At 38.6% G+C, this 71,709-nt stretch overlaps 3 protein-coding genes and 1 long non-coding RNA gene across 22 annotated transcripts; 2 read left to right on the top strand and 2 right to left on the bottom strand.

The window, feature by feature from the left end:
* The first annotated feature begins 5,347 nt into the window (after positions 1–5,347).
* notchl (notch receptor, like) lies at positions 5,348–25,569 on the top strand. The gene is made up of 11 exons (XM_007233723.4): positions 5,348–5,842; positions 10,688–10,832; positions 12,672–13,004; positions 13,360–13,574; positions 14,824–15,154; positions 16,166–16,311; positions 16,415–16,473; positions 17,380–17,509; positions 22,832–22,929; positions 23,098–23,432; positions 24,899–25,569. Exons 1-11 carry the CDS (start codon positions 5,791–5,793, stop codon positions 25,413–25,415), a joined length of 2,361 nt encoding a protein of 786 aa, XP_007233785.3. The 5' UTR covers positions 5,348–5,790; the 3' UTR covers positions 25,416–25,569.
* A 1,387-nt stretch (positions 25,570–26,956) lies between these two features.
* On the bottom strand, positions 26,957–43,717 carry pbx2 (pre-B-cell leukemia homeobox 2). Of its 2 annotated transcripts, XM_015601422.3 has the most exons (9): positions 43,427–43,717; positions 40,535–40,608; positions 38,593–38,837; positions 34,310–34,500; positions 33,120–33,255; positions 31,436–31,577; positions 30,334–30,428; positions 29,185–29,241; positions 26,957–27,737 (listed from the first exon to the last, which is right to left on the bottom strand). In XM_015601422.3, exons 1-9 carry the CDS (start codon positions 43,657–43,659, stop codon positions 27,663–27,665), a joined length of 1,248 nt encoding a protein of 415 aa, XP_015456908.1. In that variant the 5' UTR covers positions 43,660–43,717; the 3' UTR covers positions 26,957–27,662. The 2 variants fall into 2 exon arrangements, with proteins under 2 accessions (XP_015456908.1, XP_015456909.1); XM_015601423.3 differs by lacking the exon at positions 29,185–29,241 and having other exon boundaries at positions 43,427–43,715.
* Positions 43,718–46,041: 2,324 nt separating this feature from the next.
* Positions 46,042–67,567, top strand: LOC103041297 (uncharacterized). 2 transcript variants are annotated; one of them, XR_007427048.1, is made up of 6 exons: positions 46,042–46,416; positions 49,012–49,599; positions 54,469–54,625; positions 58,840–59,204; positions 61,942–62,809; positions 62,862–67,567. XR_007427048.1 is itself a non-coding variant. In XM_049467600.1 (5 exons), exons 2-5 carry the CDS (start codon positions 49,060–49,062, stop codon positions 62,080–62,082), a joined length of 1,203 nt encoding a protein of 400 aa, XP_049323557.1. In that variant the 5' UTR covers positions 46,042–46,416; positions 49,012–49,059; the 3' UTR covers positions 62,083–67,567. The 2 variants fall into 2 exon arrangements, 1 of the variants encoding a protein (XP_049323557.1); XM_049467600.1 differs by having other exon boundaries at positions 61,942–67,567.
* Positions 59,212–60,746, bottom strand: LOC125784387 (uncharacterized). Of its 17 annotated transcripts, none has more exons than XR_007427189.1 (7): positions 60,697–60,746; positions 60,406–60,631; positions 60,264–60,340; positions 60,134–60,198; positions 59,887–60,004; positions 59,562–59,691; positions 59,212–59,431 (listed from the first exon to the last, which is right to left on the bottom strand). It is a non-coding gene; the product is annotated as an uncharacterized LOC125784387 (long non-coding RNA). The 17 variants fall into 17 exon arrangements; XR_007427176.1 differs by adding an exon at positions 59,810–59,874 and having other exon boundaries at positions 59,562–59,744; positions 59,940–60,004; positions 60,134–60,405; positions 60,579–60,631; XR_007427181.1 differs by adding an exon at positions 59,810–59,874 and having other exon boundaries at positions 59,562–59,679; positions 59,940–60,004; positions 60,134–60,405; positions 60,579–60,631.
* Positions 67,568–71,709: the final 4,142 nt, after the last annotated feature.

Below are 71,709 nucleotides of genomic sequence, written 5' to 3'. Positions count from 1 at the left end.
GAAGTTACACCTTCCCTCCGGCAAGGTTTCCACATCAATGACTACACTGCCGTGTAGTGGCAGTAAGCCGTAACTTCGCGGGTAATACAATCGACAAGCATTGTGGGAAATGTAGTTTTTGGTCAAAGAACGCTTCTGACCTATTTATTATAGACACTAAGATCTTACAAGGTCTCGCGGGCCACATAAAAGAACGTGGCGGGCCACATTTGGCCCGCGGGCCTTGTGTTTGACACATGTGTAATAAAGCATAAATAATTAAATTGAATTGCGGGCCAGATGTATGTTTATTTTGTTAACCCGTGAGGGGCCGTATGAAACCGCGTCGCGGGCCGCATGTGGCCCGCGGGCCGCTACTTTGAGACCCCTGCTCTAAACCCTCCAACTCAGTCCTGTTACAACCCCAACATTCAGTTCTGTTACAATCATGTTACTCAATTCTGCTACAATTCTTTTACTCAACCCCGATACAGCCTTGTGACACAATCTTGTAAAATAATCCTGTTACTTTCAAACCTATTACTATAAACCCTCCAATTTAGTCCTGTTACAAGCCTGATATTCAAATCTGTCACAGCCTATTTACTTGATCCTTGATCCTTTTTTTTTTTGTACTTTTAACCCTGTTGCCTTTTTACGTTTTTTGAAATGCAAAATACTCAAATGATGAAATGATAAATTGTTCAGTTTTTTTTTACGTGTGTGTATGTGTGTGTACCAGTGGCGGATGCTGGTCTTTCAAGGAAGGGAAGCTCAATTTCGGCCTACATCTTAACATATGTAGTTTTATTTATACGCAAATTCTACTCTCCCTGAGATTTATTTTTTTTGTAAACAAAAGGCATTATTTTCAAGTTTTCACTACACAGCAAAAAGGTACCCATTCTTTACATTGAACAATTACATAAAAAACGACGCTATGACATGAATAAACATACAATGATCAGTAAAAAAAACATTACGCAAAATCTGGTAAAGGAAAAAAAATGCAGGTAAATTTATTTCCTTTTTAATTTCCTTAAATAAGCCCTTTATTAATTTAAATTATTTTTAATAATAACACAATACTTACTACTGGCCCCTGTTCATTTATGTCCTGAGATAGTTTCATCAAGAGGAATGGCCATCAGTACATTTTATTTGTTACAGCACTTCCAGTCATCCCGCTCACTTTATCATACCAGAACAGCTGAAAATACCTGTTACTTTTCCCCACCTTTTACACCAAATTAATCTGAGCAGTTGATCTGCCCTGCTGTTTAACTCTTAAGTTTTTCTTCGTAAGGAAGACTATCAAATGGATTTTTACACTAAAAGATCGCTGATTCGCACATTTCGCTGTCAATCAAAAAGGGACTCCGCCTCAGACAGATCATCCAATCATCATGCAGAAGCTGAGCGAGCCCACTGCCCCATAGACCCCCAGAGACGCTGAGCGTCCGATGGGCGGGACAAAGCCCAGCGTTTATCCAATGACTCGTCTCGTTTGGCCGCGCGCTTTGCTCCGCTATTCGCTAGTTGCATGAGACGACGCTGCCTGTTTCCGGTCTACGACTGGTAGGCGGAGTCATTTCCGCTTTTCAGCGCCGGTCAGCAGACAGTATGGCTTTCTACACGCGATCTCTCCAGGACTTACCAAAAATAACTATAAATGATGTACAGCGCCCAGGAGTAAGAGAGAATATATATATATATAAATATTATTTTTGATCTATTTTTAAGTTATTCCCTGTGTCTAGACCCTCTGTAAGTTATAAATATGTATAATGTATACTGGCATCGGGATATATATATATAGTTGTTTACTATTGTATATCCTAAGTTTCAAACAGTTCAGTGTGTGATTAACCCAGAACCCATTATTTATAATATATTATATATATATATTTTATATTTATATTTTGTATATATATATATTTTATATTTATATTATATATGTATATATATATATATATATATATATATATATACATATATATATATATATATATATGTATATATATATATTAGGGGTGTCACGATTCTCTAAATCCTCGATTCGATTTCATTTTCGATTTGAGGGTCACGATTCGATTCGATTCTCGATTTTCTTGTTTTTTTTTCTTGTTATTATTTTATGCCTCATAAAATTTAAATAATATATTTATTATTATTATTATTATTATTATAAATATTATTATTATTATTTATTAAGATATATATGGTAATGCCATCTAGTGACTTTTTTTTGGTAGCAACAGTGTGCACTATTAAAACAAGCAGTTTATCAGAGCTGTGTGTGGATGGCTGGTGAAACTGCTCATTACATGAAGCTGCAGTTCTTCATCCAACCACTAGCAGCAGCAGCACAAGCCCCGCTCTCTTCACTCAGTCACTACTTCAGTACAGCCCAGCCACGGGCTACAGGGCTCAGCCAGTCCGTTTTTACTGTTTCTGTAAACAAATAAAGGTTTTAACCCCACTAACCGGATAATACAGCTCACTACAGTTCATCTTTCAGCCCAAGCAGCTAACAGCAGCAGGTTAGAACAGCCGACACGGAGGCACTGCTCGGATTACATTATAAACAGGTCAGTTAGCGCGCTGCTAACCTCAGGATGTTTATAACTACGGAGTTTAGTGGACACACCACGGCCGCCAGGTAAGTCTTTTAAAGGCTACTGAAGACTATTAAAGTCTATTAGAGTGTAACCCCTGGCTCCCAGGGGTTACAAGAGGTTATTGAAAGCATTATTGGGGGGCAGAAATCAGTACAGGCTGGTTAGATAAGTGATGTGGGTATTGTCTTATAAATATTTACACATAACTTATATCTTTCCTGAAAAGCTTTTATTTTAGTCAGAAACACGCTTGTGTTTACTTTATCTGAGAGAAAGATGTTTTTTTAATTCAATGGAAAGCAACAGGTGTAGTCAATTATAAGTTTAAGATTTTTAATCCACCTCACTGTGATCTATAGTCAGTGTTCTCAAGTCACACTGACACACGCATTTCAGCGAGTTCACACGCTCTCACCTGCGCGCACCCACCCCTCCGTTAGATACAGATACAAAACCTGCGCGCCCAACCCCCGCCCCCCCTCCCCCGTTGGACAGATAAAAACAGTGATCACACTCCCGCCGACTGCGCTCATGCAGTGGCTATCTCTATTTAAATGAATAGGATGCGCTGTGTTGGTGCCGCGCCATTTGCGTAGCGCGCTGCGCTATTTGCGTAGCGCGCGCGGGAGGGATCGTCGATCCTCTTTTTGACTTCGATACTCGAGATCGTGACCTCATTTCGATTCGATTTCGATAAAATATCGAGATCGTGACACCCCTAATAAATATATATTTTTTATAAATAATTATGTATATATAGATATAGATAGAGAGAGAGAGATAGATAAGTTCTACCCTGTGTCTAGACCCTCTGTAAGTTATACTGGCATCGGGAGATATATAGTTGTTTACTATTGTATATCCTTAGTTTCAAACAGTTCAGTGTGTGATTAACCCAGAAGTTCTCTAAAATTGTTTGTTAATGTTTAATATGCATTTATATTACATTAGTATTCAAACCGTAAAATATTTGTGTTCCCTCATTATCCCAATAATATGTAAACAACGTTTGTTTTACCTGAATCAATTTTGTATTTTTTTTTGTATTCAAAACTGGCTCTGGATTCTTATGGGTCAATTTATTTATTTTTATTGAATAAGCTTGTAAATATGCCTTAAACTTTTCATGTGACCAACAGTAATGTATTTTATAAAAGAAAAACTGGCCCATTGCCTTCGTTATTGGAAATAAAGGCATGAAATAGTATTGTTGTTGAATTTAATTTTTTTTATTTTATTATTAAAATATAACAGTTTGGTATGTTTCCCAGTGTCTCCAATTTTTTATAGAGGATCCTTTAATTATAAAAATAACACAGTCAGTTTTTTTTGTTTTGTGTTTTTCGTTTCTCCTTAACTTTAAAAACACTCATGGTCGCTTTCACTCTGTACTCCTGCTGGCAGTTCTCCCCACAACAACTCCAACCGGAAACTAGTATACCTACCACTCACTACCCGGAAGTTAGGTGGCGCCATCTTGTGCACAGAGCCAATTGAAGTCTGTGCACTGTTTAAAGCAGCGCTGCGGGAATGAGTGAGAGGAAAGCCGCGGCGTTACCAGTGATAAGAAGCTGATTCTGAACTAAGTTCAGCGCGTTGTAGCGCATATTTAATCAGTGACATGTGCACACAACAGTATATAATTTAATATATTTAATATTTAGGAGCTTCCCTTGCAGTCTTAGAGCAATCGCCACTGGTGTGTACCTATTGCCAGTGCAGAGTTTGGCTACAGATGTCTTCAGAATTCTCTCTCTGAAGCTCATCCCATTTTTTTTTCGACCCAGCAGATGACACGCCTCCATCAACAAATAATTTTCCAGGAATCTTGTTACAGCCCTAATATACACCTCTGTTACAGCCTGTTACTTTTTTTTTACTTAATCCTGTTACTTTAAATCCTGTCCATCTAAACCCTCCAATTCCGTCCTTTTACAACCCTGATACTCAACCCTGTTACAGCCCTGCTACTTAACCCTGTTACAAAATCTTGTAACTTACTCCTGTTACTTTTAATCCTGTCACTATAAACCACCCATCTCAATTTTGCAACAGCCCTGATACTCAATACTGTTACAGTCCTGTTTCTTTTTTTTACTTAATCCTGTTACTTTTTTTTACTTAAACTCTGTCACGCTCAAGCCTATTAGTGAAACTGTTATAACCATGTTACTAAATTATTTTACAACCATGTTACATAATCCTGTAACAACAGTGTTACTCTATTTTGTCACATGGCTGCTATAAAATATTGTTACTTAATCCTGTTACTTTCAAGCCTGTCACTCTAAACCCTCCAACTCAGTCCTGTTACAACCCTGATACTCAACTCTGTTACAACCTATTTACTTGATCCTTTCTTCTTCTTAAGCCTGTTATTCTTTTTTTTTCTCATTACTTTCAAACCTGGTACTTTTAAAACTTTTTTTGAAATGCAAAACATTGGTGAAATAGTGAAATGATTCAGTATTCACAAATTATATTAAATTAAGTTTTTATTTTATTTAGTTTATGTGTACCTTTCGCCAGTCATCACATGCCTTCCTTACCAAATAATGTTTTTTTTTTTTTTTCACATACCATTTCCAGCAAGACAACATTAATAGTAGCATTCCCGAAACAAAAAAATGAACTGAAACAAGTGATGCTGCTTTCTAAGAACATCCAGAAAACGTTCTAATAACCAAAAAGTGTTAGCTGGGATAGTAACACCCTCAAAGTGTATAAATGTGAAATTGCTGAAACAGTTCAATTCAGTTTTAACCCTCAGTTTTAATGCACTTATGGTCCACTTATACTTTCGTTAAAAAAAACAACGAACACTGAAGTCTACGAACTGGTCAAAACCGGACACACACACACACACACACACACACACAATCCTATTCTTTTCTACACAGTGGCAGGAAGTCGTCCAGATTTCCGCTGTGCTTCTGAAACAGAACGATAGAGCAGGGAGGGTGGGTGTTGATGGTGGTGGGGGTAATGTTGGGGGTGTAGACGTGATGTAGACATAACTGCTGAAACTGTTCAGGGCACTTCCATAAAGGAGCTATAGGAGAGAGCAGACCTACAGGCTGAAAACCTACACACTGTGGTCTGGAGGAAAAAGGTCCAGCACACCTCAGAAGATCAGCCGGGGTCAGCGGGTCACTCAGAGGATTCCTGTGGGTCACACTGTAGAGAGGAGATGGTCCTGATGGTGACTCTGATCTTCATCCTGTTCACCACAGCAGGTCAAGGTCAGTCTAAATCTACTTGCTTTCCTGATTAGAATGAGTGGATGGTTAGTTTAAGTTCATTTTTGATCAGTATTTTTTGTTTGTTTAACAATTTTACGTTACTACATGATTCCTTTATGTGTTTCTTCATAGTCTGGATGAATTCACTCTTAATGTACAATGTATACAATGGAAAAATACATTAAAAGAGAAGATGTGTCAAAACTTTTGACTGATGCTGTATATATACACATATAGATCATGATTTTTATTAAAGATGAGAAAAGTGCAGAATTTAAATGATACGCTGTCAAATATACTGTATGGCTGAACTTTGAATAAACACTACTTCAGTATTAGGAACTCAGCTGGGTGCTGCTATAAGGACTTCTGAGCCAATCACGATATGCAAAGAAAAAATAATATATATTATTATGATAACATTGATGGGTTCATTTATTTGTTGCTTATTATGTAATTAAAAAGTAATTATATTGCTGTTTAAACCCCTTTTCTAACCCAGTATATATTATTCTGTTATTAATCCAAATGCATGAACTGATTTGAATTATTTGATAACAAGATAGCTTGCTGAGGCCTATTTTAGCCCAATCACAGTGTTCTGGAGTAAATACCTTGTTCTCTATTTAAGCATTACCCATATGAACTAAATTTTTTACTCTTAAGTTAGTTTAGTTGAGAGGCCAGTTGAGTTAAGCTGAAGTAAACTAAGTTTAACTGAGTTGAGTTAAACTGAATTTATGTTAAAAGTGTTGAAATTAGCTGAGATGGGCCGTGTTGAATTGAAGTAAACTGAGTTAATATAAGTTGTGTTGAGATGACTAGAATTAGGTAAAATGAGTTGAGCTGAAGTAATCTTAGTTGAATTGAGTAGATCTGAAGTAAACTGATTTGAGTTAAAGTAAACTGAGTTAAATTGAGTAGAATTGAAGTAAACTGAGTTGAGTTGAGACAAATCGAATCAAACCGAACTGAACTGAGTTGAGGTAAATTGAGTTGTGTTAAATTGAGCTAAGTTGAGCTGAGATGGGTTGACTTGAATTGAAGTAAACTGAGCTGACTTGAGTTGGGTTGAGATAAGTAGAATTGAAGTAAACTTAGAGTTAACATTTGAAATTTGAATTTGAGTTGAAGTATTTGAGTTAAGTTGAATTGAACTGAAATAAACTAAGATGAGTTGAATCGAATCATAACAAAAATGAACTGAAACGAGTTAAGTTGAGTTGAACTGAAGTAAACTGAGCTGAGTTGGGTTGAGTTGAGATGAGCTGAGTTGGGTTGATTTGAGTAGAATTTAAGTGAATTGCGTTGAGTCTTGCTCAGATGAGCTAAATTGGATTAAACTGAGTTGAGTTGAATCAAATCGAATCAAACCAAACTCAACTGGGCTGAGTGGAGTTGAGTTCAATTGAATTTAGACTCAATTGTGTTGAAATAAAATCAATTAAACTTCCAAATTGGTAATACGTAATGGGCAGATTTGGTCACTGTTATCTGTTATGGTAAATTTATTATGAAATTTTGCCACAGTGCAGAAATACAGTTAATTTTGCATGATGTTTATACGCAGTGTCTACATGACAACCAAAATAACAAGTTTGGCTGCATTTGTTTTCTAATGCATTCATATCCAGCTCTGAAACAAATGAGAGATCACTTAAAAATGATGAGTTTCTTTGATTTTACCAAATTAAAAACCTCTGGAATATAATCAAGAGGAAGATGGATGATCACAAGCCATCAAACCACCAAACTGAGCTGCTTGGATTTCTGCACCAAGAGTGGCATACAAGGATCCAAAAGCAGTGTGTAAGACTGGTGGAGGAGAACATGATGCCAAGATGCATGAAAACTGTGATTAAAAAAACAGGGTTATTCCACCAAATATTGATTTCTGAACTGTTTTCTTTGCATTATTTGAGGTCTGAAAGCTCTGCATCTTTTTTTTGGTATTTCAGCCATTTCTCATTTTCTGCATAAGACCAGTGAAGTGAAATGACATGGAGTTCTGTGAAGATTTCAGGTGCAGGAGGTTTTTAACTGCAGTAAAAATCAATAAATGGGATTAAAAACTCTTCAGGCCTCTCCCACGGTAACGTCTGCTTCCATTGTTTTGTTTTGGTCTATATCGGGGCTGTTCCTTCATTGTCCTCTACACCTGTAGACCTATTGTCCCTCTCCATTACGTTCTTCATCACCACGTCGATGCCCTTCAACTCTAACCCGCTACCATTCCACTCCGTTTCCTGTTTCTGTCCACCTCTCCTGGAAACGTCCTGTTTGGTTCAGACCCGAGTTTCCCGTTTCCTCCTCTGCTCTTCTGGCCAAGGACACGCCTCGTACGGCCTCTCAGTGGCTGACCCAGTTTCTCAGATACAGTTCAGCTCATTTAGCTCATTTTACCTTCTGTTTTAATGAACTAGCAGTGCTCTATGAGACCATTTAACTTGAATTGAAGTAAACTGAGTTGAGTTGAGCTGAGATGGGTTGAGTTTAACTGAAGTAAACTGAGTTGAGTTGAGCTGAGATGTGTTGAGTTTAATTGAAGTAAACTAAGTTGAGTTGAGCTGAGATGGGTTGAGTTTAACTGAAGTAAACTGAGTTGAGTTGAGCTGAGATGGGTTGATTTGAATTGAAGTAAACTGAGTTGAGTTGAGCTGAGATGGGTTGAGTTTAACTGAAGTAAACTGAGTTGAGTTGAGCTGAGATGGGTTGAGTTGAACTGAAGTAAACTGAGTTGAGTTAAGCTGAGATGGGTTGAGTTGAATTGAAGTAAACTGAGTTGAGTTGAGCTGAGATGGGTTGAGTTTAACTGAAGTAAACTGAGTTGAGTTGAGCTGAGATGGGTTGAGTTTAACTGAAGTAAACTGAGTTGAGTTGAGCTGAGATGGGTTGAGTTGAATTGAAGTAAACTGAGTTGAGTTGAGCTGAGATGGGTTGAGTTTAACTGAAGTAAACTGAGTTGAGTTGAGCTGAGATGGGTTGAGTTGAACTGAAGTAAACTGAGTTGAGTTGAGCTGAGATGGGTTGAGTTTAACTGAAGTAAACTGAGTTGAGTTGAGCTGAGATGGGTTGAGTTTAACTGAAGTAAACTGAGTTGAGTTGAGCTGAGATGGGTTGAGTTGAATTGAAGTAAACTGAGTTGAGTTGAGCTGAGATGGGTTGAGTTTAACTGAAGTAAACTGAGTTGAGTTGAGCTGAGATGGGTTGAGTTGAACTGAAGTAAACTGAGTTGAGTTGAGCTGAGATGGATTTAGTTAAGTTGAGTTAATTTGAGTTTAGTTCAGTTGAACTAAATTAAATTAAAAGTTGAGTTGAGTTGAGTTGAATTGTTCTGAATTAAACTCTTCCCAACTGGCAAGAGATTTAGAAGAGTTATAAATAAATAAATAAATAAATAAATAAATTTCTGCCGTACAACATAGATTTTCATTTTGGGATGGCTGACAGAAAACTCCCTCCACACCTAAAGAAGGCTACTAATTCCTCCAATTATTGTTCTGAATCTAGGATTTACATAAGTTGGATTTGATCGAGTTGAGTTGGGTTGAGTTGAGCTGAATCAAATGTAATTGAATCAAACTGAGTTGAGTTGACCCGAATGAATTTATTTTTTCTGAATTCAACTCTTTCCAACTTGCAAGAGTTTTTGAATTGAATTTACCAATAAAGTTCCGCCCTTCAACATTAATTCTCATTTTGTGATGGATGACAGAAAAAAACCTTGACCCCTAAAGAAGGCTCCATTTATATTTCTGAATCTAGGATTTACCTGAGTTGAGTATGGTTGAAGTTCTGATTGAGTTGACTTGAGTTGAGTTCAGTTGATTTGAGTTGAGTTGAGTTGAACCTACTCAAACCAAGTTGAGTTGAGTCGAGTGGAGTTGAGTTGACCCGACTAAATTGAATTGTATTGAATTAAACTGTGCCCAATTGCCAAGAGTTTTTGAAGAGTTTACAAATAAAGTCCCGCCTTTCAACCAAGACTTTCATTTTTTCATTTTAGGATGGCTGAAAAAAACTCCCTCCACCCCGAAAGAAGGCCACTGTATAATTCCTCTATTTATATTTCTGAATCCAGAAATTACCTGAGTTGAGTTTGATCAATTTGAGTTGAGTTAAATCTATTCAAATCAAATGGAATCAAATCAAATCAAACTAAGCTGAGATGAGTTGACGTGACTTGACTGAATTTAATTGTACTGAATTAAACAATTCCAATTGAGTTTTAAAGAGTTAACAAATAAAGTCCTGTCCTTTAACATAGATTTTCATTTTTAGATTGGCTGACAGTAAAAAAAAAAACTCCACCCCTAAAGAAGGCTACTGTATAATTCCTCCATTTATATTACTGAATCCAGGAATTACCTGAGTTAAGTTGAGTTGAGTTGAGTTGAGTTGAGTTATGTTATGTTGAGTTGAGTTGTCTTGACTTAATTGAACTGAACTAAATTAAACTATTTCCAACTGGCATGAGTTTGGGAAATTTTACAATTTGGGAGTTTACAAATAAAGTTATGTCCTTCAACATAGATTTTCATTTTTGAATGGCTGAAAGAAAATCCCCTCCATCCCTAAAGAAGAATACTGTTCTTACTAATTCCTCCATTTATATTTCTTTATTTATGATTTACCTGAGTTGAGAATAGAATAGGACTCTTTGGAGCAGATAAATATGAACCTATTGGCACCTATTGGTATAGGGGTATAAGCCCCCCTGTATTACATAGTGGAGCAGTGGAACTGAGTTATGTGGAATGATGGACCTCACCAATCAAATCCTCACAGCAATGCTTCAATCTTCAATCATCAATCTTTCTCTTTCTGCTTTTTACAAACCTACAGCCTCTCCCAGTGACCCGTGGAGCAGCTGCCCGGTGGATAAGATGTGTAAGAACAAGTTTGCAGACGGAGAGTGTGATAAGGAGTGCTCTGGATCTCAGTGCCTGAGAGACGGCTTCGACTGTCTGAAAGATAAAATGTCCTGCAAGTAAGCAAATCATCTACGTACTCACTGTTTGTGACAGCAAAAAAAGCTCTGAAATGGAGCTTAAACTAATGAGAACATCACTTAAAGAATTTGATCTGTTATATGTAAAAAAAAAAACAGATATTCCCATACATTCCTTGACTACTTTGACTTTAAACAGGAATACATTAAAGGAGATCTTTCAGTTAAAACTAACTTAAACAAATAAAAACTGAGTTTAGCTTATTGTCAGTGGCAAATTCTTTTCAATTGGCTTCTGGCACCATCTGTTTGCATAGTCACTGACACTCACTGTCAGTGTGTAGTCACTCCCTGTTCTACCTTAGGAAAACGTACCGGGGTTGGACAATAAAACTGAAACACCTGTCATTTTAGTGTGGGAGGTTTCATGGCTAAATTGGAGCAACTTGGTGGCCAATCTTCATTAATTGCACATTGCACAAGTAAGAGCAGAGTGTGAAGGTTCAGTTAGCAGGGTAAGAGCACAGTTTTACTCTAAATATTGCAATGCACACAACATTATGGTGACATACCAGAGTTCAAAAGAGGACAAATTGTTGGTGCACGTCTTGCTGGAGCATCTGTGACCAAGACAGCAAGTCTTTGTGATGTATCAAGAGCCACGGTATCCAGGGTAATGTCAGCATACCACCAAGAAGGACCAACCACATCCAACAGGATTAACTGTGGATGCTGTAAGAGGAAGCTGTCTGAAAGGGATGTTCGGGTGCTAACCCGGATTGTATCCAAAAAACATAAAACCACGGCTGATCAAATCACGGCAGAATTCAATGTGCACCTCAACTCTCCTGTTTCCACCAGAACTGTCCGTCACCACAATCAATTATTGTGGTCTAAAACCAGGTGTTTCAGTTTCATTGTCCAACCCCTGTAGGTAAACATGTAATGTATCCTCTTCTGAACTGCTAACTTTTCTGGATGTGTGCTATGATGTTTACTCTATAGCATTTTTTATATTTTGTGTTATTAGATTAAAGGTTATGACTAGATAAAAAATCAGTGTTGCCTTAACATTCATTTTGTTTACTTTGTTTGTTTACTTGTGTCTGAACTGTAATAAAACAAACTAGAAACTGGTCTAGCTAATTTTCAGTAGTTTAGTTATATGAAATCAAAAACAAAGCTCAATACAAATCAACTGCATTCACCTCACCATAAAACATGAAGTACACTTATTGTGCAAAGCAGTTGATATAGAAACAAGGTTTCATTATTATTTGTTTCTTAACTGAAAGCAGAAGCATTTCTGAGTGGAGAAGGGATAAAATATTGTACCGTTTTAATGGTACCAGTGTGCTGGAATGACCATCCCTGCTAAGCCTAATAATATATTCATTTAAAAAAAAAAACGTATCGGGTCACTTTTTGCAGGAGTTCTTCTTCGCCACGCATCTTTACGTACTTACGTCACATGTTCAGCCTTTAAAAGAGGAACTGGCTCAGTTTTACTGAACGCAAGCCACTGGTGGAGCAATGGAGACTTCAGAAGGGGAAACTCAAAGCTCAATAGCTCTTTCACTCATAGTAAAACCAAAAAAACAAAGGAGTGAAGTTTCTGACTGAGCGCTCTCTCTCACTCTATCTCTCTCTCTCTGAGTAAATATAACCTGGAATTGGATCCATCCGCTCTGAAAGGAGACCGCATCACACCCGGGCAGTTTAAGATGATTCTTCTGCATGCTCTGTGCAATTACCCATTCTCACCAGAGAGGGACCTAAATCCCCAGAATCCCAAAACTTACAGACATCAGCTTTAACCATTTTAAGGCACATTGTTTTCTCAAATTAATGATGGTTGTTATATCAAATCTCTTCCAGTTTAGGCTACCTTCTTTACTGTCGTGACCATTACGACAACACCCACTGTGAGAACAGCTGCAATACTGCCTCCTGTGGGTGGGATGGCTCAGACTGCTATAAGAACCACCGCACCAACTGGGCCAAAGGGGCGTTGGTCCTGCAGACCAGCATCCCCTTCCAGAAGGGACCCTTCCAGAACAGCTCTTTACTGTGGGCTCTCAGCATCCTGCTCCAGACCAGCGTGAAGCTCAGGGGGATGGTGCCCTTCCAGCCCAACGGTGACCTGTCCAGTCTGGACGCTCAGCAGCTGGTAGAGCTGCACAGACAAGCACCTGCTTATGAGAGCAACAGGTAAGGAAGCTAATTGTTCATATGCTTTAAAGGTCTCCTTCTGCTAAAATCCACTTGTTCTTGTTCTTTGTGAAATACTGTAGGTCTCTCTGAGTTGTATTTGGATGCTGCACATGAAACTGTCTCTCAACCTCCATTGTCTGCAGCAGCTAAGAAGAAAAAATCCTCAGAAATACGAGTCAATCAGAGAGATGTTAGGGACTGCCCACATAGACAGTGCTTTTTTTCACAAAAAAACAGCTCACATGCAATTCATTCCTACTAGAGACCACAACTAGACATTTTAAAACGAATGAAAAAATGATGGAATGAGACCTTTAAAGATTTACAGATTTTTTTTTTGTCTCTGCTCCAGGTCTCTATTGTTTCTTCAAGTGGACAACCGGCCGTGTACTCGCCTGCCCTTCACCTGCTTCCCGTACGCCATAGAGGCGGCGGACTTCCTGAATGCTGTGGTGCAGCTAGGCCGAGCCCCAGCCCACGTCAAACCCGAAATCCAAACTCTCATCAGCATCCGGGGCATCGAGAAGGAGATCACAGTAAAAGAGACTGCAGCTGAGGAGCTAGGTGGTAGGTTCAGATTGAATGACTACTGTATTTTTTGTATTTATTTGTTTTTATTTTTCCCATTTTCTCCCTAATCTACACGGTCAATTACCCAACCCACTCATTAGGACTCCCCCTACCACTAGTAATGCCCCAACACACCAGGAGGGTGAAGACTAACACACGCCTCCTCCGATACATGTGAAGGCAGCATTGCCGAGCCGCATCACAGCGTGTTCGGAGTAAAGCGCAGCAGCTCGGGTCCGATACATCAGCTCACAGATGCCCTGTGCTGTGGACATCACCCTAGGAGTGATGTGGGGAGAGAGCGCCATCTACCCACCCGGAGGGAGCAGGGCAACCCCTCGCTGCGACCCCCCGCTCATAGTGGCAGCGCTTTAGACCGCTGGACCACTCGGCGCCCTGACTACCGTATTTTTCAGACTATAAATGTCTATTTTCTGGTCTATTTTTCATGCATAAGGTGCACCAGACAATAAGGCGCATTAAGCAACACTAGTAATGAAGCCTACATTAAAGTGAGCAAGGGTGTTGCCATGTTTCCCTCCTAATAGGGAAGCTGGGGAAAGTGTCTAAGTAAACAAAACTGTAATTCCTAAACTGGATGTTATTCTACACAGATTTCTCTCATAAAAAAAAAACTTTTATTTGGGCAAGTAAAGTGCTTCCATTTATTCACAGTGAGCTTAAATTTTTAAGCAAATTTTGGGCAGTGTGCCAAGTCCTGCTGGAAAATGAAATCTGGAGATGCGGATATTATTCTCCAGCAGGACTTTGCACACTGCCCACACTGCCAAAAGTACCAATTGGTCTCATATAATATAATATAATTTTCTGAGACACTGATTTTTTGGGTTTTCATTGTCTGTAAGCCCTAATCATCAACAATAAAAGAAACAACTTTTAAAATAGATCACTCTAAATAATAAATATATATATATGAGTTTCACATTTTTAAATGAATTACTGAAATTAAGTAACTTTTCAGTAATACGTATTTTTTGGAACATACACTTTAGTGCACTGTTCCAACAGGACAATGCTCGTCCACAAAACTGTTGTCTGGGACCAAACCAAGACCACCTCCTGTTTGTAAAGGGTCTTGGTGCTGTTGTTCTGGTCTGATGAGTATGATTACTTTACCCACACCTGCCCAAAAGGTGAAAACGTGCCAGAGTCTGATCCAAGCAGAATCAAAAGTGCATGAAACTCTGTTTTAAGACTTGCTTCAACCTTTTTATCCCATTCACAGTGAATGATAATGGCTCTCCCGCCTGGCTGTGGCCTGTGGTTGGCGTAGCGACAGGTGTAGTCGTGGCTCTGGCAGTGGTTGGCATGGTGCTGGTGTGGTTGAGAAGGAGGAGAAGAAGAAGAGAGGGAGGAGAGAGAGTTCGTCACCGGTCCACCGCCACGGAAAACAACAACGGCAGTAAAGCCTGGAGCCAGCGTTCAGCCGACCAGCACCAGGGCAGGGGCCGGTCAGGCAGAGAGAAGGACAGGAACGGCATGAAGAAGAAGAAGAAAGGGAAGGAGCTGGGGAAGAAGAGGAGGGAGCCGCTGGGAGAGGACGCCATACGGATGCGGTGAGCCTCATGCCTTTGAGTTTGTGTCTCTGCTGGAGGAAATATGGCAAACTTAGAGAGAGGAGAGAGGAGTAAGAAAGTCAGTTAGTTAGTAGTTAGGAGATTTAATCCATATTAAACAGTACCAGTCGAAGTTTGGACACACCTTAATTTCAGTGTTTTATCCTCATTTTAAAATGTTCTGCACTGTAGATTAATACTAAATTCAGAATATGTTTTATACTTTACATTCTTTAAAGTAGCTCCTCTTGCTTAGATGACAGTTTTGCACATCTTGGCTGAAGTTTTTTAAGTCAGTTTTATGAGGTAGAGTCACCTGAAATTCAGGCTTTCAGTTAACAGCTGTGCTGAACTCGTAAAGAGTTAATTACTCTTAATCTCTTAATTTAAGTGTTTGAGAGCATCAGTTGTAAAGTAGTGAAGAGGTAGAGTTACAGGTATACAGTGAATAGCTCTATTTGAGTAATGTTCTAATACATATAATGGCTATTAAGAACTACTCAACTAAGATAATGAAGATAATCAAAAATGTTAGGATGAAACTGGCCCTCATCAGGACCATGGTTCATCAGAGTTACCAGCCTCAGAAACTGCAGAAACAGCTCCCAGATAAGAGCACCTAAATGCTTCTTCACAAAGTATTTTTTTTGGTTTGTTTAACACTTTTAAGTTACTACATGATTCATTATGTTAAATTACTTCACTATTCATTTACAATGTAGGGAAATAAATAAATTAATTAATGCATTGAATGAGAAGGTATGTCCAAACTTTTGACACTCTCTAGCTTTATAGCACACTGTATATCGTAGGCCAAAGGTCATTAAAACTTCCCTTCTTCGAGTAACAAGAGACAAAAATAGCCTTTTCACCTCGTTTCCTGTTCCCGACACTACATGCAGAGGATGTGAAAATCTCCTATTTATTCTTCCTATTTACTGAAACTGAAATAGCTGCAGTTATCTGAGCTGCTTCTGAGGAAATGTCTTTTCGGCCGTTCCGTGACTGTAGGCCACTTAGGAAGGACCTGGACATCGGCAGTGACACGGACGTGACCCAGAGCTCCATGGAGGACATCAACAGAACGATCTGTGACCACAGGTCTCCAGTGCAGAAACACTACGGCATCAATCACCAGCAGCAATCTCCCGTACCAGGTGAGACAGGTGCTCGGCTTGGTTCTCAAAAGATTCTCATGCTCTCTGATTTGCAGCTTCTTTATGATAACTTCCTCTTTTTCCTGTTTCTATCAATTATCAGTACCCCCAAGACGGTGGGACAGGAACACCCCGCCCACTCAACAGCGAATCCCCAGCAACGTAAGTGTAAAGAATCTGCTTCATTAAGCCAGAGATTAAACTTTTCTTTATTTTTATTATTTTCTATATTGTAGATTATTATTAAAGACATCAAAACTACGAAGGAATACATATACATAGTACTTTAGATTCTTTAAAAAAGTACCACCTTTTGCTTTGAGGCCAAACTTTGCCCACTCTTTCATGAGGTAAAACCTGGAATGGTTCTCCAACTGTTTTAAAGGTGTTAAACACATCAAAAAACTTAATAACTAAATCTTAACAAGTGAAATTATATAATTTCAAGGCAATAAATCTGATATTTTAGGAATAATGATTGTAATCAGTCTCACTTATGATTTTAAGAAATGAACTCAAAATAATCACATAAATTTACCCGTCAGGTTATTCTGATTCTTTTGTCCAAACTTTAGCTAAAAAACTTTCAATTCAATTCAATTCAATTTTATTTATATAGCGCTTTTTACGACAAAGGTTGTCACAAAGCCGCTTTACAGGTAAAACAGGTCCACGCCTCTTATGAGCAGCACCACAGAGATGCCAATTTTATGGTGACACAGTGGCAAGGAAAAACTCCCTTTAAGAGGAAGAAACCTTGGAAGGAACCAAGACTCAGTCCGAGGAACCCATCCTACTCGGGTTGACCCGCTCAGTACAAACAAATAACAAACAACAAACAAATAACAGAACAAAACAGTACAGAGAATTAATGTGAACTGTGGCTAATATAACAGGTACTAACTTATGAATATAAAAATGTGATTTGCACTTTTTAACTGCTTTTCCTTCATTCTGAGCTCCAACTTGTTTAAATCCCAGTCATGCAGCTTGTCATCAGTATGGTATAAAAAAAACTGTAACAATAGACACCAGTATACCTATTCCCAAGTCCCTATTTTTCTCCAGCCAGCTCCAGTGCAGTGGTGTGGTCCCGATGGCTCTGTGGTGCTGATCCGTGCCGTGAGGAGTGGACTGGACCGGGTGGTGCTGGAGCTTCTGAGGGCTGGCGTGCCAGTCAACAACACTGACCACACCGGTAATTATCACACCAGTTTATTCTTTAGGTTAGCCTTTAAAAACTCCAGTCAGGAGCAGAAAAACAAGGTCACATCTGAATCAAGGGTAGCTATTTAAGTTTGCTACTAGCCAACATGGTAAAATTACATATTATCATATTATACACTCATTGACAACAAAGAGAACACACCAAGAATTCACTTTATATGCTTTATACTTTATGTGTTAATATAATGATGTATTCGAGTGATTACAATATAAGTAAAGGAGTTATTAAGAGTTTATTGAGGAAAACTGTACTTTAATTGAAAGGAGGCTCTAGTTTCTTGTTGGAGCCTCTAATCTGGATACAAGATGAGATTGAGACGGTTAGATATGGAGGTTCTGCTGGTTCTGTTTGGCCTCCTACAGCACATTTACCAACAGATATTGCTGCAGCTGGGCCATACACAAACCATTCTTTGTTGCTTTATCTGGGAGTGATTAGGGGAATGAGAGCCCTATCTACCCACCCAGAAAGAGCAAGGCCAATTGTGCTCTCTTAGACCCTGGCTGCTGTTGGCAAGCAGCATGACCTGGATTCAAACCAGCAATCATTGGATTAAAGTGCCGCAGTTGGGACAGTGTGTTGTTTCAAAGCAAAGGCATGATCGAAGAGCTCACCACAAGGCCTCCATACTCAAACCGTTCTTTGTTGCCTTCTCAGATACATGTGAAGTCAACCACTGCCTTTTTTCGAGCTGCTGCTGATGCAGTATTGCTGAGTAGCATCACAGAAAGGAAAAGCAAGTAGCATCATCGGAGGAAAGCGCAGCGGCTTGGTTCTGATACATTAGCTCACAGACACCTTGTGCGGATCGACATCACCCTAGAAGTGATGAGGGGAAAGAGCACCATCTACTCACCCAGAGAAAACAAGGCCAATTGCGCTCTATTAGAGTCTGACTGCTGATGGCAAGCAGCATGACTGGGATTCGAACCATGACAGAAATCCTCATATTAAAGTGCCGCAGTTGGGAAAGTGTGTTGCTCCAAAGCAAAGGCGCAATTAAACAGCTCATCACAAGGTCTCCATACTCAAACCGTTTTTTGTTGCTTCTTAAAGAGATCATGGATCTGTCACTAATACAGTTCCAGGCTGTAGAAATCCAATTTTCTCATTCATAACACATTTACCAGCAAATGAACGTGATTGAGGATGGCTGACAGATGGCCCTGATTGCGGGAAGTTGATTGAAACAACCATGTTGCTTATTCCAGTACTATGATGTGCCTCCTCTCAAAGACTATCAACTAAGCAAAATATCTTCAAGTTGTAGCAGCATGTCTAAATGTAGCCTCTAACAGCATTTTTTTTTGTTTTATCCAATGTGTCTACCCACTCTGCTGCCCTACCTTTAACACTAGTAATGCTCCCAGCACTAGAAGGGTGAAAATCAGCACATGCCTCCTCAGATACTTTTCCAACTGCTGCTGATGTAGCACTACCGAGTAGCCAGTGAGTATTGGTTCCGATACATCAGCTAACAGATGCCTGTGCTGACTGACATCACCTTGGAAGTGATGTGGGGAGAGAGTGCCACCTACCCACCCAGAGAGTGCTATGCCAATAGTGCTCTCTCAGACTCTGGCTGCTGATGGCAAAGCAGTATGAACCAGGAATCAGATTATAGTCGCAACACCTTATTTCACTGGACCACTCGGAGCCATCTAGGAGCCTTTTTAAAGGGCAATGGGGGAAGCATTTTTACACCCTCTTGTGGCAAGACACCTGTAATCATTTGTATATCAAGTCAAGTCAAGTCAAGTCAAGTAGTTTTATTGTCAATACTGCATATGTACAGGACATACAGAGAATTGAAATTACGTTACTCTCCTTCCCAATTTTACAGCAAGTACAGATAATAGATATAATAAAGGAGAATGGGAGACACTATGTGTACAATACAGCAGGGACACAAATAGACATACATGAGACAGAAACAAGGTGCAGTGGTGTGGGGGAGGAATAGATATATAAATATAAGTAAATAAGTAAAAAATAGATATATAATTATAATATAAAAGAGTGGGAGACACTATATGTTCAATACAGCAAGACACAATAAACATACGTAAGACAATAGTGCAATATTGATGGTGATTGAGATGGAATGACAGTAAAAATAGTCAATAACAGTAGTGCAAATACGGTATATGGTATATAGCTTAAGGCTGGTAAAGTGAATGGGTGCGTAAGTCCTTAAAGTTCACAGTTTAATTAAGTGGAATTAAAGTGCGTATAGACAGTGCAAGTATATCAGTAGTGCAGGTGTTGTGTAGTGCAAGTCCGTTTGGAAGGGACCAGTACTTTGTGCATTGTAGTGCAGAGTTTCAGTACTTTATTAGTGGGGGGGTTCAGGATGCTGAGTGAGTGTGTGCTGGGGGCAGGATTGGGATGGGGGGTAGAGCAGGAAGAGAGTTCAGCATCCTCACAGCCTGATGGATGGGGCTGTCTCGCAGTCTGCTGGTCCTCGCCCCGAGACTCCGCAGTCTCCTCCCTGATGGCAGCAGGCTGAAGAAGCTGTGTAGTGGGTGAGAGGGATCTCCTGCCAGACGGAGGGCTTTCCGTGTGAGGCGGGAGCTGTACAAGTCCTGAAGGGAGGGGAGAGAGGTGCCAAAAATCTTCTCAGCTGCTCTCACGATGCGCTGGAGGGTCCTGCGGCAGGATGCTGTGCAGGCCCCGTACCACACGGTGAAACAGCTGGTCAGTATGCTCTCGATGGCCCCTCTGTAGAAGGTGGTCATGATGGGGGTGGGGGCTCCAGCTCTTCTCAGCTTGCGGAGAAAGTAGAGACGCTGGTTTGCCTTCCTGGCCAGTGACGCTGAGTTGGTGCTCCAGGAGAGGTCCTCTGTGACGTGCACACCCAGGAACTTGGTGCTGCTCACCCTCTCCACAGCAGTTCCGTTGATGAACAGAGGGGTGTGCAGTGTGTGAGTTCTCCTGAAGTCCACAACAATCTCCTTGGTCTTCTCTGTGTTCAGAGAGAGATTGTTGTGTTTGCACCAGGAGGCCAGGCGGCTCACCTCGCTCCTGTAGTGTGACTCATCGTTGTTGCTGATGAGACCCACCACCGTCGTGTCATCCGCAAACTTGACGAAGAGGTTGGAGGTGTGTGCTGGTGTGCAATCGTGGGTCAGCAGAGTGAACAGAAGGGGGCTCAGCACACATCCTTGGGGAGCCCCTGTGTTCAGTGTGGTGATGCTGGATGTGCTGCTGCCAACCCGCACTGCCTGTGGTCTTCCAGTCAGGAAGTCTAACAGCCAGTTGCACAGTGAAGTACTCAGCCCCAGACTGTCCAGTTTGTGTATGAGCTGTTGGGGGACGATTGTGTTGAATGCTGAGCTAAAGTCAACAAACAGCATTCTGACGTAGGTGTTCTTCTTGTCTAGGTGTGTGAGGGCTGAGTGGAGAACAGTGGAGATGGCATCATCAGTCGAGCGATTTGACCGATAAGCAAACTGGTACGGGTCCAGGGAGGGGGGGAGCAAAGACTTGATGTGATGCATGACTAGTCGTTCGAAGCACTTCATGAGGATGGGGGTGAGTGCAACTGGACGATAGTCATTGAAACAGGATGGCGATGCCTTCTTTGGGACAGGGATGATGGTGGTGGCTTTGAAGCATGTGGGAACCACCGCCTGACTCAGAGAGGTGTTATAAATGTCAGTATAAACCTCTGCGAGTTCCCAGGCACAGTCTCTCAGCACACGGCCAGGAATGTTGTCAGGCCCAGGAGCTTTCCGAGCATTGATCCTGCTGAATGCTCTCCTCACACTGTCTGGGGACAGCGTCAGCACCTGGTCACCAGGAGGAAGGATGGATTTCTGGGCGGGTGTGTTGTTCAGTGGCTCGAACCTTGCGAAGAACCCATTCAGGTCGTTCAGCAGAGATGTGTCGCTGTCGCAGGTCTGTGGATGTGGTTTATAGCCTGTGATAGACTGGATACCCTGCCACAGGTTCTGTGTGTCTCTGCTGTCACTGAAGTGTTGGGAAATCTTCTTTGAGTACAGCCTCTTAGCTTTCCTGATCCCGCGGGACAGGTTGGCCCTGGCTGACCTCAGGCCTGCCTGGTCACCTGTTCTGAAGGCTGCATTTCTGGCCTTCAGGAGCTTGTGGACCTCTCCTGTCAGCCATGGTTTCTGATTCGCTTGAACAGTGACGGTCTTGAGGTCGGTTACATCATCAGTGCACTTGGTGATGTAGGCAGAGACAGTTTCTGTGTACTCCTGAATGTCTGTGGAGTTGTTGTGGGTGACAGCCTCTCTGAACATATTCCAGTCTGTTGTGCTGAAACAGTCCTGAAGTGCCTCTGAGGAACCCTCTGGCCATACTCGTACCTGCTTAAGAACTGGTTTGGTGACTTTAACCAGTGGTCTGTAAGCTGGCATTAGCATAATGGTGAGGTGATCAGAGGCTCACAGGTGGGGGAGGGGGGAGGCTCGGTAGGCTCCTCTGTGTGTAGTAAAGACCTGGTCCAATATGTTGTTTCCCCTGGTTGGAAAGTCTATGTGTTTAAAAAGTCCAGAAAACACACTCTTTGGGTCTGCATGGTTGAAATCTCCAGCCAGAATGAGAAAAGCATCTGGGTGCGCTGTCTGCTGTTCACTGATGTACTGGTACAGTTCATTCAGTGCTTCACTCCTCACGCTGTTGTTGGAGGTCGGAGGGATGTAAACAGCAGCGATCAGCACGGCGGAGAAATCTCTCGGTAGATAGAACGGACGGCATTTCACAGCAAATAATGGTGCATTTCTTTTATTTTTCAATGAGTGTACTCTATATTAAACAGTTGCAAAGATTCCTGACTGGGGTTTCTAAAGTCTTTATGGATGGTGTTTTTTCGTAGATGGGGAGTAATGTGTGCATTTTTCTCGTTTTCCCATTTCCTCCTTTCCCTCTGTCCTTTTCCCCATCCCACTCGCTTCGAACCTCCCCATTGCTTATTTACACACTGCACCTCCTTTATTGACTTACTTTTTAGAACCCCTGATCTCTGACAATGAATCCGAACAAAGTTAACGTGCTGTAGCGTAATTCATGTGGATGTTTTGTATTAGCCTTCCCTGCTTCTCACTCTCTCATGGCCACTGTTCTGCCGACCACCACTCATATCCACTTCAGTCTTTTTCATACGAATTTTGTTGCCACTCTTTTGCTTCTTTACTTTGAGGCTCTTTGCTTCCGACTCCCTAACGCTCCCTGCACTCTCCTCTCCATCTCTGGGTATTTAATTGAAACTTTCCTGCCTTTGTTTCTTTTCTTTTCCCCCCTCCTATCTAAATCCATTCTCTCTATTAGGGAGGTCTGCCCTGCACTGGGCATGCTCAGTAAATCACCTCTCATTGGCTCGGACGCTGATTCGCTACGGTGCCCTGGTGGATCTACAGGATCACAAGGTAAAAGTAACTCACGGAATTGGCTTGCAATTGACACACTCGCTCGTGTTTAGCAGGCTTAAGGGTTTTGAGGTGAATTAAGGTCTTAAGAGACTTAAAATACTAATAAACAGACATGCCAAAGAAACTTTGGCCACATCTAACCTACCTACTGTCCTCCATCTCCAGGGCGAGACAGCTCTCTTCCTCTCCGCCCTTCACGGTTGCTACGAGACTGCCAGATTCCTCCTCCTAAACGGGGCCAATCAGGAGCTGACTGACCGCAGAGGAAGAAGGCCTATGGATGTGGCCCGAGAGGGGATGCATCACCAGGTTCTTGAGCTCCTATTGGCCCACAGAATCCACCGCAGTCCGTTTCCAATGGACCCAGCCACTGAGGTGCTGTGGGATGACCGTGCCTACCTGTATTCTTCATGGGTGGCAACATCTCCCTGTCTTCCTGGAAGAAGTGCCTCCTTTTCTGGGGTTATAGCACCCCGAGACATGTCTTCACCTCCACCCAGGTAAGTTTCTATTAAAACAGACTTCTCTCAAAATATCTTGTTATCTTATGGGGCAGATCTGGGTATTTGTGCTTTAGAAATGCACAAATGCATTGTTTATACAAACAGTACCTTCAGGTAGATCTCTAGCCACTGGCATCTTGAATTTAAGTCATGATAAATAAACTGATGTACGAAAAATACAGCTGATAAGTCATGTGAATACTCCCATTAGTTGGCATTGTTACTACTGTTGTTGGTGTAACAGGAGGTGCCAAATATTTAAAATCTAATGTAATATCATGCATTTCCACTGAATTAATTTTAAAGTTCTTTTTTCTACCTATTAGTTTGTGCCTATCATTTGAATTATTGTGACTTAATTTCAAGATGCTGGCCCCGGAGAACTACCTGAAGGTACTTTTTGTATAAACAGTGTTTTTTAAATAAAAGTTCTCAGTGCCTGATTTTAAATATCAGGACCCTCAGAATTCTACTAATGAAGTGTGGAGCTACTTTGAGCTTGTTAATGATGTAGAAATAGTGATATCTTTGTATGGGTAACACTATGCCCCTATTGCTAGAACTGTAAGCTACAGTGGTATGAAAAGGTTTGAGCACCCATGATCATTTGATCATATGATATTCTTTTATGAATCATTGGTTGTTGGGATCAGCAATTTCAGTTTCAGCTTACAGAAAGTGTGCAATAATTCTTTAAACTAAATCAGGCAGGTACATAAAATTGGGCACCCCAACTGAAAAATGGCATCAATATTTAGTAGATATTCCAGTCTCTAAACTCTTCATTTAGCTTCCAATGAGACTCTGATTGAAGCTTCTGGTTGAAGGTATTTTGGATCATTCTTCTTTATAAAAAAATTAATCTCCAGTTCAGTCAGGTTTGATTCAGGTTTCTGATCATGAACAGCTGCTTTAAATCACACCACAGATTTTCAATAATATTCAGGTCTGGGGTCTGAGATGATCTGAGATGATCATTCCAGAACGTTGTACTTCTGTGTTCCTCTGATTTAGTAGATTTTAAGCAGTGTTTAGGGTTGTTGTCTTGTTGAAGGATCCAGCCCCGGCACAGCTTTAACTTCAACTTTCTCACTGATTCTTCAACATTGTTCTCAAGATTGACTGGAATCTATGAGACCCTCAATTTTAACAAGATTCCCAGTACCTGCACTGATCACACAGCCCCACAGCATGATGAACCACCACTAAAATTTTACTGTGTGGAACAGTAAAGTGTTTGTCTTGGAATGTCTGCTATATGATAAATTTAACTAAAATTATTTATAATCAGGAAAATCATAAAAATTATCAAGGGTGCCCAAACTTTGTAGCACTGTAGTTGGGAGAATTGGCTAAAAGCACTGTATTTCAAAATGCTGGGGTTGAATGAAGGTATTTCACTACACCAAAGTTGTAGTGACAATCAGCGCATAAGCTTTACACATTGTTCTTCTTCTCTGCAGCGACTGGCAAATGGTCAGAGGGCAGTGCGCCTCACCCCAAAACTGGCGGCCCCCAGCCAACCAATCAGCCACTGCTCTGGTCAGTCCCAGAATCCTCGGCCGCCCTTCGAGGCCAATCAGCACACTTCAGGAGGTCACTTCAGAAGCAGAGGAAGAAGAGAGAGAAGCAGCTCAGGAAGTCCCGCGGCCCATAACACCTCACTTCCTGTCTCCCCAGCCGGCACCCAGGCAGCGCTCCTTCTCCTGCACCCAGCCCGCCCTGCAGCGCCGGTTCAGCGGAAACCAGCCCGAGCTGTGTGCCCCTGCCCTACCAGAGAAACAAGCCAAAGAACACGTGGAGATAGTGGTCGTGCCCCATCCTAAACCAAACATCAGCCAAGCAGAGGGTAAAACACCGGGGACAGGGGCCAGCCCTGCTCAGGCAGACCCGGAGAAAGACTACAGGAGGAGCGGTGAACCAAAAAACCCAACTGAGACGATCAGTAATGACCCCACATCAATCCAGACTGTGATGTGAAAGATATACAGGCACATATGGTCTGATTCCAGAAAAAGGACTGTTTTATGCATTAAAATGTTAATAAATACTGTATGTTGCCACTCTTTTTGTAAAAATGCTGTAAATCATTTTTGCTTGCTTGCTTCCTTTTACCAAATGGTAAAATCACCAATAAACCAATAAACTTAACGTTTTCTTCAATTGCATATTATACTTATTGTCTTTCAAAAGTGAAGCCATCACAGGTCTAGCATGCTGCTGGCTGGTTGCAGTAAGATACACCCTTCCCCACATTTTAAAGACAAAATAGCTCTGCCCATTTTCCATTACATTGATCTCATTTAAACTTTTTCAATCTCCAGTGTCCAACAATCCCAAAAGTTCAGATTTCTCTGTGCTAATATGAACAAATACTACTTATTTAATATTTGCTTCTCGCAGCAGTTCAGGGGTTAATCTGGACTGTAGTAGCTTTGGTTCCTCTCAGTGGTAAACAGAGCTGAGCTCTGGTACTGTAATTTGATGGAATTTGGTGGAAATGTAAATGGTTTGCTAATAAAATACTTCAAACTTAACTTACATTTTTTACTGTTGAAAATGTACAAATACTGGACAAACTTACAGAGCCCCTAATGTGACATTGTGTAAAAAAAAAAAAATAATAATACAAATAATTATTTTACTTAAGGCGTGGGAACGAGATAATTACGGTATGGTAACGAGATAGTTAAGGCATGGGAATGAAGTCATTTAGGCGTGGGCATGACTTATTAAGGCTTAATTAAATCTAGCTGGAGAATAATAAAGCTTGTTTTTCTGTAAATTAATGCTCATGAAGAAACTGAATATTACATCAAAGCTCCTTTTATCCAAGAATAATCTTTAGTAAAAAAATAGAGAATTAACTGGTTTCTTTTTATTTTAATCTCTGCATGAATTATGGTGATATTTTGGAGTCTCTTGCAGAGAGACATAGTATAATTCTAAGTAAAAGACTCTTAAAGCAGCACTAGGTAGGATTTCCTTGGTTTTTGATGATTTTAAAGAAGTAAAATTACAGCTTGAAACTCACTGCAGCGCTGCATTGAGGTGTAATAGGAGGAATAGCGGTGCTCTTGTGTCTGTGCCGGAGCTCCTCTGAGCTCAAACCAGACTCTCCAGTTTTCCGAGGCGGCCGCGACCAACACTCGCGAGAACTGCGACCTGCTTTCCGACCTTTAGTTCAAACAGTTCTACAATAACTACTGATTCATTCTTTACAAACTAACATACAGACACTCTGACAGAAGCTGGAAAGAGACCGAATATGTCTGTGAAGGCCAGAAAACGAGAAAGAGAAACACCATAATGGCTTCCATTTAATTAACCTTTATTCACGCCTATTCTAGCTAGCATGATTATCTGGACTGTATTATGCATTTAACGTGCTCAAATATAATTTTATATTTGATTTGATATTACAGATTAATGTGGACACAAAAGTAAGTTCAGATCACTTTATAAAAAGTAAGTGTTTAGGTTTTTTGCAGCAAGTGAAATGACGGGTCATCTCGCAGAGGTTCTGAATGTGTAACACAGACAGTCTTTATTGTAAAAGAGGTAGAGAATACAGGTGTTTCACTGTACAGAGAAAGACAGCACTGTTGATATACGCATTCAAACCGTAAATAAAGACAGCAAACACACCCCATTCATATAATAATAATAATAATAGGTACACACAGTAAAAAAGAGAATACACAAACAAACAAACAAACAAAAAACAAACAATCTTTGGATTATTCTCTATTGCCCCCTTTACCTATGCCAATTCACCTCTATCTGAGCTTTAAAGAAACAATATAGATTAGAATAGCAGTGATAACAATAACAATAATAATAATAGCACTACAGTCATAAAGAAAGCAGTCTTAATGCGCTTTAAAAAGTTCCCTCTTCAGAACCCAAATATTGCAGTAACATGTAGTGGAAGTAGTGAAGTGATGACGAAATAATATTAATATTAATATAATAATAAAACGGAAACGAAACGGGAAAGAAAACGGCCAAAACCATGATGAACCCACCTTCAATCCATTCCCCTCCAATCACGCTCTCACTCACTCACACACTCCAAGCAGTGTGATGTACTATGATCAATAAATGTGCAGAACAGAAAACAGAAGAAAAAAAAAGAAACAAAACTGCACTTGGGCAGAAGAGTGACCATCATTCTTTCCGTCTTTTTCTTTGTCCTGATCTCCCTCTCTCTCCAGGTAACGCCCATTAGTCCGAGTTATCCGAGTGTTCGCTTCCAGGTGGAGAGGGGGGCGTGTTCTGCTCCTGCCAGTTCCCATTAGTCTGTACACACAAACACACACAAAAAGAGAGAGAGGGAGACTGTTAACTGCCATTTCTCAAAAAAAAAAAAAAAATTATCAGTCTCTTCAAAAGTAAGAAAATTAGTGTTTGGTAGATTAGTTCTCTGTTGCAACAACTGGAAAGTGTTGGAAAGCTTGTTAATTTCCCCTTCCTCCTTAATTTCCAAAAGCTTTCACTAATATCACTCAATGACCGTGCAAATTTGTTTCTTTACTGTTTTTAAACAAGTAACATAAAGAGCCACTAAACCCCAAACCATTTTTGTTCCATTAAGATCTAAAATGTGTTCAATTTGAATTAATGAAACATACAAGTCCTGCTTAAATTGTATAAAAACCTTAAAAAAAAAAAAACACTTTTATTGTGGTAATTTCCTCCTCGGCAGCTCAGCCAATCGGCAGTCCCTCCTGCCCTGCCCCTAAACCCATACATCACCCAGTGCCCCTCCCAAATTAACCCCCCCCACCCCCACCCCCCTTTTTAAAGCATTTATCTAATTTGAACCAAGGGTGGAGTCAGCAAAAATCAGGAGGTTTAGTGGCCCTTTAAGCTCCTTCCTTTCTTGTGTCTCATCTAATTGGTGGAAATGCTACAATAATATAATGCAGAAATAATCATAGCACAAAAAGTGAGGAAATTTGTGTTTGGTAGATTATTTCTTTGTTGCAACAATGCTTTTTGGTAATACAGTCTTTATGAAAATAAAGGCTGTAAGGAAATTATATTATCTTATACCATTGGAAAGACAGTTAATTTCCCTTTTAAATGGACACATAACAATATGCAGATCAGTCAATCTATAATACCGCCCACGGCTGACATCCAACCATCTGCGCCTCACCGCTATCGGAAGCACACTGCTGCTGCAGCTCAGCCAATCAGCTCTCCATACTGCCCTGGCTCTAAACCCATACATCACTCAGTGCCCCTGAATTTCCCTTTTAAATGGAGCCACAGTTGTAAGGAACATGCATTTGTGGGATGAGCAGCAGAGCGGAGTATGTGTTGAGGTTGAGCAAATTTGCCTACTTTTTGTGCTATATTCATTTCTGCTTTATATTACTGTAGCATTTCCACCAACCAGACGAGACACACGAAGGGGAGAGGCTTAAGATAACAGTAGATAAAACAGTAGATAAACGGGCATGGTCCGTAAGTGACGTCATTGAAAGCTTTTAAACAGTTTAAGAGGTTTTAATGCTTTTTTAACTTTCCAAATAAATTAAACCCTGATTTGAAGTAGACTATCAATGCTAAATGACTACATGCTACAGACTTGTTAGATGAATAATAAATTTACAAAAAACACCAACAAATAAAAAAAAAAAAGAAAAAAAAAAAAAACATGTTAAAGCTTGGCTTTAACCAGCATGGCCAGTGTGAGTTTATGAAGCAGGTATGAGCATGCATGTAATGGGCTCCTCACCCGGCTCTCTCTGGGACTATAAAGTCTTTCTGAAAAGCGGGAATGAGAGACTGAGTCCTACCAGAGAGAGAGAGGACAAGGAAGTTTAGGGGTGCACACACACACACACACACACGTGCACACACACACACACACACACACACACACACAGTCATGTGAAAGAGGAAAAAACAGATAAGGGTTCAAAATAGTGCTGGGCAATTATGGCCTAAAAAAATAATCTTTTTCCACAAAAATCAGATTTTAGTTTTTTTTTTAGTAAATTTCAGAAAACAAAGAAACTGTTCAAAACTAGGTTTAACCCGTAAAAAAAAAAAAAAAAAAAAAAAAAAGGTGTTTGGTGTTCAGACGTTTTGGGTACAGTCGAATCATTGCATTCCAAATTATTATGCAAATTGTGCATGATTTTCCTAAATGGTCGAAGCAAATGACAGTCAGTATAATAAAAGTCATTCTTTTATTGTAATCTGTTAAACTATAAATCGATTTTTTTAACAAACCTCCCAATTATAACAGTTTATTCTTCAACAATAAAACTCAAAATGCATTATTCCAAATTATTATGTATAGAAGAGGTTCTATAGGCACACTTAAAAACCTTTCATTTTCTCAAAAATAAAAAAACATTATTATTAATGCGGTGCACCTTATGTATGAATTCTACCAGTCGGGTACTAAGGAACAGTAAAGCCACTCCTCTGAAGTACAGCATTATAAGGGTGAGTTTTTAGTGAAGTTTCTCCGGCACTAAGGCTGGGTGCAGCAGCATTAGCATTAGCCGCTAACTACAGCGCTAGCTCTTTTGTTGTTCAGAGGTGAGTATATTGTACTGTAGTCTGCGTGTTTGCTGTGTTAAAACAAGCTACACAGGACGAACGGCAATACCTACTAAATTAAAAGGGAAACATAGTGTCTCTTTAAATGCACCTTATAATCCAGGCCGCCTTATGTATGAAAATAGATCAGAAAATAGACGTTCATTGATAATGCACCTTATAATCCAGTGCGCGCCTTATAGTGCGGAAAATACGGTACACAAAACACACAAGCCAAAACCATGGTGACCCAATGAGCACCTGCATGCATGCACTTGAAATGACAGCACGCAACCCAAAATCAACAACACAGTAACATTAAAAACGGTCTTACCTGTCCCCCCATGTGGTAGCCAGGCTGCTCTCCATTCACTGGAGGAACTCCAAGGAAGAGATCAGCTGACCCTGAGAGAGAGAAGGAACCTGAGCCTGTAAAAGAGGTGAGAGATGAGAGATGGGTTACAGATACACAAAGTTATTCATAAAAATAATGTAAATGCAGTTATGACAAAATATTTACATGTACTTTTTGTAGGATATTTGTAATGTAGTCTTTTATAGCTTATCATAATCAACATGAGACATATTATAACTCGAATTAACCATTATTTTAGTTATTTAATAAAATCCAATCAGATGCAAAACAGTAAATTCTAGCAAATATCTTAGGGCTTACATAATATGTTAACATTTTTGTTCAGTCCAACGTTAAAGGTGAACTCCCAAATGTAGTGAAACATGATATGCAAAAACTTTTGAATAGCCCACCTCCATTTACCCCCCGCATTCCCAAATACAGCTCTTTTAGCTCATGCTCCCATCAGGCTTACAATGCTACCCATGGAAAGAACTATTACTATTTTTACATCATTTACAATCTAAAATAGCTCCAGATTTTACTGGTAGAATACTGAGAGCTCTGACATTTAAAAAAAGCATTATACATCTCTGGAAAAAAAAATAAGAAACCACTTAAAAATTACTAATTTCCTTGATTTTACCAAATTAACAACCTCTGGAATATAATCAATACGGATGATCACAAGCCATCAAACCAAGCTAAACTGCTTGAATTTTTGCACCAGGAGTGGAATAAAGTTATCCAAAAGCAGTGTGTAAGACTGGTGGAGGAGAACATGATGCCAAGATGCATGAAAACTGTGATTAAAAACCAGGGTTACTCCACCAAATATTGATTTCTGAACTCTTAAAACTTTCTGATTATGAACTTGTTTTTTTGCTCTGTATCTTTTTTATTTCAGCAATTTCTCATTTTTTGCAAATAAATGCTCTAAATGACAACATTTATGGGAGAAATATTGTCTGTAGTTTATAGAATAAAACAACAATGTTCATTTTACTCAAACATAAACCTATAAATAGCAAAATCAGAGAAACTGACTCTTCTCGGAGTGTGGATTGAGGTCAGAACTAACCGGTAGAGTTTGGAGTGTGTGGCGACCCTTCTCTCTGTGTGGCGCCCATGGCCGTCTTCATGGCGTAAAGGTTGGCCTCCTCCTGGAATTTGCCGATGTTCTTCTTGTAGCGGATCCTCTTGTTGCCAAACCAGTTAGACACCTGCGGTAGACCAGAGTCAATAAAGAAACTCAAATATAAGCAACCAAATCCACATAACAAAACTCTAAAATCTAGCATAAAGCCTTCTGTAGTCAGTAGAGACAGTTACTCAACAAAAGTAGTAGCAACTCTTTAACAGACTTGATTTAGAAGAAACAATAAACAAGCATGTGCCCTAATACTTTCGTGCATAGGGTGCATTAATACAGTTTCCGCTCTGCTGGCTTGAGCTGTTATTATTGAATGACAAGACTTAGGCCCAATCCCATTTAACCCGTTGGTGCTGCCACTTAGCATATTACTCTGTTTGCATGTTCAAACCTATAGAGTTAGGGTGTCCTGAATCTTGTTAGGCTTGTTAGGATGGCCCTTTAAACTGGGATTTTGGAGAGACTTACTCCAAACAGAGGGCTATGAGAATCAAAGGCATGATGGTGGAATAAGTGACCGTTAAATTTGAGTATTTTCCTTGTTAAAAATTAAGATTAACACTACATTACCATCATTTAATGTGTAGTTTCAATGTTTCATGGCCATTTTCTTCAAAGCAAGCATAAAAAAAAAATCACTAACTAGCTAAAAAATATTCCTGTTCCACCTTAAATGGTGCAACAGACAGCAGGGGATGCAGCATTTAAGGTGGAAAAGAAAATTTCAGCTCCCCATCACAGAGGAATTAAGGAATTGACAATAAGCATTCATTGCTATTACCTGCCTTCTTTCTGAAGACATGTAATAAACTGCTATAGCTATATCTGTATCAGGGTCTTAAATGGTTGTCCCAAATCTTAGGGGGGATTTCACCCCTTCCCTTTGTAATTCTGTTTCAAGAGGAAGGGTTATACTCAAAAACAAGGGGTAGGGGCACAAAAGAGAAATGGGATTGGGCCTTTGCCTTCACAATCAACTCAGAAAAAACATGCATACATTGCCACCTAGTGTAAAGGTGTAGAAATTGTTTAAATTCTTCAAAGACTGTTAGAAGATACTAGATTAAGGAATGTGAGGCTACGTTCACATTACCAGGCTGAAGTGACTGATCTGATTTTTTCATGGCTGTGTGAGCGTGCCGGATCTGTTTCATATGTGGTCCTAAATCGGATAAGTATCCGGCCTATCAGAATCAGAACGCTACGTGCTTCTCTCTGGTACCCACACATCTCTTGGTGCAGCTTGGTTCACCTCCTCAACCTGAGCATGTACTTCAGACCAGCTGTTTGCTCTTCACTCGAGCAAAAGATGCTCCACATATGAGCTGCTAACAAACTCATCCATTTCCCTTTATAAAGCTACAAGTCGTCTCTTAAATATGATGGTTTTTCTTGTTGGTGAAGGTGGTGACGTTTCTACACTTATCAATGTGAACATGAGGCGTTTCAGGGACAGATTCGTTCATATTACACATAGATACAGAACCCTTACATTATATACATATAATGTATAAGAGTTTGGCGATGGTACACATTAGCTGGACAGTGCAGAGCAGTTATGGGAAGCTCTATAGGTGAATGTGAAATCCTCGTGTGCAGAGGAAAGCTGTACCTGAGAGACGGTGATGCTGCATTGTTTGGCCAGCTCCTCTTTGGCCTCCTCGCTGGGGTACGGGTTGGACAGGTGAGAGTAGAAGTACTCGTTCAGAACCTCCGTGGCCTGTTTACTGAAGTTGCGTCTTTTGCGTCTGTCGTCACGACAACAGAAAATGTGAGTAAACAAACAGCCTTCCCAATAAAATTAACCATCACACAACAATTTCCTCATTTTACACATTAGATGAGTCCAGTCCTGCCTCATCAATTACTCACATAATATTCAACGTGTGATAAATTAGGCAGCTTCATGCATAACCAATTAACTGACTATTTAATAAGCATTCATTCAGTTTTAAAAATAATTCCGTTAAAAAAATAACTGTGGAATACTCATCAGAAACATGTAACTTAATAAAACATAAGACAATGATCATTTTTGTGGTGGTTGCTAGAGTAGAAAAGTTCCAAAAGAATATTTGGATATTCAAGTTAGCTTACACTACAGGTAAAACGTTTTAGAACACCCCTTTTTTTTCTTCTTTTTTTTGTAGTCCAGTAGCCGTGTTGTGTGGCCCAGACAAGCAGTTTCTTTCCTCATCTTATTAATGTTTTTTTTTTTATTATTACTGCACTTCTATCTGTTAGACTGTGACTGAGCTCAAGTCTATATACAATATATATATATACACAATATAATCATTTTTTGTTAATATTTTCCATAAATACTAAAATTGTGTTGTTGTTTTTTTTTGTAAATACTAAAATGACTTTTCTCCGTTTTTAGTACATTTGTTTTCCTTAAAGGCTCTGGTTTATTACAGTTTATTACAAAATTCTGTAAAACTTTGTACCATTTCCGATTATTGACTGGACTTCTAAAACTTTTAACAGGTACTTTGTAAGAGATTAAATTCAAAATGAATAGTCCTTTACGCTGTGATCCAACTCCTCCCAAATTACCATCTCAGTTGAACAGGTTTAGGTCAGGGGATTGTGGAGGACAAACACTTTTTTTTACATAACTTCATATGTGTTACTTAATTGGTTTCATGTCTTTATTATCTACTAATGAGGAAATGACTTAAATAATGGAAAACATTAAATGAGAAGGTGTATTAAAAATATTGCCATCAGTATGTGGGCATGGTTGTACACCCATGACAAATAAATACATGAGTAAATTAATAAATAAAAATCACACACCTGGCATCCAGGAAGCGCGAGCGGAGGATCATGACGGCCTCACACGTGCTCTGTTTAAGTTGGGTCTGGATGGAGCTGAACTTGCGGTGGATGATGGCCACCATGCGCTCGATCTCACGTGGGGAGACGGGCCGTGTGCGCGACTGCTCACGTAGCAGGTTCATCACGTGAGTCGTGAACTCACTGCATGCCTGAAAAGCACAAAACATACACACGCACACACAGATGAAATGACTTAGTATTACAGCTTAAACTAGCTGAACATGTCCTAAGTTTATTGGAATGGGGTGCCCATTCACATTTGAACACACAGTGTATGTATGTGGTTAAAACATGGTCTCATTGGGAATCAAAATAAGCCACAAAAGGATGAGAGTGGCCCTACTGTCTAAGCGCTGTCCTTATCCACATGGGATTACAGGTTGAATCCCTGCTGATGCCACAGTAACCATGGTTACAAGTCCTAGAAAGCACAATTAGCCTCACTTTCTCTCTGGTTGGGTAGGACTGCCCTCCTTCTCCCCCATTAAACAGAGCAGAGCAATGCTAATGCTAATGCTAAGTAAGTGCAATTAGTGTTCTCCTTCAAGCGTGCTGAGCTGTACAATGATTCTGAATTAGCAGCAGGTCATGCTCATAGCCTTCTCCATTCTAATACTGAGAGAGATGTTGTGAGATAGTGGGAGCTAAGGATGTGCCATACCGTATTGTATGCAATAATTTCAGCAAAATCTTTGACACAATAAAAAAACCCTCAAATATTCATGAAAGCAGTGCATTTTGTATTTTTTTTATTTGTTATATTTAGTTTTAACTGTTTTTTTGGAGTTGTATGCATGCAATAAATATAGATATAGATTTCTGATGTTGCATTACTTAATTTCTTTTATTTTATTACACTAATATTTTCTACAACAGTCAAGTCAACTGATTTTTTTCGTTTCTACTGAATGCATTGAAAAAAAATCTTATATTTGTACTATATAAAGTTTATCATATTTATTGTGTCACAATAGTATTGGTCCTGCAATATTTTAAAAAAAGTATTTTTAAAAAATTATATCATATCGCCAAAAATATTATCGCAAAAATACCCTAAAATTTTGTGATATTATTTTAGCGCCATATTGCCCAATCTAGTGAGGGAGCTCTAGCTAGTGGGCAGAAACTGGTAAAATAAGATAAAAAGAAAAAGTAAGAACCATTTAAGACCTGGATGAATTTAGAAGCACCAGTCTAAATGTTTTATACACCTTTTCTAAGTCCAGATTAGAAGATTTTTTTCAATTTCAATTTCAACCTCTCTTTCCATCTAGTTTCGGGCAAAATTATGTTAATCATAATTAAGTGAACTTTAACTAAACTAATCTTAATGATGAACAATAAGCAGCTATTTTTATAAAGAGCAGAAACAGTACTTTACTTTGGTACAAGATGCCCTATTTTTTTGAGCAGGAGGATACACCTACTCCCTCAAACTTTCCAGACAAAAACCAACCAGCACAGAGATCTAGACTGAGAATCAAAGGTAAAATCTGGCTTTAATTCACAGTGAAATATTTATGAATTTAGAAGCGCCGGTCTAGGACCAGATTCCTTTTATTACTTATTCTGGCTCTGGGTAAACCAGTATGGCCTTAGGCAAACAACGTGACTTATAAACAGACTGTTAATCTTAAACTTTTCACACATACACTCTAAACAGTCTGGGAGCACACACTACACAATAAAGGATGTTGCCCCACCGAACTCACATAATTACTAGGAGAGGAAGACAGCAAAACAAACTAAGAAGCAGAGCACAGGCTGTTTTCAGAGCTGACTGTGCTGAAACAGTAAAGAGGAACCAATGTTTGGATGTGAGGTGTGATCAGCTTTACACAAGCGCATTGGATTGTGTTTCTACTATAAACTCCACTTAGAAACTGTATATAGAAATGTTTGACCATTATTTACATTTTCTTATTTGCTTTTTCTCATTGGCTTTTCCATCCATTACTATTCATTACTACATTACATATATTTATATATTTAAAATAATGTTTGATACAACTTGTCTTAGCCCAGATCAGGAGGTAAAAATGTTTCAATACTCAATTTGCCTTCACTTTTCATCTAGTTCTGAGCAATATGACCTTTAATTAAAAATTCTGATTAACTAAACTAGATCTTATTGATAAATAATGAACAACTAGTTTAATGATGAACAGAAATAGTACTTTACTTTGGTACAAGATGCCCCCTACTTTTCCAATTGCTGACACTTACTCCCTCAAACTTTCCAGACTTACACCAACCAGCACAAATACCTAAACTGAGAATCAAAGCTAAAATCTGGCTGTAGTTCATATTTAAATCTAGAGACAACACAGATAGGAGCACCTATAATCAAACACAGGGTAGGCAATACAGATAAAATATAACATCTTGATTTGTTTGCTAAATGACACACATATATATATATATATATATATATAATTTTATTTTCTTTCCCCTCCCATAAGGCAATAAAAATGAGACAAAGCTACATGTTCCAGATGTTACACAGGCCTTTTTATCATACAGTCATCCATATCCTGTATATTACACTAGCCTAGTTCTAGTAGCAGTTTATATCGTCAAATCTACAAATTACACTAATTAATTTTTTTTTTGTTTTTTTTTAATGATTCTTTTTATGTTATGTTTTTTTCACTTCAGGTAGCCTAAAAACAAAATGACACATAAAATTAGTTAGCTTTTGTGAAAAACTGCATCTCAAGTGCTTATATAAGCAAATAAAAAGTGTAGTTTGAGTTCTACTTTTTCATTTTCTATAAATCTGGGCTAAAACCATGTCAGATCTATTCTTATACCCATGTGAAGGAGCTGATTTATGAGTCTTTAGTTAAGGTTACAGGGTTCATACACGTTTTAACCAATAAATTTCCATGATTTTTCAATGCCTTCAAGGCAAATTTTCATGACCATATGATTTTTAAAGCATCTGTGCAGACATGGACACTAAACCAAAAATCAACTAAAACTATAATTAGAAAATTATTATAGTAGCTCTAAAATGAATCTTTAATGTTTAATAATAAAATGTGTCAGATCCTGAGATTATCGTGTAGTGCTAAATTACTGAATTGACTCAGTAATGAGCTGACATATGTGTTCTACTTTAAAATAGATTTTCTCCATTGATAAATTAAAACACAAAGCTTTATGAGCATGTGTCCTGGGCCAGAGCCACAGTAATGGTCCTTTTCAGTGAATCACAGCTGATTCAGGACACATTTTTCCTTGACTCCTCTACACATAATAAATGCTTTAAGTGTTTCTTTGATTAATGCCATAGAAGCAGTACGTTTGGTTGATTTAAAATTATGTTTGCAATATAGGTGTGTAAACTAGGGCTGAAACGATTATGATCACAAAGATTATATAAATTTGACGACTCTAAATGTTAAAGGTCGACTTATCGTTATTTTGTAGAAACTACACAAATTACTTGGACAGAAACACAATAGAAGTAAGGTAGCCAGCCCTCAACTTAAAAAGACTAAAAGACAAGAGATCACACGCCTTTTCTGACAAAAAAGCAGCGTTTTAACATTGAAAGGACTAAGTTCTGGACATTTGAAAAGCAATAAAGAAGCTAAAAAAACAGCCACAACAAGCAGAGTTGGATGGCATGGCAGAAACTAGAAATTATTGACTAATCGACTAATTAGTAAAATAATCGCCAGATAAGTCATCTAGCAAATTAATCATTAGTTGCAGCCCTGATGTAAGTGTAAGGAACCTTTGCATCAACTGAAGACACTTTTGACCTTTAAAAGGTTCCTAACACTCACATCTCTATTACAGAGGGTTTTTTTTTTTTATAAGAGCAAAATGGGAAGAACATGTTCCATTTTATGCACCTTTTATGTTAAGTGTGTGGGTTTCATCAACACACTGATCTCAGATCACCAGCTGAGCCCTCACAATGAAAGCTGATCTCTTCAATTTGCATTTGAATCACACCGATTTCCATGATCATTTCCAAATAAATGAGAACAAAGTGACCCTGAAGCCCATACTTAATCAACAGGGAAGACTATCAATGAAAAGCAGACCTCTACTTTGACTACTATTCTATTTCATGTATTTGCTTCAGCCTTTCCTTTTATTTTATTGACTCAACTTCCCTTTCACCAACAAATGTGACTGGGGCATTAGAGACTGCTTTCTAAACATAGTCTCAGGGACGGCAGCTGTGCGGAGCAGTGATTGACGGCTGACGGGCTGAAATGTACCTGCTCATATTTCTCCAGCTCTGTGTGGTAGATTGTGCGAATTTGGCTCAGCTTCTGCTTGTAGTCCGAGTGCTCCAGAGAGCTATCTGGAGACATGCTCCCAGAGCTGGTTGCTGCCGAAACGGCCGCAGCTGCTCCGCCGCCTTTTTCCGGCCCAGCTACGCCTTCGGCCAGGAGCATGTTGTCCAGTCGCACGAGTTGTGGGTCTTGTGGCTCTTCCTCCTGTGCATTTCGCATGGAAAGACCTGGAAAAACCATTAAGATGGTCATTAGTAACCATTACTTACAACAGTTCAGCAGTCAGTGGTCAATATTCAATTGGGACACATGTTCATTAAAGGTTTTGTTGGGAGTTACTGTTACTCTACTGTCTTGAGAAGACAGACTAAATGTGATCCATTTTGGACAAAGCTGTGAGTATCTAATTGCATTCAGTAACCAGAACATTGGTTAGCAAAGTGAGGATGTACTGGATGAAGCACAATTATTCCATGCCAGAAATTACTTTCACTATTAGCCCACAATTCACTGTCCAGCTCTAAATTATCTTCCTCAAGACATAAAATGGTCTACTTTGGCTTTATTAGTGCTTGGTTTGATGCCCAACGCTTTATTCTAAAGACAATTGCTTACAGTGTTACTGAGTAAACCATAGTTTCCAAACAACTAATAGGTTATTACCTCTAAAAGCACTGTTTTAAGACAGTTTTAAAAAGGGTTGGGCCTAAAAACTGCGACTCCTTCCTCAGAGAGTTGCATAAAGCATGTAATGGCATCCTTTTAACTTGCTGCAAAAGCAATTTGATTGGACAGCTGAACGCCAACTGTTAGGTCTGCAACATCAGCTAATAGACACCCACACTGTGTCGCATCGTGCTGAGTGATGGGGAAAGAGGGAGGTCCATCCTAGGCACCCTGAGAGAGTGAGACCAATTATACTCCCTGAGAGAAATGGCCATGGTTGGCTGTGGCAGCACTAGGGATTGTACAAAAATACATTCTTGCTGGAAAATGAAATCTGCATCTCCATTAAAGGTGTCAGCAATGGGAATCATTAAGTGCTGTAAGATTTTGTGGGAAAACAAAACTGCACTGACTCTGGACTTGATATAACACAGTGGATCAACACCAGCAGATGACATGTCTCTCCAAACCATCACTGATTGTGGAAAATTCACACTAGACCTCAAGCAGCTTGAACTGTACGTCTCTCCACTTTTCCTCTAGACTCTGCTCCCTTGATTTACAAATGAAATGCAAAATGCTCTGATGGTCAGTAATGATTTAGAGAGCCATGTCATCTGCTGGTGTTGGTCCACTGTGTCAAGTCCAAAGTCAGTGCAGTGTTTTCCAGGAACATTTTACAGCACTTTCCATGCTTCCCTCTGCTGACAACTTTTATGGGGATGAGAATTTTATTTTCCAGCAGGACTTGGCACACTGCCCACACTGTCCTAGATTGGTCTTCGATAATATTCAAATTTTCTGAGACACTGATTTTTGGGATTTTAAAAACAAAAATGAAATTAATAAACCCTTAAAATATCACTCTGTGTGTAATACATCTATATAATATGAGTTTTCTATTTTAATCTGATTTACTGAAATAAAGTAACTTTTCAATTATACTGAACAATTAACTTCTACATAACGCTACAACATGCGAGTAGGGAGAGCCGACAAACAGATAAAGGTAGGAGATTATTGAAAAACGGATTAAGTAGATTAAATTAAGACAGAAAACTTTTTAAATCACTTTTATATTTTATTTTAGACTTTGAATCTCTGGCTTTGTTCCGAGGAGCGCAGCTCAATATGGCGCTGCTGCTGTTCTGAGACAGCCCCTCCACATTCAGCTACAGCGAGTTAATGTAGAACTTTTACCTGAAGTTAAATGAAAGCTGAGACTTTACAGAAGTTTTAGTTTAGCTGTTGAACTCACCTGTTTTCTCTTTAATCTCGCAGAGCACGCTGAACAAAGCCGGCTTCATTCGGTGACAGTTTAACGCGTGTTTTCTGCGGGGACACACCAACAACACTGCGTTAGCTTAGCTTACATTTCAGTGAAAAAAAGTGAATTAAATGTACAGATTTAGCGATTTAAATGACATTTTGAGGCTATACAGGACTGGATGGTTTTGAGCTTTAAATCGTGTATGGAGTTAGCTATTTAATTAGCTATAAATACAGATATATACTAGTCTAGATAAGTTAGCTAGCTTGGCTAGCTAACGCTAGGATGGTTACTACAGCAGCATACACAGCTAGGCTAGGCTAGGCTAAGCTAACGAGCCTAGCCTAGCTGACCTGTTAGCTTAGATATAATATAGGTAGCTTAGCTTACATATCAGTGAATAAAGTTAATTAAATCTACAGTTTTAGCGGCTTAAATGACATTTCTTGCGCTTATAAAGAAATTGAAGAATTTGAGCTTTACATATTGCATGGACTTAACGTTAGCTATTTAATCAAATGTAAATACAGATAAATACTTAAGAGAGGTTAGCTAGCTTGGATGGCTAACGCTAGCTAGTTTAATACAGCAGCATACATACATAGCTAAGCTAAGCTACAAAGCTAAGCTAACTAGCCTAATCTATTCTAGCTTAGCTATGCTAACGCTACGTCCCTCTGCTGTCTTTCTATAGCTAGGTTATAAAACATTGCTGTGTTTAGACACACATTTAAGTCAGTTCACTTTTATTAGCTAAACAAATGTCTTCATCCATTTCAAACTTAATTAATAAATTAAAGCATAGTTAAGAATAATGTTTTTTGTCTGTAAGGCACACATGTGGTCACTGTATAATTTTAGTTTATTATCTAACTATTTTAAACACACTAATTAACTGTCCCTTAGATTGTATTAAAATTCCTTGATAAATATGAATTCTGATGAATTCTCTAAAATATATATATTTTTACAATTAATTCAATTTAATATTAAGGAGGCTTTCTCTCTGTCTTGAAAAGTTGCTGTTTTTTGAGTTCCTAGTTTTACATTGGACAGCAACGATATATTAACTAAGTAAAATTATATATGAATAAACAAATATTTAGGGCTCAATTAGTGTTAGGTGTAACAAACCAAAAAAATATGCAAGGTCTGAACGGGTTAATATATTATACTGTATTGTATTAGTTAAATATACACAGAAGCTGGTTACCTTTATCTAAAATGAGCTAACTAGCTAGATAGATTTTACCCATGTAAACAATGTAGAACCATGCTGTACAAGGCAGAAAATCCATGTTTTATTCCGTTTTTTTTTCCAGTTTATAACATTATAAACCAGCTTTCTGGCACCTATAATAAACAGTTAAACACTAGCTAGGTTAACTAACTAGCTTATATGTTAAGCAGTAAACAAACAGCTATCTAGGTAGTTAGTTTGCTCCCCTAGTGATTGTTTCCACCTCTGGCAGGACAATACAACTGGTTACACTGTAGAAAAGCTTTAATATACTGTAGTAGATTTACATACATCTTGTAGATAGCTAATACAGCATTGTGTGTTTATGCTATTCAACCACAGCATACAGTGCCAGCCCAAAGTCTGGACACACATTTTCTCATTCAATGTGTGTTTTCTTTATTTTTACGTTTTTACATTGTAAATGTTATATTGAAGACATTAGCCCATAAGAGCCCAGACCAATTTCTGAATATTCTAAATGTAATAAGTTCTCTCTCTTCAAATGAATAGTGTATGGAGTTAGCTAGCTGTTTAATTACGTTAGCTGTATAGAGAGATAAATACTAAACTAATAGATAGGTTAAGTAGCTAACTATCATGGCTTGATTAATACAGCAGCAAACATACAGCTCTGGAAACAAATAAGAGACCACTTAAATTATGACTTTCTTTGACTTTACTAAATAGAAAACCTCTGAAATATAATCCAGAGGAAGATGGAAGATCACAAGCCATCAAACCAAACTGAACTGCTTGAATTTTTGCACCAGGAGTGGCATAAAGTTATTCAAAAGCAGTTTGTAAGACTTGTGGAGGAGACCGGGGTTATTCCACCAAATATTGATTTCTGAACTCTTAAAACTTTATGAACATGAACTTGTTTACTTTGCATTATTTGATGTTTGAAAGCTCTGCATCTTTTTTTGTTATTTCAGCCATTTCTCATTTTCTACAATTAAATGCTCTAAATGACAATATGTTTATTTGGAATTTGAGAGACATGTTGTCCGTAGTTTAAAGAATAAAACAACAATGTTCATTTTACTCAAACATAAACCTAATATCAGAGAAACTGATTCAAAACTGAAGTGGTCTCTTATTTTTTTTCCAGAGCTGTATATAGCTAAGCTAACTAGCCTAGCTTAGCTTAGCTATGCTAACGCTACGTTCCCTGCTTTCTTTCAATAGCTAGCTATAAAGCATTGCTATGTTTGACACCCCTTTAATTCACGTCCACTATCTAAACAAATACTTATATCTTTATTTGTATAATGTAGCTACTGTATTGTATTAAAATATACACAAATCTGGCCCTAAGCCTTGTTTAGCTGCCTGGTAAACTAGCTTTAGCTATGCTAAGCTAACTAGCTAGATAGAATTTCACCCATGTAAACAATGCAGAGCTGAAAATCCTTGTTGTTTTTTCAGGTTATAACATTATAAATCAGATTTTAGCAGGTAAAATAAATAGTTAAACACTTCTAAGTGCCTAAATAGTTGTTAAACTAACCATTTAACTAGCTTAACTACATTTTAAACAAATAAATAAACAGCTATTATAGGTAGTTACTAGTTAATGCCCAAACTTTCTTTTTCAGGCACACAGCCAAAATCGCCTTTTAATTCCTTTAACTTACTTTGCTTGAGCTTCGTCTAAACTTTGGTCAGTGATGGTCATGATCTGTTGCAGAATGTCCCCAATGTCTCGCCGGTTTTCATGTCCGTTTTCTGTCCCGTCCAGGCCCGGCTCTCCATCGGGGCGGTGTTGCGGGTGTATCGGGTTGAGAGAGTGCATTCCCGGGTGAGCGTTCAACCCGAGCCCCCGGCTTGGATTGGGCCCGTTGCCTGTAATAGGCTGCTGCTGCAACATCCTGAGCGGCACATTAATCTGAACCAGCCAGCTCTCCTCCTCAGTGTGTGCAGCAGCAGTTCACACACACACCCCTCACACACACACCCTCCTGTGGATAGGGTATCACACTGGGCTCCCCTACCCATTAATTCCACCTCTGGCAGAACAATAAAACAGGTTATACTGTAAAAAAAAAAAAAAAAAAAAACGCTTAAATATACTGTAGTAGAAATCTCCTGTTAGACATTTAACTCAGCTGTGTGTTTGTGTTATACAGCCACAGCAGCTCTGGAAAAAATTAAGAGACCACTTCAGTTTCTGAATAAGTTTCTCTGGGTTTGCTATTTATAGGTATATGTTTAAGTAAAACAAACATTGTTGTTTTATTCTATAAACTACAGACAACATTTCTCCCAAATTCCAAATAAAAGATTTTCATTTAGAGCATTTATTTACAGAAAATGAGAAATGGCTTTCAGACAATAATGGAAATAATGCAAAGAAAACAAGTTTTAAGAGTTCAGAAATCAATATTTGGTGAAATAACCCTGATTTTCATTCACAGTCTTCATGCATCTTGGCATGTTCTCCTCCACCAGTCTTACACACTGCTTATGGATAACTTTATGCCACTCCTGGTTCATGCTTAACTGTATTAGAAACACAAAACATATTGTTTGAAAGTACTTACATCTCCCTTTGTCTGCCAACTTGCCATGAACAGTGGGTACTGATCCCTCCCTCCCCCTAATGGATAATCCTGCTGTGTACTGTTTGAGGTTCTCAACCAGCAGACCGAGATGATGGGCCATCAACTGATTTAGTGGATGGGATGGTTCTGGTGAGGGTTGATGAGCATCCAAATAGCTCATAGAAGCAGTTAATTCCTGACACCAAACTATTTCAGCTGATTCACAGAAAACAGAAGGATGGGTATTTTTGGTGCTTAAAGTGTTTATAGGGGCAATCGAGACCTAATAAGAAAAAAATACAAAAGTATGCAAAAACTGAGTTTTGAATATTATATGTCTCCCTTAAATGTGTTCATATGATGAGTGTCTGAGACATGTCTATTTTTAGTTTATAATAGAATCATCTTTATAATAGTACAACATTTGAATTTTGATCATAAGCCAACATGCTATTCTTTGCTATGCTATTGAATATAATATGTTATTACTATCACACAAAGGTGTGAAAAGTATTCACATTTATTATTCTATAGGTAGAAGTATAGACATTAGGGTTTAAAATACTAGAAGTTGAAGTATCAACTCAAGCTTTTTACTCTTTAAGTAAAAGTGTAGTAAAAGTACGGGTTTCAGAACTACTGAAAGTATAAAAGTAAAAGTAATGTAGTAATGTGCTATAGTGCACTACCCCCCCAAACCCACCTTCCCCAAAACACATGTTTCTAAAAGCTATAATGACTATAATGTTCTATTATTAAAAAGTTAATGTTGATAATATAATTTGGGATGCACTAGGCTGTTCCCTGTTTCAGCTGCATATATGCTGATTGTAAATGAATGTATTTTAGTAGAATAAAGTAAATATATTAAAGTTAAAGCTTAGTTGGACTGGAGTTTGTCTGGAGTTCTCTTGAGTCTCTGCACGGATCATCTTCATACTAGACTACATACGTCTGCTATGTTCTTGCTGGAGTGTGTGTGTGTGTGGGGGGGGGGTGTTAGGGGCATGTGCAGGTGTGATGGATCACAGTATAAACCAATAGGGAGTCGGGATGGGATACGTTTATACTTCTCTACATCCAATCACAATCAGATTCACTCTATCTGGATGGAGAGATTTATCTGGATAGGGGTTTAATTGAACAAGATGAAGCTGAAATGAAATGATGTCAGATAATTGTGTGAAAATGTAAGGAGTAGAGGTAAAAAATCACCGGAAAAATACATAATTGCTCCAGTTAAGTATAGAAAACCAAGGTTTCTACTTAAGTTAAAGTAACGTAACTTAGTATTTCATTACTTAATTATTTGACATCTCTGCTACATGATGCCCAACTCATAGGCTACACTTGTAGTCATCATGTCAACATGTTTAAACCTATTGAAAGCTCAATGTGTGTACCTGCTACAGGTCTGTTATATGATAAAAGCAATGTTGTGTAGAGCTGCCACAGTATTCTCAGGCCTCGTGTAACTTTGTTCTTACATTCTTACAGCACAGTTCTCTTTTTTGCTGTCAGACAACAGGAAGTCTGCAAAACCACAGGTTCTGTTGCCTGTGTCAAACAAACAGGCTGCTAGTTTCAACATGCCGCCCTTTCGACTGAGCGGGCTGTCAAGTACGAGCACCATTCGAGCACGTATCCAAGCACATTCCTGCATATATATGACCATGTGTTCTCAACGCCCTTACACCTGGGCGTACACGAGAGTCCCTCTGCTTTCTGTTCCACTCTATTTTCTGCTTTCTCACGCAAAACAACCGATTCCACGGGTTTTTAAGAAATATGGGCCATGTCAATAGGGGTGGGTCGAGGCTTTAGAGAAGGAAGAGGAAGAAACTCTCTTCAGCAAGTCACAGTGGGAGAGAGCGGCTTCACGCGCACTGTGCGTGTGACGGCTCTTAAATCTCTAATTAATTTCTTTTAGGGGATGAATTTGCCAGATCAAATCAGGCATGAACTAGCTGAGCTGTTTTTTGTGTGTTTGCTCAAGGAGGTGAAGCCTGTGAGGGCCATGCCATATACACCAGCTGCAGTTTAGAGGAGGACTTTCATTTCAGCTTCTGGAGGAGTGGAGGAAGGTAAGAAGGCCTAAAAAAGAGAAAATGTTTCAGATATTGGAAATATTACATGTAGAGTGATTTAAGGGTGATTGGAACATAAGGTCAAATGGGATTGTTAAGATGTACTAAATTTTTTTACATGTTTTTGTGTGCTGAACCCAGGCTGTGAAACCACAAAATCAGAATTAACAGCTTTAGTATTACAGAAATTGGGCAATTTCTTGTCCAAAAAACTGTTAAATCACCTTTAAATCACTCTATAATTACCATAGACGTATCATAACCTTATCGATATACAGTACCTGTAATTAATACGTATACAAAGTCTATATATGTACAGTAGTGGCATGCAAAAATTTGGGGCAGATATTCAGATCAGGGAACTGTGAGAACCGTGGTAAAACCCTCAGCTCGTCCCATTTGAGTCAGCCAGTTGTGGTTTTTGAGGGATATTTAGGATCATTATTACATGTATTTGTATCAGCTCATTTGTAGAAGACACCCTCTCGGTCTTCTGTTTGCTTCTAGAATTTGTTAGAATTTAACTGAATCCATTCTTCCCTCTTCCTATGAAATGTTCCTCTTCACTGTCATTTCATTATTACGTTATAAGCTGAGGAAATGGCAACCTGACCATACTAGACTTCTCCTGCTTAATGGGCCTCAATCGTTTTAATTTTTAGAGTGCTAGGCAGCTGCTTAGAGGAACCCATGGCTGCTGTTTTTTTTTTGAGACCAAGTCTGTTAGAAATCTTCTATGGTTCCCATACTTTCCTAAATTTCCTTCGGGATAAATAATCTATCTATCTATCTATCTATCTATCTATCTATCTATCTATCTATCTATCTATCTATCTATCTATCTATCTATCTATCTATCTATCTATCTATCTATCTATCTTTAGCAAGGTGCTCCTTTTTGTTTTTACTCAAAAATTACACAAAACCAATATAAATACACTTTAACTTCATGCCTTTTGATGATCATTTTATCCTCAATTTGCTTAACCCATGTTCCCTAGTAATTCACCAAATTTTCTGAAGATTTTTGCAACTACTTCAGAGTTACCAAAAATATGGGTTTCCCTCTGCAAATCCAGAAGGAATTTCAGATCGCAAGATCGCATACACCCACCTGAGACATACACAGACATATGCATACAATTTCTGATGCAAATGTTTTTAACCGTTTTGATTTGTAATTTTTTTAAATAATAAGAATAAAAGTCACAATCATAAATTAAATCTTTCTGCAATAGAAATGTGCAAGTACATTCAAAAACAAAGTTCTACATGAAATTTGACTGTAATCAAGTTTGTGTAAAATTTAGTACAACATTTATCTCTAAAAGGTTAGAGCATTATAGGAATTTCATTAAAAAATACAGTTTATATTAAGACATTAACTCTGTGTGCTTGTGTTGTGTGGTGCACAGGCACAGTTAAATGATGACTAGGTGGCTAACTGCAAGCAAAACCCTGCATGACTGTGCTTTTTAATGTGCCTCAAGTCAGGTTTAGCCTGCTATATTAGTGTGGATTTAACATTTAAAATGAATATATAAATAATATATGAATAAATAATAAATATAGGTTTATATGACATCGATATGGTGTAATATACTGTACATGTTCATAGGCTTTTATATACCTGTCTGTCTGTCTGTCTGTCTGTCTACATACAGAACACATTTATGCATGACTAAAGACACACTAGTGACTGATTACAATTAATGCAACACAGGAAAAGCTTCAGAAGTTATAAACAGCACCGGCATTTTCTGTGACTGAAAATATAGTTCTGAACTTCTAATTGGGAGGAAAGATGCATATTTTGTTGGGCTGATCACGCACCTGCCCATGGCTACCCCCTTTATGGCCTGAATCACCTTTTTTTTGAGGAAAATGTATTTTTAATGACAAGTTATATATCAAAAAAGATGCCAAACTCACTCACTCATTATTCATTTTTATTTGTGAATATGCAACAAATGAAATGCACTGTTTCTCTTTTAGAAAAATATATATTTCTTTACACATTTCACAAGTACATATACTGTGCATATATTTAGATTCGTTTCAAATATACATTTAAGTGCAAACATGTTTAAAACTGTTGCTAATTTTGACACTATATTTTGTTAAAACCCACTTGTTTCACTGGTTTATTGGACAGAGAAAAACGAACAGGTTAATGCATTGGCATAATAATTGATGTACTCACTGAATTAAAGTGCAATAGAGAGTTGCTTATTTTAATTTTGCATGCCACTATATATATATATATAGGCTTGTATTTTTGTGTTTGCTCAGTATACTCTGAGTAGTTTCTGAGAACTACTGTGTGGAAATGTTGTGCAATGACCCTGTTTGTGGCTTCTTTTTTTTTTTTTTTGCTGTTGTCAGCTTAAGACATCTGTGATATATTTCACATTGTCATGTGGAGTAAGCAAAATGATGAGATACACGAAACCTCTGGGAGTCAAAGTGCAGTTCGGCCTGTATGGCGCCTAAATATTTATGCTACTGAATACATTCGAAACACATCTCCCACTCGCCTTGTGTTTCAAACTTCTCAAAATAAGAATTCCCCAAACTCTCACTTTATCCAAGGTTCCCATATCTGCTGGATGACTGAGGGACACAGCAGCGGACGCTGACATGGACTGCGAGGAGGTCAAAGGTGAAAGCCCGGCGGACGAGCAGTTGGAGCCCCTGCTTATTTTGGAGGAGGGGGACGAGCCGGAGGAGTTCACAAACAAGACGGCCAGAGGGAAAGGAACACTGAGGGTGAAGAACGCAGAGGAACACGAGGATGAAGTCGCTGGTGCTAAAGTGGGAGAAGGTGAGCATGAGGACATAGAGGTCAACGAGGAGATTGTGGTGAAGCTGGAAGATCAGGAAAATAAGGAGGCACTACTGGAAAACCAAGCCAAAGCCGAAGTGGCTGAACAAGTGGCGGGAAAAGAGGAACGCTTGTTGGAAGGGACACTGGAGGCTGCTGAGGAGGTCAACGTCCAAGCTGGAGGGGGACTGGTGAATGTGGACAAGGCTGAAGAGGGAGAAATGGAGGAGCAACACGAGAAGACCACTACTACTGACGTAGTTGCAGCAGAGAAGCTTCAAGTTAGTCCAGAGATCCAATCACAGGCTAAGTTACGGCCCAAAGACCTCCTGAGGCCTGAAGATGCTCTGCAAAAGGTAACATCTTGCAAAACAAACCAACATCACATTTTTACAAATTGTCTTCATCTATAAATATAGCTTACCATATTTTTCAGACTGTAAGGTGCACATAAAATCCTTTAATTGTACAAAAAAATCAACAGTGTGCCTTATAATCTGGTGTGTTTCATGTATGAATTCTACCAGTCAGGTACTAAGGAGCAGTAAAGTCACTCCACTGAAGTCCAGTGTTATAAGAGGGAGTTTTCAATGCTAATGCTGCTGCACCCAACCTTAGTGCTGGAGAAACTTCACTAAAAACCCACCCTTAGATAAAATATTGAAAATCTAAGCTTACTGTAAGTAAATGGAAGCGCTTTACTCACCCAAATAAACAGTTTTCAGGAGAGAAATCTGTGCAAATTAACATCCAGTGCTCTTTATATATATATATATAGTTTTGATTACTTAAATGCTTCCCCCAGTTTCCCTATTAGTAGGAAAACATGGTGACTCCCTTGTTCACATTAGTGGAGGTATCCCTACTAGTGGTGACTAATGCGTCTTATAATCCGGTGCGCCTTATAGTCCAAAAAATACAGTAAACTATTTTGAAGCTATAGTCAAATACAAAAAAAAACTTTTAAAATGCTAAAAGAACTAAAAGAACTAAAGAAGTAAATACCACCAAAACAAGCTGCCATAGGTCAGTGTTGGTCTTAGCACTTCCACAGGCCAGCTTCTTGCAGTAACGCAATCATCTACATAAAATGTGGACCAATCAGAGTTGATTTAGGGCGGGTCAGTGTGCCTTTGCTATCATAACGACGGGAAAAGTACTCCTTGTGTGGCTTTAAAGGCACAAAAGGCATGTAGTCTGTAATTCTTTTAAATAATAAGCAATCAAGTGTCACTTGCTATTCCCTTTAAGGACCAGGTGTGCTCTGATTTGGCAGATTGCTATTTTAACGGAGCAGTGCTTCTTTATTTAGTATTCTGTTTATTGGTGATGTAAAAGTTGGGTTTGTGCACTGCTGCTTGTTCTTGCGTGTGTAAGGAGTGGGAGAGTACGAGTGCTGAGAGTGCATGGCGCTCATGTGTTGACAAGATAGCAATGAACAACTGACGGTTGACTGTTGTCAGGTTTGTGCACATGTGTTTTCTGTTGCCAAGATAGCAATACATCGGAAATTTATCTGAGCACTGTTGCTATTTAAACGATGCAGACAGAAGACTTGAAAATAGACTGTTGGTGGGGTGTAATATATCAATGAGCATCAAAACATGTAGGGCCTATAATGATTAAGGGTTCTTTTTAGTTTTATACAGGCTTTGTACAGAATTAATAATTGTCATAATGGCTGCACATTGCATAACATTTGCATTATATATTAAGAATGTACCAAATGCTGATTGCTACATACTGGATTCAATATAAATTTTATTTTCACATATGAATAAATGGGGTTCAAAAGTCTTGTCACACTATTTAATCAAAATTTAATCCAATCTGGTTTATTTTCACACACAAGTGTACACGTGAGTATATACAGCATAATAAAATAAAAAATTTAAAATATACTCTTAACTTACGCTCTTGTATAAAAATACTAAATTGCACTGTTGAATGTACAGGTATAATATATAACTATAAATATATAGAGATTATTTTAATATTTTAATATAGTGCATATAGGATGGTTTAGTAAGTGCAGTATAACTATACATTATGTCTTTATGGTTTAAAAACAGTAGTAAAACCAAACAAATCACACGGGATACTGTAGCAACTGCCTAGCAACCATTAACACCCTTGCAACCAGAAAACACCAAACACCTAAAACCTTAAACACCATTGCAGTGAGCTTGCAACAGTGTAGCTTACATCAAGCGAGCACTCGTCAACATAGCATAGCATTACCTTGGATATCATAGAAACCACCCAGCAACACCAGTGCAACCAGCTAGCAATATCATAGAAACCACACGAAGTCGAATACAATAGCAACCACATAGCAACCAGCCTTGCAGAAAGTATTTAAGCCATTTAACTGGGCAACCATCCTGTGTTTTCTCAAGGAAATGCACTTTTCTAGTTTTTAAAGTTACATTTTTAACTTTTCTCAAGATCACAGCTGGGTTTCAAACCCACAGCCCTGTTATCTTTAACACACTGAGCCACATAACACAGTGTGAGTCAATATATAGTGCACAAGCAACACAATCTAGCAAACTTGGGTACCAATAGTGTCTAGTTATGTGAAACCATTTTTATTTATCTGCCAAAACTAAAATACAGATTCATTAACATTTTTAAAAATAGAACAGTAGGTCTTCACCTAGATCAGGGTAAGGGACTTTTCACCTGCATGTCTCTATAGTAGAAGAATTCAGAATTCAGGCACACTGTAGAGTATGTAGGTACAATACATGACAAAACTGTCAAATCTATACTGTAAAATCAATCCAAAATCAGGGGTATTAAAAAAATGTGTTTATACCGCTTTTATCCTACTGTTCCCAGCTGGTTCCAAAACTAAAAATTAAAACATTGAAACAAGTGATGTGGCAACAATGTTACCAGAAAGTTTAAAATGTTAATTAAAAACCTTCTAAGAACATCTAGACAACTAAACAGATTAAATGTTCTAAGACTGTTAACTGTAATATTCAGAAAATGATTTTAACTAACAACTCATCCCTACCCTACCTCATCCCCAACCCCTAAACTCAGCTGCAACACATCCTCAACTCCTTTACTCATCCCCAACTCTTTAACCCATCCCACCCTACCTTATCCTTAACTCCCCAACTTAAAAACATATCCACAACTCATCCCCACTCTACCCAATCCCCAACTTCACAACTTATCCCCAACGTCCTTCACAACTGACCCAAAACGTATCCCCAATTCTTTAACTCACCCCCAAATCCTCAACTCATCCATGATTCCCCAACTCACCACAACACCCTACCTCATCCCCAACTCTATAACTCATCCCTAACTCCCCAACTCATTCATAACTCCTTAACTCAACCCCACCCTACCTTATCCCCAACTCATCCCCAACTCCACAATTCATCCCCAACACCCCAACTCCCCCAACACCCTACCTTATCCCCCAACTCATTCCCAACACCACAACTCACCCCCAAATCCTCAATTTATCCACAACTCTTCACCAACTCCCCCAACACCCTACCTCATCCACGACTCATCCCCACTCTACCTCATCTCCAACTCATCCCCAGCACCACACCTCATCCCCAACTCCTTAACTCATCCCAAAATCCACAACTCCTTCCCAACTCCCCCCAACACCCTACCTCATCCCCAGCTCATGCTCAGTTCCACAACTCATCCCCAGCTCCCCAACTCATCTGCAACTCATCCCCAACACTACAACTCATCCCCAACTCCACAACACATCCCCAACTCACCCAACTTCTCTATAGGAGCTTGAGGAGCTATGTGTCAGCAGTGGGTGCAGCTTAAAGTAGCTGAATTTGTTCATTAATAAGAGTTACTACAAACATTTAAACATAAAGTATATTGTATTAAATATTTCACACTAGTTAGATATAGAGATATTTGTTGTTTTGATATCAAAGCCCATGTTTAAGTCACTCTGGATAAGAAGATCTGCGAGATGTCCTCAGTCTTACTGTAAATGTAAACGGTTTGGTGATTTTCCTGGTTTGACTCAGCAGTTTTTTAGTTAGGCGGTTTTGTAGAGTCAGAGCAGAGACCTGAGCTGAGCTGTAGTCTCTGGGTTTCTGCAGTCGATTGTTTCTCTTTCTGTTTATAGTAAAACCTTGTTTTGCAGTTTGGTATTAAAGCTGTATGGTGTGTGGGTGCAAGCTACCAAACGTTAGCCATTTTTATCCTCCTGCATAAAACCCTGAGCTCAGTTCTGACCTTTCAGACAGGAAGTGTTGGGCAGTCTGCTGCTTGTTGTTTGAAAGTCCTGTATAGATAATTTAACCTTTACACTCACGTGCCACAACTCATGGGAGAGAAATATGTAAATTGATCATGCAATGTTACCTAAAGGGGCGGCTTGGGAACGCCCACACCTGCCCCGCAAAAAACAAAATTTTAGTGAAGTGAAGTTGTCTTATTTCAAGGCAATTAACATTTTTTTTCTCAGATGAGAATGTTTTGTAATTGTAAGTTTAAGATTAGTTTGCCTATTTTAGGAAAAATTACCTCAGTCTCAGTTTAGTTTAATGTAATGGTTTATGTTTTAATTGTTTTAATCTATAAACTACAGACAACATTTCTCCTAAATTACAAATAAAAATATTGTCATTTAGAGCATTTATTTGCAGAAAATGAGAAATGGCTGAAATAACAAAAAAAAGATTCAGAGCTTTCAGACCTCAAATAATGCAAAGAAAAAAAGTTCATATTCATAAAGTTTTAAGAGTTCAGAAATCAATATTTGGTGGAATAACCCTGTTGGTTTTTAACCAATTTTTATGCATCTTGGCATCATGTTCTCCTCCACCAGTCTTACACACTGCTTTTGGATAACTTTATGCTCTTCACTCCTGCTGCAAAAATTCAAGCAGTTCAGTTTGGTTTGATGGCTTGTGATCATCCATCTTCCTCTTGATTATATTCCAGAGGATTTCAATTTGGTAAAATAAAAAAACTTATTATTTTTAAGTGGTTTCTTATTGTTTTCTAGAGCTGTATATATTTGAGAGTTACACCTATTTTCAAGAAGGGTATAACCCAGTGTAACATTTGCACCCATTTTTCTAAAAGTAATAAAAGCCAAGAATCATGTTCAGAGATTCATCCAATATATCAGTTTTATACAATTAAATGTTAGCAGACAAACATTTTAAATCTTTAATGACAAAATCTCTAAAATAAGCTTTTCTTTGTCTCTCTAGGTCCACCGGCTGTCCCATGATTTCCCCGATACTCTGTACGAGCTGCTGTGTACCCTGCAGGAGGGCCGGCGGCTCAACGACCAGCGCTGCTCCTTCAGACTGGAGGGGCGGAGGAGGTGTTACTCGGAGCCCAGCACCCCCCGACACAGTCAGAAAGGTAAGGTGCCAGCTGTTTACCAGTACCCATCCCATTACCCAGCCCAGTACCTGTAGCAGTGTAGCTGTAGCACTGTTGCTATTAGCAATTTGCTACTGATTTAGCCTGTGCTGAGAAGTTTATCTCTGACTGCCATAGGAAACTAATGAATGCCTGTCGCTTTCCAGTGTGAACACAGGGTTAGGCACTCGTACTCTCTCTCTCTCTCTCTTTCTCTCTCTCTCTTGCTCTCTCTCTTTCACTCACCATCTGTCTTTCTCTTTCTTTTCACTCGCACTGTTTGTCTGTCTCTCTATCTTTCACGCCATCTGTCTGTCCCTCTCTCTCGCTCTCTCTCTTTTGCTTGTGCCATCTCTCTGTCTCTCTCTTTCTCACTCTCTCTCTTTTGCTCGTGCCATCTCTCAGTCTCGCTCTCTCTTTTTTGTTCGCACCGTCTATCTGTCTGTCTCTTTCTCGATCTCTCTCTTTTGCTCGTGCTATCTCTTTGTCTCTCTCTCTCTCTCTTTCACTCATGCCGCCTCTCTTTCTCTCTCTCTCGTTCACTCATGCCGTCTTTCTGTCTCTCTCTTTCTTTCTCTCGCTCTCTCTCTTTTGCTCACACATTTCTGTCTCTCTCTCTTTTGCTCACACCGTCTTTCTGTCACTCTCTCTCTCTTGCTCTCTCTCTTTTGCTCACACATTTCTGTCTCTCTCTCTTTTGCTCACGCCGTCTTTCTATCTCTCTCTCTCTCGCTCTCTCTCTTTTGCTTACACATTTCTGTCTCTCTCTCTTTTGCTGACACCGTCTTTCTATCTCTCTCTCTCGCTCTCTCTCTTTTGCTCACACATTTCTGTCTCTCTCTCTTTTGCTGACACCGTCTTTCTATCTCTCTCTCTCGCTCTCTCTCTTTTGCTCACACATTTCTGTCTCTCTCTCTTTTGCTCACACCGTCTTTCTGTCTCTCTCTCTCTCTCTCGCTCTCTCTCTTTTGCTCACACATTTCTGTCTCTCTCTCTTTTGCTCACACTGTCTTTCTGTCTCTCTCTCTCGCTTTCTCTTTCTCAGACCATCTTTCTCTCTTTCTCTCGCTCACTTACATTTTAACAATCTAATGCTGATATGTCTTAAAAAGAACTCAAATACTGAAATGCATCCAGTAATATGCTTAGGATTTTTTTTTTACCGTACCGAACCGTGAGGTTTATACTGAGGTGTGAAACGAACTGTGAATTTCTGTACCGTTACACCCCTAATATTTAGTATATTTATAGTATTTTTATAAGACTGGATGCAAGTAAGCCTACATCACTAAGCCCGCTGCTCTCCTGTACTGTATTAAAACCACGTCAGCAAGTCTAACCGAGCTGGTTTAACACCTCAGTCTGGGTTACGGCCAAGTGTCTCAGTGCTGTTAGTGGTGACTGCAAGCTTCCATTACTCTGCAACATTGAGGCTGTGAGACGAGAGGCTTTGAGATGCTTAGTCATTACTTGGAGATGGTATCTCATTGTTTTGAGATGCTAATTTATTAAGTATAGATGCTATCTTACTGTTTTAGATGCTAATTTATTATGTTTAGATACTTTCTCATTGTTTTAAGATGCTAATTTATTATGTATAGATGCTATCTCAATGTTTTAGATGCTAAGTTATTATGTTTAGATACTTTCTCATTGTTTTAAGATGCTAATTTATTATGTATAGATGCTATCTCAATGTTTTAGATGCTAAGTTATTATGTTTAGATACTTTCTCATTGTTTTAAGATGCTAATTTATTATGTATAGATGCTATCTCAATGTTTTAGATGCTAAGTTATTATGTTTAGATACTTTCTCATTGTTTTAAGATGCTAATTTATTATGTATAGATGCTATCTCATTGTTTTAGATGCTAAGTTATTATGTTTAGATACTTTATCATTGTTTTGTGTTATTATTTATAGATACTATCTTGTTGTTGTAAGATCCCAAAACAGTATTTATAGATACTTTTTCACTGTTTTGAGTTATTATTTATAGATACTTTCTTGTTGATGTAGATACTATATCATTGTTTTGAGGTGTTTAGTCACTGCTTGGAGATGCCATCTCATTGTTTTGAGATGCTAAGTTATTATGTATAGATACTTTCTCATTGTTTTGAGATGCTAAGTTATTATGTATAGATGCTATCTTACTGTTTTAGATGCTAAGTTATTATGTTTAGATACTTTCTCATTGTTTTAAGATGCTAATTTATTATGTATAGATGCTATCTCAATGTTTTAGATGCTAAGTTATTATGTTTAGATACTTTATCATTGTTTTAAGATGCTAATTTATTATGTATAGATGCTATCTCATTGTTTTAGATGCTAAGTTATTATGTATAGATGCTATCTCATTGTTTTAGATGCTAAGTTATTAAGTATAGATGCTATCTCATTGTTTTGAGATGCTAAGTAATTAAGTATAGATGCTATCTCATTGTTTTGAGATGCTAAGTTATTAAGTATAGATGCTATCTCATTGTTTTAGATGCTAAGTTATTATGTATAGATGCTATCTCATTGTTTTAGATGCTAAGTTATTAAGTATAGATGCTATCTCATTGTTTTGAGATGCTAAGTTATTAAGTATAGATGCTATCTCATTGTTTTAGATGCTAAGTTATTAAGTATAGATGCTATCTCATTGTTTTGAGATGCTAAGTTATTAAGTATAGATGCTATCTCATTGTTTTAAGATGCTAAGTCATTATGTATAGATGCTATCTCATTGTTTTGAGATGCTAAGTTATTATGTATAGATGCTATCTCATTGTTTTGAGATGCTAAGTTATTATGTATAGATGCTATCTCATTGTTTTGAGATGCTAAGTTATTAAGTATAGATGCTATCTCATTGTTTTGAGATGCTAAGTTATTAAGTATAGATGCTATCTCATTGTTTTGAGATGCTAAGTTATTAAGTATAGATGCTATCTCATTGTTTTGAGATGCTAAGTTATTATGTATAGATGCTATCTCATTGTTTTAAGATGCTAAGTTATTATGTATAGATGCTATCTCACTGTTTTGAGATGCTAAGTTATTATGTTTAGATGGTATCTCATTGTGTTGAGATGCTAAGTTATTATGTATAGATAGTATTTAGTATTTAGTATTCAGTATTTATAGATACTATCTTGTTCTTGTAGGATCCCATAGCAGTATTTATAGATACCTTCTCATTGTTCTGTGTTATTATTTATAGATACTATCTCTTTGTTGTAAGATCCCTAAACAGTATTTATAGATACTATCTCATTGTTTTGAGGTGCTTAGTTATTATTGGAAATACTATCTCATTGTTATAAGATCACAAATTAATATTTAGAGATTTAGAGATCTCACTGTTTTAAAATGCTTAGTTAACAAAGAGTTGACAAAGAGATGCTAGCTTATTGTTTTAAATGCTCAGTCATCACTTTAAGATACTATCTCAGTGTTTTGAAATGCTAAATTATTAATTACTATCTTATTTTTTGAGATGCTTAGTCATTACTTTGAGATACTATCTCTATGTTTTAAAATGAAAAGTCATTACATTGATGCTATATCACTGTTGTGAGATGCTAAATTATTACTAAGATGTGTTATCTCACTGTTTTGAGATGCTAAATTAGTACTAAGGTATACTATCTCATCTTTTTTTATGCTTAGTCATTACTTTGAGATACTCTCTCTTTGTTTTGTAATTCTTAGTTATTACTTGGAGATAATATCTCATTGTTTTGAAATGCTTAGTCATTATTTTGAGATACTATCTTATTGTTTTTAATTGCTTAGTCATCACTTTGAGATACTATCTCTTTGTTTTAAAATGATAAGTCATTACATTGACGCTATATCACTGTTGTGAGATGCTAAATTATTACTAAGATGTGTTATCTCACTGTTTTGAGATGCTAAATTATTACTTAGGTATCTTTTTTAGATGCTTAGTCATTACTTTGAGATACTCTCTCTTTGTTTTGTAATTCTTAGTTATTACTTTGACATACTATCTCATCTTTTTAGATGCTTATGCATTACTTTGAGATACTCTCATTGTTTTGAAATGCTTAGTCATTATATTTGAAACACTATCTCAGATACTTGTTTTTCATTGGACAGCGACGATATTGAGCGAATGTTCTGGAATGTGCTGTGTTTGTTGGAGTTAGCAGGCTTTGTTGCTGATGCTTGTTCTGCTCTCTGACCTTTAAACAGTGATGTTCTCGTCCATGACCTCGCTGCAGAAGGAGGAGTTTTTTGACCTTGTGGCCACCTCCCAGGGTCGTCGACTGGATGACCAGCGAGCAGACTTCCAGAGCCTGTCCCCAGCCCCCTCGTCCCCAGAGCCCCTGAAACCATCTTCCTCCAGCAATTTCACTGCCCCCTCTGCTGCCTCTTCTGCTGCCGCCTCTGCTGCCTCTTCTGCTGCCGCCTCTGCTGCCTCCACAGCTGCCCCCTCTGCTGCCACTATGGCCAAATTCAAGCTCAGGAAAGGCAGCTGCAAGGGCCCGGAGTCCAGCCAGACTGTTCCCAGACCAGTACCCAAAGAGGATCTGTACAACATGATCCTCACCTCACAGGTACGTCTTCTGCCCAAACACATAACAATAATCTGATTAATACGAATTAATACGATGTGCGGTTTCAGTGCAATTGTCATATAAATTTGCCCCATAGGAATGAATGGGGGTCCAACATTCCATCGCAGCAACGTGCAGCAACACATTATAATCTAAAACCACCTAGCAACGACTTTAAAACAATATAGCAACCAACACAGATACCATAGCAACACCTTAGAAACCACCTAGCAACCACTTTGAAACAATAAAGCAACCAACACAGATACCATAGCAAGACCTTAGAAACCACCTAGCAATGACTTTAAAACAATATAGCAACCAACACAGATACCATAGCAACACCTTAGAAAACACCTAGCAACCACTTTAAAACAATATAGCAACCAACACAGATACCATAGCAACACCTTAGAAACCACCTAGCAACCACTTTGAAACAATATAGAAACCAACACAGATACCATAGCAACACCTTAGAAACCACCTAGCAACCACTTTGAAACAATGTAGAAACCAACACAGATACCATAGCAACACCTTAGAAACCACCTAGCAACCACTTTGAAACAATATAGAAACCAACACAGATACCATAGCAAGACCTTAGAAACCCCCTAGCAACCACTGTGAAACAATATAGCAACTAACACAGATACCACAGCAACACCTTAGAAAGCACCTAGCAATGACTTTGAAACAATATAGCAACCAACACAGATACCATAGCAACACCTTAGAAACCACCTAGCAACCACTTTGAAACAATATAGCAACCAACACAGATACCATAGCAACACCTTAGAAACCACCAGCAACCACTTTGAAACAATATAGCAACCGACACAGATACCATAGCAACACCTTAGAAACCAGCTAGCAACAACTTTGAAACAATATAGCAACCAACACAGAGACCATAGCAACACCTTAGAAACCACCTAGCAATGACTTTGAAACAATATAGCAACCAACACAGATACCATAGCAACACCTTAGAAACCAGCTAGCAACCACTTTGAAACAATATAGCAACTAACACAGATACCATAGCAACACCTTAGAAACCACCTAGCAACCACTTTGAAACAATATAGCAACCAACACAGATACCATAGCAACACCTTAGAAACCACCTAGCAATGACTTTGAAACAATATAGCAACCAACACAGATACCATAGCAACACCTTAGAAACCACCTAGCAACCACTTTGAAACAATATAGAAACCAACACAGATACCATAGCAACCACTTTGAAACAATCTAGAAACCAACACAGATACCATAGCAAGACCTTAGAACCCCCCTAGCAACCACTTTGAAACAATATAGCAACTAACACAGATACCATAGCAACACCTTAGAAACCACCTAGCAATGACTTTGAAACAATATAGCAACCAACACAGATACCATAGCAACACCTTAGAAACCAGCTAGCAACCATTTTGAAACAATATAGCAACCAACACAGATACCATAGCAACACCTTAGAAACCACCTAGCAACCACTTTGAAACAATATAGCAACCAACACAGATTCCATAGCAACACCTTAGAAACCACATAGCAACCACTTTGAAACAATATAGCAACTAACACAGATACCATAGCAACACCTTAGTAACCACCTTAATGAGTTTATTTCAGGCTGAACTTCACCTCTCAGTTCTCTAATTCTAAACCCAATCATGTTAAACTATGCTAAAGACTAAAGCTGTTGCCATGTGGGTCAGCCAGACTTAACTCTTCCTGTAACAGTTTTCTCTCTAGTTTCCTCTCTAGTCTCACCGCTCTCTGGCTTTATCTGTAATTTCTCTACATAAAAGACTTCTACTTTTAATAGTTACTTTTAATAGTTACAGAGTTCTCTGTGCTTCCGTGTCTTTTTCTAGTTATTATGATGAAACTGTGAATGTGCTGTGTGTACTGTAAGTGTGTAAATGCTGCAGTAGAGAGAGCAGCACAGCATATTCCAGCACTGCTTTACTACAGACAAAGCCTTTGGAAATTGACATTTTCTAAAATCCATTTCTAAAGCTTACTAGGTTCTATCCTTTGCTACTTACCAGCTGAAAGCTGTTACCCAATGATTGTTTCCTACAAATCACCACCTCCATTTTTAAACAATATATGATTTTCATGATTTCAGGTATTATTACAATATACTAATATATAAAAAATACTTTTTCAGGGAAAAAATGGGGGTGTTCTCAGACTTTTTACAGAAAGTGTAGTTTTTTAGTTACAGACGTATAAATAGCAATAGACAGAACTATTGCATCTGCTGAGAGCAGAACTGAGAGTAGCCAAAAATGCAGTAGGTGCTAAAGCTGGACTCTTACCTTTTCTGTACTTATTTATGTACTCTCTCTCTCTCTCTCTCTCTCTCTCTCTCTGTTTCTCTCACTGTCTCTACCGCTCACATTTTCATTCATTTTTCAATTTCTGTTGTGTTCCAATGTGCGTATCATTACATTCACATCTAAATCTTAGCATTTTGGTCGTTTGGTAGTTAGGACTTTAAACACTGTGGGGTCTGGGGTGATGGGGTCTTGGGTTCAGGTGCCATCTGGGTGCAGTGAAATGACCTTAGGGCTTAATACAATCCTGGTTGTTTCTGGTTGAGAGTATGCTGTGTGTGATTGGCTGCTGCTTCTGTGTGTGTTGGTTGAGTGTTGACTGAAATGTGATTTATTGTAAAACATTCTAATTAAGTGTAACTCTCTCTCAGGCTCAGGGTCGTCTGGAGGAGCAGCGCAGTGTGGCCCCGGGCCCTATGGATGATGAAGATTTCTTCTCCTTGTTGCTGAAGGTTCAGGGGGGGCGTATGGACGAGCAGAGGACGGAGATGCCTGTAGCACTTAAGTATTGAGAGCGGCGGTGGCTAACACTGTTCAGTAGGACACAGGGGTTTTGTTTCAGCTCTACGTGTCCAAGAAATGTGGCCTTTGTTACCTTTTTAGGTCTATTTTTGTATTTGTAGTACCGTAACTGTGGCTGGGGCTCGTCTGCAGAAGTACGATATACTGACATGCCAAAAATCATGGGACAGGAATTAGTATCATGTTTTATTGAAGCTTAAGCTTAAGCCACACTGACTGACCTGCTGGATACAGTATGTGTGTGGGACAATTCGGACAATTCTAGCCAGAAGAAGCCGCTCACGATTATTAGGAACCACTGCCCTGTCCACTGTGAGGGGTAATATTGGCTTTCTATGACATATTGTTACACCTTAGACCATGTTTGTCGTTTTATTCCTTCTTTTCTTGTCCTTTTCTGTTCCTGTCTTGTGCTTTTGCTTGTCTTCCCTAGTCTTATTAGTGTTCCCACCTGTGTCTAATTTGTAACCCAGCCTCCTCATTAACTACCCCACGTGTTCCTTGTCTGTGTGTATTAGGGATGCAATGGTTCTCTGTTTTTTATCGAACCGTTCGGTTCGGCCTGTTCGGTTCGATGTATGTTGAAGCTAGATAATATAAATATATATAAAAACCGAACCGAAACCGTGGCCCAAGAACCACAATATTTTCATATTTCATGTTTTCCTTTGTTATTTGTTGCCCCTTTTTGACCAGCTTGGAACCGACACCATTCTGGTTCGCGAACCTACTTTTAAACTGGTTCGTGTGTTTCCACCAAGTAAAGTAGGTTCCGAAACCAGGAACCGTGACCACTTCTGTTGACCGCCTCTGTGCAGTGCTATCTTTTGATGATATATGATGTGGGGTTTTGACGGTTCCACTACAAATGTGTCTCATTTGTAACCCAGTCTCTTTGTTATCTTCCCCAGGTGTTCCTTGTCTGTGTCTGTGTTTTTATACCTCATGTTTTCCTTTGTTCTCTGTTGCCCCTTTTCCACCAACGTTCTGGTTCATAAACCTAATTTTGAACCGGTTTGCTGCGTTTCAATCAAAAAACTAGGTTCCAAAACCAGGAGCATTTGTTCTTTCAGTGGAAAAGCTCTATGTCTTGCTTTTTGACTTTTTGCTATATTTCTGTTTTTTTCTGTTATCTGTACCGTATCTGTTTTGTTTTATGTATTTATTAGTCTATAGTTTTGTCTACCTAGTCCTAACTATGTTTTGTTTCTTTGTTTTTAGCATGGCTGCTAATAAAACCAACTTGCATGTGCATCCTGCCTCCAACTCTGGAACGTTACACATATTATTGCCAGTAAACATGTAACACTGTGTGCTGAGAAATGTTAAATGCCTGCAAAAAGGCCTTGCTTGCGGATAATCAATGTACTTATTACTGTCCCATGACTTTTTCCTTTTTTGCATGTCAGTGTTAATTAATATTGATGGTTCTTTGCCTGTAACTTTTTTGTATATTGCACCGTAAATTTCCAAGGAACCTTTTTTTAAGACTGTATAGAACCTTTTTTTTTTGCTGAAAGTGTTGAAGATAGACAGAGACACAGTAAACTAGATGAAGCTGAAGTTTTTTTTTTTGTTAATTTCTTTCTGTGCTCATCGTCCCAAGGTCTTAAAATATTGAAGATCTATTTAAGTAGAAGGTCATTTTTAGTGCAAATATGAGCATTTTAACACAAGTGGTACGCATGCTATTCTTTTCTGTACAAAAAAATGTTATTTCATTATATGGTACATTGCTTTTGTCATGTGTCATCATCTATTCTGTTTCATTCTTTTCAGCAACGTTTTTCTATATACTTTTTTTTTACTTTTATTTGAAAACAACAGAAAAATCTAGAGGTCAAAGGCCAAATCCAAAAGTCTCCTAAGACACCCAGTATCATGTGCATCCATTCTTCTTCAGTTGTTTTTAATCAGTGGGAACTGTAGCTGATAAAGGTGTTTTTGGGCTGTAGTCACATTTTTACATAGTTGTGTGGCAATTTACACCGCAAAACTATACGATATATAAAAAAATTATCAACACCTTCCAAAAGCTTATTTTTAAAATTTTTTCTTAAGTCACACTCTTAAAAAGAGCCATTATCCTAAAGGGGTGTAATCAAACGATCGGATCAACTGGTGTAGATGATTTTACCACAGGTGGCAATGCAGCACCTTAAGTAAAAGATTTAGGCAAAAAAGTCCATTTAGAAAAAGTCAATTTTGCTAAAAAAAAAATATTTTAAAAAGATTATGATAAAAAATTAAGAATAGATATATAAATTGGGACATATATGCTTATATTAAGCAAAAAAACATGGGATTGATACAATTTTTCTTAGTAAGATGTTTAGATCTCAAGATGTCAAAATCTTAAAATCCTTGAAGTAAGCCTTGATTTTAAATCTTAAATCAGAATACCGTATTTTTTGGACTATAAGGTGCACTTAAAACCCTTTAATCTTCCCAAAAATCACCAGAGAGCCTTATAATTTGGTGCACTATATGTATAAGTTCTACCAGTCAGGTATTAAGGAGCAGTAAAGCCACTCTGCTGAAGTACAGAGTTATACAGGAGTTTCAATGAAGTTTCTCCAGCACTAAGGCTGGAGCAGCAACATTAGCATTAGCTGCTAACCGCAGCGCTAGATCATTCAACTTTTAGAGGTGAGTATATCAGACTGTAGTCTGCATGATTACTGTGTTAAAACAAGCTACGTGAGACAAACCACTAATAGCAGCTAATGCTAATGCTGCTGCACCCAGCCTTAGTGCTGGAGAAACTTTACTGAAAACTCACCCTTAAACAAAATATTGGAAATCTAAGCTTACTGTAATTAAATGGAAGCGCTTTACTTACACAAATCTGTGTAGATTAACATCCAGCGCTCATTTGACTTTAAAATAATGTTTTTAAATTATTATTATTATTACAGTTTTGTTTACTTAGGCACTTCCTCCAGCTTCACCATTAGAAAGGAAACATGGCGACACCCTTGCTCACTTCGATGTAGGCATCCTTACTAGTGTCGCTTAACACGCCTTAGAATCCGGTGCACCTTATTTATGAAAATAGACCAGAAAATAGACGTTCATTGATAATGCGCCTTATAATTTGGTGCTCCTTATAGTCTGAGAAATACAGTACCTTAACTGAAGACTTGTGCTTGTGCTTATTGTGAACGAGGTGAAAATTCTAAGTGAGACTAATTAAGGTCAATCTAACACTTATAACGCCTATAAGATGCACTGGCTTGACATGACTAAGATATAGAGTTCTGAGTTCATGTGCTGTGTTCACATATGCACTTTAGATGCTAAAATGATCCAAAACTATGTGAAAATGCAGTAAACATAGCTCATTTTCAATTTTCAGTAGGTGTTTATTGCTCATTGATGACAATAACATTTAATAGTATTATTATTATTAATATGATAAGTGATTCCAGTAGATAACAGTCGAGTACAGGCCAGATAATTGCAGTTACACTGGAGGACAGACTGCATACTACAAGCTGAGCGATTGCATAATCTGTGTTTTGAGCCACTGCACGCAGAATAACAGGAAATGCATGGGCAGCCAGCGTTTGATGTTTTATTTAATCGCACTGTCGAAGCAGATGGTTCTCCCCAACAGAAACTGTCCAGGAGCCAAAGCCTGCGGGCCCCAGATTCAGCAGCCCTACTTTAGCAGAGCGCTACAGTGCTCCTTATACCACAAGACCTGGTTTTGCTTCCCCCTGAGGGGCAAAACTTCACCCCCTTCACACAGTTCACACACTTCACAGAGAGCGTGCCCACCGAAAGATCGGTTATCATCAACTGTAGACAGATAAACATCTGCCATTCTGACCGCAGAAGGGGGTTTCTGAAATGGTAAATACAGTCATCATCAAAATATAGTTGCACCAGAAGGAAGTGTTGTGTTTCAATGATATTTGGTCGGAAGGTGAGGGTTTACAGACAATAAATGCTAAACAATAAATGCTAAAAAGAAAAAGAATTTAGACTGATATGGGAAATATTTATTGAGCAACAGACGTCAGATGTCTCAGTATGGAGTGAGTTGTAGAGGTTCCTAATGGAGTCCTGTGATAATCTGTCCCATTTAGAAGTGGATAGAGTGTTGATAAAGCAGTCTAATAGCAGCATCCCTCAATTTTTTAATCAGAAATAGGTCTGATAGCAGGACATGGCCATGTAAAGGTGTCTTCAAAGCAAACAAGCTCTTCAGATAGCAGCAGGAAGTGGATGAGCAGTGTCCTGTTGGAACAGCTGGAGTGTGCATTCAGAAAAGCTAGGGACTGATTGTTGAAGCTCATTAATGAAATGATTGATTAGTCGTCAAAAACCTTACGAAATTGCACCCAACACCATAACACCAGGCCTTCTGGATGTGTGTAATCTTTTAAGTAAGTAAGCATTTTCTCCTAGACAAAAGCGTAACTCGTCACTGAAGAGATGACCCTAAGAGTCACAACATGGCACAATATCATTGCAGTGTTTGGTGACATTGTCCTGCATCATGCAGCCGTCTGCCAATAGTGCTGGCACTAACAAAATGAATCATTGAAGGCATCATTGCTCACTAAATTTCCTCAATCATGATGTATAGGCCTTTCTTCTATCTTCAGGGTCACCAATAGTGTGCTAGGATTATGGTTAGGCCCTAGTTCAATGATCCAACTCTTCTGAAACTCTTTCACCTGCTGGAATTGCTTTTAAACTCTTCTTCGAGGCTTTGTGCTTTGTTTATACAGCTGGACCACCTTAAATAGTCAGTCAGGTACATGATAAGCCCCTCCTTACTTATATCACATGCAAGGCTAAGCACATAACTTGAATTGTTTGCTATTATCTTCCAATATCAGACCAAATCACCAAGTTTCTTTCCTTTCAGTTAATTTCTTCTGGGTGCAACTGTGTTTTGAGGATGATTGTATATAGACCATGTCTGTTTTAATTGAATTCAAAGCTAAGCATTATGTCTAGCATCCTGTGTACATTTGTGGTAAATGATCTTAATACGTTTTAAAAAATTATATTTTATATTCTGCCCATCTTTGGTTGCCGTATTGAGAAAAGACAGCTAAACAAAGCTTTTCTAATTGCTATTTTTCCTCCTTTCTTATTATGTAAAGCCGAGTACCAAACTTGTGATCTTGTGTAAACTGTGTACTATTTACTTCCAGTTAATATTGTACCCATGGTTTAAAAATGTGAATTCCTTGTATATCTACTTGTAAATAACTGTAGTAAAAATACTTGCACTACTTCACAGTGTTGCCAAGTCTGATGAGCTTAAATAATGCGAACAGCTTTCCTAACTTGCTTGAATTTTTCTTAGAATGCAAAAAGCATCATTCCATTCACTGTAATTACACTCACCCTCTGGCAGTATTTAATGCAACAAAAAACACAACTTCACATTGTTTTATTAATGTAACAAAAGTGTTAAAAAATTAAAATGTCAATAAATTAATATTGAAACTACTAGTTGTTCTTCTTTCTCTTATTGTTATTGTGTCCCATACAGCCGTCTGCCAATGGTGCTGGCACTAACAGGATTTACGGACTTATGGAGGTCATCACTGATTGTCTGCAATGATGGTTGTTGGGAGAATCTGCACATTTCAGACAATCTCTGTGGTTATGTGTTTTTTCATCTATCCACTGCCACCAAAATCTTGTTAATTCTTGTTCTAAGATGTGACCCCTTTTTGCGTTTAATCTCCTCTCTGAGACTTTTTCTTTACATTCTGAGCCGTAATAGCTAAAGTATTCTACACAGACCAGTTGTTGCTTGTCTGTTTGCATGGACAATTCAAGCCAGACACGGCCGGTCACGATTATTGTGTACTAAACAGTGGGTAATCCATCCATCTGCAACCACTCTCCACCCACACTGCAAAAAAAAAAATCTTAGCAAGTGAATTTATCTAGTTTCAAAGTAGGCCTGGACAATAATTCGATATCGGTATTTATCGCGATAAGAAATGTTTCAATAACGGTGATATCATTTTTGTGGTATATCGATATGTATTATTTACAGAATCTGTCACGGACAGGCGTTTTACTGGCGTCAGCTCGCCGCACAGCTGAACACAATCAGCCTCCGTAGCTGGACTATCTCTGTGCGTGATGATGTAATCACATAGGCACGTAGCCAGATAGGCTAGGCTAGGCTAGGCTAGGCTAGATTTGGCTAGGCTAGGCTAGGCTCGGGTCCGCTACGCATCTAAAATGCCTCGCGCTGGAGCCAAACGGAGCCGGGACGAGCGGATCCAAGGCTAAGGTAGGCTCGGTTCGCATCTGAAATGCTCCGCGCTGGAGTGGAACGGAGCGGAACCAAGCCGAGCCTAGCCTAGCCTAGCCTCGGGTCCGCTCGGTCCGCCCACGGGTCCGCTCGGTCAGCGGTCAGTCGCGGGTCCTCTCGGTCAGCCGCGGGTCCTCTTGGCTCCCAGCACGGGACATTTTTGATGCAAAATGAATGCCCCTGCCGCTTCCACAAGTGATCAATTGAAGGAGGGAGGTCTAATTCAGTGGTGAGGATTTGGTTCAACTCTCGAAGGTCTGCTAAACTTCAGTTTGCTGCAAATTGTGCCGGAGAGTGGAGCAGGTTAGCAGCGGTAACGTTAAAACATCTAATCTGTTCCACCACCTCAATCAGTTCCACTATATACAATATTTTCCTTATACTGGCTGAATCACTTTTATAGCTTATGTTGTAAGTTATTTAAGTTATTTAAAGTTTATGAATCCTTTAGGTTTGTTTATTTGACGGGGATATCATGTTCCTTTTATGTTCATAAAGAGTTGTATTTTGGCTGAAGCACTTTTGTAGCTTATATTGTAACTAAGTTATTTATAGTTGATAAAGCCTATAGGTTTGTTTATTTGACGGGAAAATCTTGTTGCTTTTATGTATATAAAGGCTTCTTTTATTCTTTATCCTGGTTGAAAGAGTTTTGTTTTGATCTGTTAAATTTGTTTACAAAAGAATAAGAAGCTCTGCTTCTATCCTAATTTAAAGTTATTTTTATTGGTAATAGTTATATAGGCTTATGTTTGACAGAGATGTCATGTTTTTATTTTGCTATATGCAAATAAAATTGAGCATTGATTTATCTTGACTATTTTTTATTTCTTAAGTATTATAATGTTTTCGTGAAAGGAGGTTTCAAAGACTTAAATTAAATTTTCAGACAGTAGTAGGTACATATTTCCATTGCAGGGATTCTTCGCAGTTTTCTGTGGCCTTCTAAGTATTTATATCGATATCGAAATTATATCGTATCGACCGAAATTAAGGAATATATCGTGATATGAATTTTGGCCATATCGTCCAGCACTATTTCAAAGCAATAAATCTTATTTCTTGCTCTGATAAGAATTTTTAGTCTTACTTAAGCATTGAAAATGTAAGATTGTTTTACTTATTTTAGGAATAATGATCTTATTCTGTCTTACTTAGAATTTTCACCTTATTTTAAGTAATCTAAACTCAAAATAAACACAAAAAGTCACCAGTCAAGTTATTCTGATACTTGTGTAAAAATATAAGCTGAAAAATAAAATATTTTTGCTTGATTTGAGTCTTACCTTACTCATTTTGAGGCTTTGTCATTGCTTACTTTAAGAATATTTATAGGAAAATTTTGCTTAATTTAAGCATTTATGTCTCAATTTAAATTATTGATCTATTTTTTGCCAATAGATTTTTTGCAGTTTGTTTTCTTGCCATGAACCCAGTGGCCAGTGTTTAACCTCTCTAACAAGATAACACCTCACAACTTATATAGATGTGGGCATCCCAAGCCATCTACTGAGGTAACGCTTCCCAACAATGTACATACTGCTGTCCCATGACTTTTGGCATGTGATTAAAGGCAGAGTATATGGTATTAGGTTAATTAGGAAGTTCTTGATTAATGCACTAAACCTTCACTAGAGGGCAATAGAAACTAATGATGGAAAGGTTTGGACTTGTTTGCTTCAGTATTAACTGATGGAAACCTTTAGTTTAGGGTTAGGAATGGGCCCTAAACAGGGCCGCTGCTAAGGTTTTGGAGGCCCTAAGCATAACTGGTCAGGGAGGCCCCCCCCCCCCCCCCCAAAAAAAAAAAACACACACACACACACAAACACAAAAGGTTTACGCAAAATTTTACTATTTATTAAAATTACACATGTAACTGTGAATATTTACAACGTTATAAGTAAGGCCAATAACAGTGAAGAACAGCACAAGAGTACTATTTATAATGTATAAATAATAAATGAAACGATGAATGTCTATTTTAAGCAGTGGACACGTCATTTACACAAGCCAGCCTTAAAGGTTATGAAATTATCGTTTATATTCGTGGTGTATTTATATCAGCCTGTCAAAATCTATAGAGCTGTCTGATCCTGCTGTCATACAGACCATTTGGATAGTGCACTGACGGCATTAGTCAATAGGTAGGCTACTCTGTTTATTAATTTTTTATTAAAGTCACTAAAAATCTTCAAACTACACTACTACTATTTGCAAACGTGCCACGTGCCTTGCAATACCCAGATTAGTTTCTAGTTAAGCGTTTAAAGCTACCAAATCAGCAAAGCCAACGTAACTAGCTCAGGCAACACCACTGAACATGAAGTAATCAAAACTATTTAAACCTTTATCATCGAAGTTACTCACCAGAAAGGGATGCATGGGCCTCATCTTTCTGCTTCTTTTTCTTCTTCTCAGCTCCAGATTCAAACCGTCGCTTCATAGTTGAATTACCATTTAGTAGCAACTTCGCGCGGTGAACTTGTCTCTTAAAGTAGCGTTGCTACTTTAGTTAGGACTAAGGTTGCCAGATAAGTTACGATTTTTCATCCTATTTGTTTATTTTATTTTAAGTTTTTAACTTACACAAATATTGCACTGGACAAGTTTTTGTATAGAATGGCCACATACACTTTAAAAATGGTTAAACATGCGCAAGATTTAGCGCCTCCATATTATATTATGCACAAAAATAAAAACGTGCCGCTTTTAAGTAGTAGAGTAGGTGCCCCATGCAATGTTTAAAGACAAAAAAGATGAGCGTATCATAAATAATTCACATTGGGTTTTAAATTTAATAATGTCATAATTTCAACACATTTCATTCTCAGTCAATTTGGCTCCCTGCAACTGCAAAATGGTTGAGGCCTAACGCTGGCTGCGTTGTCTGCGTATGCAGAGCGGCGGCCCTGGCCCTAAACCAGAGTTCTAAAATATTTTAAACCATTTAGAACCAATGATCAAACTAAAACCTCAAATTACCACCTACTGGGGCTTCTGTGTGGGTCTTTGCCTGCTTTTGCATTGTGAAAATGATTGATTATTGGTTCTGGTCAATGCAGAACCAGTCTAATGAACACCCTGGCCAGTGTTCAACCTCACCTTAACAAGATAACACCTCACAACATATATACTGTAGATGTGGGCATCTCAAGCCATCTACTAAGGTAACACTTCGTGCGAAGTTTACATACTGCTGTCCCATGACTTTTAGCATGTGGTTGAGGACTATTATTACCACCCACAGTGGACAGTAGTGCAGTGGGTGGTAATTATTGTGACCGGTGGCATCTGGCTCGAATTGTCCATGTGAACA

Source organism: Astyanax mexicanus, chromosome 1 (assembly GCF_023375975.1).
Source record: "Astyanax mexicanus isolate ESR-SI-001 chromosome 1, AstMex3_surface, whole genome shotgun sequence".
NCBI lineage: Eukaryota > Metazoa > Chordata > Actinopteri > Characiformes > Acestrorhamphidae > Astyanax > Astyanax mexicanus.
The sequence above is the reverse complement of the archived record's forward strand: the minus strand, read 5'-3'. Positions and strand labels throughout refer to the sequence as shown.

Bases quoted from the DNA above. Each gene is read 5' to 3' on its own strand.
- LOC103041297 (XM_049467600.1), top strand. From the start codon at position 49,060: ATGGACTGCGAGGAGGTCAAAGGTGAAAGCCCGGCGGACGAGCAGTTG. The intron at 54,626-58,839 runs GTAAGGTGCCAG...ACCTTTAAACAG, and splicing joins CCCCCGACACAGTCAGAAAG to TGATGTTCTCGTCCATGACC. The intron at 59,205-61,941 runs GTACGTCTTCTG...ACTCTCTCTCAG, and splicing joins ACATGATCCTCACCTCACAG to GCTCAGGGTCGTCTGGAGGA.
- notchl (XM_007233723.4), top strand. From the start codon at position 5,791: ATGGTCCTGATGGTGACTCTGATCTTCATCCTGTTCACCACAGCAGGT. The intron at 5,843-10,687 runs GTCAGTCTAAAT...ACAAACCTACAG, and splicing joins GTTCACCACAGCAGGTCAAG to CCTCTCCCAGTGACCCGTGG. The intron at 17,510-22,831 runs GTAATTATCACA...TCTCTCTATTAG, and splicing joins CAACAACACTGACCACACCG to GGAGGTCTGCCCTGCACTGG.
- pbx2 (XM_015601422.3), bottom strand. From the start codon at position 43,659: ATGTTGCAGCAGCAGCCTATTACAGGCAACGGGCCCAATCCAAGCCGG. The intron at 38,838-40,534 runs GTGAGTTCAACA...TGGTTTTTCCAG, and splicing joins CGAGATTAAAGAGAAAACAG to GTCTTTCCATGCGAAATGCA. The intron at 33,256-34,309 runs GTGTGTGATTTT...TCGTGACGACAG, and splicing joins TCGCGCTTCCTGGATGCCAG to ACGCAAAAGACGCAACTTCA.